This window comes from Ixodes scapularis, unplaced genomic scaffold (genome assembly GCF_016920785.2).
Source record: "Ixodes scapularis isolate PalLabHiFi unplaced genomic scaffold, ASM1692078v2 PGA_scaffold41__6_contigs__length_2269736, whole genome shotgun sequence".
NCBI classification, from domain to species: Eukaryota; Metazoa; Arthropoda; class Arachnida; order Ixodida; family Ixodidae; genus Ixodes; species Ixodes scapularis.
This window is the reverse complement of record NW_024609870.1, coordinates 1,735,158-1,807,057: the sequence shown is the minus strand read 5'-3', so window position 1 is coordinate 1,807,057 and position 71,900 is coordinate 1,735,158. Positions and strand designations below refer to the sequence as shown.

Below are 71,900 nucleotides of genomic sequence, written 5' to 3'. Positions count from 1 at the left end.
CAGACACGTCTTCTTTTGTTCTCCTGATACCAAAGCATTGCGCCGATTGCACCATCACACTTCTTCAGTCTTTAATGGAAAACAAAGTCAAATTTGGGGGGTTTCACGTGCCAAACCAACAACGGGCATCTGGCACGCCCCAACGGAGGACTGAGGATTAATTTCGACCACCTGGGGATCTTTTGACGTGCAACCGAAAGTTCGGTTACACGGCGCCTCCTCCGCAATAAGCCTCCGTCAGATTGCGGGCACCTCTGCCGGGATTCGAACCCACCACATGGGGATCCGTAGGCCGGCGCTCTCGCCTCGGAGCCATCGAGGCGCCCTCGGAAAACAATAACACCGTCCTTAATTCTAAGCACGTTAATTAGGATATCTGCAATTTAATACTCTTAATGATCCACTGGCTTTCTGGTTCGCATAAATCGTCGCTTCTTTTTGGGGAATCTGGAAAAATTTGTCATGACGCTTTTGCGTTTGCAAAGATCCGGTTCCAGTATGCACTTCTTTTGGCGTTAGAAAGTCTTCGCCAACGGAAACTCTATTTGACCTATTTTGTGCAACGGAGGAGTCAGTTGCTTCGTGCTCCATGTTCTCTGTTCACACATGTGGAAGGCGATCTCGCAGGTGATACCCCCGGCGGTTTCAGCAAATACCTTTTCTGAGTTCCTCGTGCATAGGTTGTTGGTTGTAGAACAACCCCAGGAATTCACGAAGGGCCTGCACTGAAATTTCTGGCAAAATGTTTTGGTCGATGGTGACAAAGAAACCGTTGGCGTGCTCTTTGATCGCAGCGTACCTTTTGCTTCAGCCGCTTCAAGAGTACTCCACTCCGCATGTCAGGGAGCAAACGTTTCACGGCTGTCTTTAACTTCCTGCCCATGTGCAGCTCAGCTGGATTCTGGCCAGTTAGTGAATGTTTTATACTTCTATATATCAGAAGCGTCCGATCAATCTTAGTCTGAAAATCTTCTGGAGAAGCTTTCTTTAGCATCCCTTTCACGGTTTGTACAACGCGTTCCGTAACTCCATTTGATGCTTGGTGTTAACAATCATACGACGGATACCATTGTCGTTAAGAAACTCGCTGTGCTTGACACTTGCAAAGGCAGGACCGTTGTCCGAAACGACAACGTCTGGTAGTCGGTACGTTGAAAATATGATTCCAAGGAACTTGATCGTAGCATCAACAGAGGGTGACGATACCGCCATGACCTCAAACCACTTTGAAAATCATTTATTTCATTCATTTCATAATACTACCAGTCTCCCAGCGGGAAATATGATAGGATTGAGTACAAAGAGACCATCAAAGTCAGAAGCCCAGTTTTCGCGATGTACAGTGAGTGACTTTAAAGACAAAAAGTGAAAGCCGTTTACAACTTCCTGTAACGCCGAATTGGAGCGCAGCTCTTGAGGAGGAGGAGTGGAGGGTATATTCCTCCTCCTCCCTCGTGATCATGCCTGCTAGTCCTCCTCCCCTCCTGCTCCCCCTCCCTCTCCTTTACCCCTCCCCCCGAGGTCACGTGACCCCCCGGACCATATTAGACAATGAGGGGAGGAGGAGGAGGGGGAGGAGGAGGAGGAGGGCAGAGGTCCGGGGGGTCACGTGACCTCGAGGGGACGGGATCACATGACCTTGGGCGGGCCGTCACGTGACCGGCGGGGGGAGGGGAGTCACCCCCCGGGGTCACGTGACCTTGGCGGGGGAGGAGGGGGAGGAGGAGGAGCGGAGGGGGAGGAGGAGGAGGGGGAGGGGCGACGCCGACGCCAACGCCGACGCCGACGCCGCACAGGCTGGAAACGGGTCATGTGACCCCCTCCCCTCGAGGTCACGTGACCCGCCCGGACCATACTACACAATGAGGGGAGGAGGAGAAGGAGAAGGAGGGGGAGGAGGACGAGGGGGAGGAGGAGGAGGGGGAGGAGGAGGAGGGGAGGAGGAGGAGAGGGAGGGGCGTGGTTACGCCGACGGCGACGGCGACGCCGACGCCGCTCAGGCTGGAAACGGGCCCCTAAGAGCTGCGCTCTAAAAACAATAGACATTCTAATAGACATTGGCCAAGACAAGGAAGTAGGGCCCTTGTAATGGATCACAAAGTATACATGTAGAAGCTACCATGGCCGTTCATGAAATGGCAATGGAGTTGACTGTATTTTTCGTCCTGAACGTTGATGATCTTGGCATTCGCGACACTCTTGGACCTTTGCCGCGATGCTGTCGTCTTGACCCTCCCACCGGACGGGGCTGCATGCTATGGCCTTCATCTTCTCAACTCCGGGATGGCTCTGTAGCAAGTGGAGCACTTGGTCTCGTTTGTTTAGTGGTATGATTACTCTCGATACCCAGAGTAAACAATCTTCTTAAACGCTAAGTGCTGTCACTTTCGTTCGAAACGGCGATCACCGCGCTCCTCCAGAGCGCCTGTCTTGCTCGTGACAATACTGGGGCAGTCCCAGTGGGCTGAGCAACGACTGCAGCCGAGAGAACAGCAGGGTACGCCCGTCCCAACATAAAACGTCGGCTCTAACTTGAAATTTGTCCACTGGCAATGGTAACCGACTCAAGGCATCTGCGTTACCTATGCTAGTATAGCTACCCAACGTATTTCTCGGGGTGACCCTCTTTTTGGAATACCTTTGTTAGAGCCTAGAAGGCTAAGGAGAGGTCTGTGATCGGTTACGGCTTTGAACGGTTGCCCCAAAGGTATTGGTGGAACTTCGTCACTCCTAAACCTAGTGCCAACGCTTCCTTGTCGAGCTGGCTGTAGTTCTTTTCAGCTGGTAGAAGGTTCCTGTAGGCGAAGGCTACGCAACCTTCATCTCCCTTTGAATCTCGATGGGCGAGTACGGCTCCAACTTCATATGGACGTGCGTCGCAGCTGATGACGATCTTTTTGCTAGGATCGAAGTGATGAAGCACTTATGCAGAAGTCAGAAGCTCTTTCCTCTTCTAAAAAGCATTCTCCTCTACTTGCTGCCATCGCCATGTTGTACTAGCAGCGAGAAGGTCGTACGAGGGTCGAAGAATTGGGGTCACGTTGGGAAGAGAACGCCGGTAGTAGTTGATGAGCCCTAGGTAGCTTTGAAGCTGCTTTAAATAAACTGGTCATGGAGCATTCACAACAGCGCTACCTTCTGCGGCATTGGTTTCAGTTCTTCTGCTGTAATTACATGACCCAGGTATTCCCCTTCAGATGTTATGAAGGTGCATTTCTCTAACTTGAATTTTAGACTGCTCGAGACTCTTCAGATGGTCCTTTTTGTCAAGTCCAGTCACGAGAATATCATCAAAGTATACGGCGACATGTGGCATGTCTTGCAGCAAATTTTATTTATCTTTTTTTTTGGAAAATTGCAGGTGCTTAAGGCACCGCAAAATGTAGTATGGTGAATTGATAAAGTCCTTTTAAAGTTTTAAAAGTCACAATGTTGTAGAGCGCAGCTCTTAGGGGCCCGTTCCCGGCTTGAGCGGCGTCGGCGTCGCCGTCGGCGTAATTAAGGTCATCCCAAGGTCACGTGGCCCCCAAGGTCACCCCAAGGTCACGTGACACCCAAAGTCACGTGACCCCCCCCGGTCACGTGACACCCCCAGGTCACGTGACCACCCCCCGGGTCACGTGACCCCCGCCGAGGTCACGTGACCTCCCCGATGACGTCATCGATGACGTCACTGATGACGATGCGGATGTCGGTGAGGTCATCAGTGACGTCACTGATGACGTCATCAGTGATGATGACGATGACGATGCGGATGCCGGTGACGTCATCAGTGACGATGACGTCATCGGGGAGGTCACGTGACCTCGGCGGAGGTCACGTGACCTGGGGGGGGTCACGTGACCTGGGGGTGTCACGTGACTTCGGGGGGGCATCCGCATCGTCATCATCACAGATGACGTCACTGATGACGTCACCGACATCCGCATCGTCATCGTCATCATCGCTGATGACGTCATCGGAGTCCGCATCGTCATCGTCACTGATGACGTCATCAGTGACGTCACTGATGATATCATCGGCATGGTCACGTGACTCCCCAAGGTCACGTGACCCCCCCCCAGGTCACTTCACCCCCCAGTACCCTTCCCTCCTCCTCCTCAAGAGCTGCGCTCTAATTCGGTGTTACAGGGAGTTGTAAACGGCTTTCACTTTTTTTAAAAATATTTTCAGGTTCGAGCTTTACTTGTTGATGCGCGTCTTTCAGATCCAGTTCATTGAACGTGATGCCACCCGAAAGTTTTGCCAACATATTCTCCAATCTGGGTACCGGCTGCTTCTCCAGAATGGGATGTGCTCCCTCTTGAATGGTGGTGTTTGCTTTCACACCTTTGAGGGTACCAGGTCCGTCAAAAAATATTTCTTTGTGATTTTCTAGAACTCACTACACGGCGGATTCAGCAGTAAGTTCCTTGCAATCGACTAACTAATTTCAAAGACGTTGATCCAGTCTCTTCCAAGTAGTGTGGGAGTCTGTCCACGTGCAATATACAAAGGTAGCGTAGCTTGTTTGGTCAGGAATCGGACGGACATGACGATCTTTCCTTGGACGTTAGAAAGTTTACGGCGATGAGGCATTAAGACGACGTCAGAAGGCTCACGCTGAAGCCCGGTGAAGTCTTGAAACGTCCTTTGTCCGATAATAAAAATGCTGGCTTTTGTGTCGATTCCCACTAGAAGTGGTTTTCCTGCCACTTCCACAATCGCAAGGAAACGAGGTAAAGTATTGGCTTATTCTAAGGCTTATTCTAAGGACCACATGTCCTACGTCACGGGTGCTTTACTCGTGAACGGCTGTTCGGAACTGTCAATGGTGTTAACAGGGTGTTAATGGTGATCTTATCTCTGTCCAGGATCGTTGGATTCGCCTTGTTGCACCTTGAATTTACACACGCTTGCGAGCCCTGTGTCAAGCGCCGCATTTTTGTTTTCAAGTGCATGCAAACAGACGCATAATGAGGCCGTCCACAACGATATTATGTGACGTTTTTAAAGTCGATCGTTTGGCTCCGTTAAGAGCATCGACCGCCACTTGACCATCCCTCTTGTTTCATCAATAACCTTGAATTGTTCTTCGCAGTTTCCACCTCATGTAAAAACTGGATCGCGGTCTCGAACGTCAAACTGGGCTCGTCAAGCAACCGTGTCTGCATTTGGGAGTCATTAATTTTACAGACAAGTCTGTCGCAAAGCATATATTTCAAAAAGCCTCCATAGTCACAATGCTCAGTGAGCTTCCTTAGTGCGGAAACAATGTCGCTGCCAGATTCTCCCGTGTGTCAACATCGGCTGTTGAACTTGCAAAGGCTTACTACCACGGAAGGTTTCGGAGCGAAATGGTTGCTGAGAGCACTGCATATTGCCACGCTCGTCGACGCGCGACCGCGCGCGTGGCCGAGTGGTTACCGTGCTTGACTGTCGCGCGGAAAGTCTCAGTTCGATTCCAGTCAGTGGAATGCTCTTTTATTTGTTTCTTCAACATCGCGTTCTCGTGAGTTCGAGAACATTCTCGTCTGATCGAGTTCCAAATGTTCCAGTCGCCGAACAATCTTGGCCGATTGTTCCAGAACCCAACGCGCGTACATAAGGGACTCCGCGTGCTGATCTGCAGTCAGTCTCGCCCCTGCGCTCGATCATGCGGTTTCGCCGACATCGACGCCCGCGACGCTCTGCTGTTTTCTCCTGCTTTCTTTTTGTTTTGGACGCAAGTTCGCCCCATTAAACGTTAAGTTTCTTCAGTTATTTTTGCCCCTCAATGGTCATTCGTGAGATTTTGGAGGAGGTGCGGGGTACCACATGCCCGTGTAGCGTACCCCTCCAAGGGCCCGCAGTGCTAGTCCGATTCTCGGCTCGGTGAGAAGACCATGCAACGCGGAACCTGAAACTCGGACCAGCCGCCGCTCCAAGGGAGAGGATCCTGAGTTCGGTTTGCTGCTGGACAAGCCCAAGCCGAAGAAGACGACGATGGCCAACCAGTCGCAAGCCCCCGCCGCTTCTACCGTCATCTACATGCCCGTCGCACCGCGGACGGCTGCCCCCTTCCACGGTGAACTCTACGAAGACGTCGAAGACTGAATTGACCAATATGAACGCGTTGCCCGCCACAATGGCTGGACCGACGAGCAGCGCCTGCACAACGTGTACTTTTCGCTTGAGGGGACCGCCAAGCACTCGTACGAGAACCATGAGTCCTCTTTAACGTCGTGGGACAATTTCAAGACCGACCTGAAGGCTGCATTCGTGAACCACCACCGCCGGGAGAGAGCCGAGGACCTACTGCGAACCAGGACCCAGGGCCCCACGAGAGCGTCACCGGCTTCGTAGAGGACGTTCTGCACCTGTGCGCACGCGCCGACCCTCGGGCTACAGAAGAGAAGAAGCTACGAATCCTCATGCGCGGGGTAAGAGACGACGTCTTCGGAGGCCTCGTCCGCAACCCACCAGCAACCGTCGACACATTCGTCACCGAGGCGACAAACATCGAGCGCGCACTCCAAGCGCGCGCTTCCCACTACCAGCGGCAGCCAAGCGTCACTGCAACTGCGCTGCTTAGCGGCGAAAACGCTCTGATACGGACATCCGCGAAATTATCTGGAAGGTCGTCCGGGAGGAACTCCGAAGGTTGCTGCCAACCACCAGCCGTCCGCCAACCCTTTCCATCGCCGAGGCTGTCGGAGAAGTGCATCGGGCGCTCCAACCAGAGGTTCCTGTCACCACGGTGGCACCGGAGGAACCGACGTTGAGCTACGCCGCCATGGCCCGACGACCGCCGCAAGCCTCCCGCCAAGCCACAGCGCCGCCCCGAAGAAACGCCCCAACGCCGCAGTACTCCCGACGACAGGAAGATCAGGCGTACGTTCACCCAGAGCGACCTGCGCCGAGGAAGACAGACGTCTGGAGGACGGCCGACCGACGCCCGCTGTGTTACGACTGCGGGGAAGCTGACCATGTGTACCGCCGATGCCCATACCGACGACTCGGGCTGCGCGGATTCCACCCAAACGACCCGCGCCCCCGGTATGGTGAACGACCTCGGGAGATCGACGAGTACCTGCGACGACCTCAGTCCCCCGAGCCTGCGTCCCGCCGAGAGTTCCGATCGCCTTCGTCACGACGTCCAGCTTCGCCGATGCACCGACCCTGACGTGAAAGCCTGTCGCCCCTCGCTCCCCGTCAGGGAAACTAGGCGCGGCAACCCCTGGAGGTGGAGTTGCCGAAGACGACCGACGCAAAGAGCCTCCAAGAACGACCGGAGCGCTTTTACTCTCCCGACCATACGCATCACAACGACGCTCCTGCATCGGTGTCCAACAACCTAAATGCTGTTATCGACGGCCTCGACGCATCGGCACTCGTGGACACCGGAGCAGACTACTCAGTCTTGAGTGGGAAGCTCGCCCGCCGCCTTCGAAAAGTCACGACGCCGTGGGATGGACCTCAAATACGAACCGCCAGAGGGCACCTCATCACAATAGTCGGGAGATCCACTGCTCGCGTCGAGATCCACGGTGAGACGTGCCCTATGAAGTTCGTCGTTCTGCAAAACTGTTCGAGGGACGTTATCCACGGAATGGGCTTTCTGTGCGTGTATGGCGCCGTCATCAACATCGCGGCAAACCAGTTGACGCTGCGAAAGCCTGTCCTGCCGCCGGCGGAGACCAACACGACGTCAACCGCTATCCGAGTTATCGCCGATTATGTGAACCTACCGCCGCGGTCGAGTGTTTTCGTCACCGTTATAACAGACGCAGCGATGCACGGTGAAGCTCTTCTGGAAGGTAGCGTCCAACTTAACTGCTCCTCCACAAAGGAATTGGTGTCGCACGAGACGTAACGGATCTCCAAGAAGGACGTAAAACTGTTTTTGTGACCAACTTTCGAGAGGAGCCGCAGCACCTAACGAGGGGTACCACCGTGGGCCACGTCGAAGAGCTTCAGGCGCCAGCCGTGGTTACCACCATCTCCGAGGAAACCTCGTCGCCACAGCAGAAGAGCACGACGCCGCCGCCGCTCGACATCGACCCCGAACTCCCAGCTCCGAAGCGTCGGCAACTGGTTGATCTCCTTGCCGAATACAGTGACTGTTTTGCACGACATCGAAAGTTCGCCAAACACCAATGGCGAAACATCGCATTATTACCGACGATGACGCACTCCCTGTCCACCAGTCGCCGTATCGAGTCTTCTTAAAGGAAAGGAAAGTGATACAAGATCAAGTCCAGGAGATGCTTGAGGACGACATCATCCAACCCTCAAGAAGTCCATGGGCGTCCCCAGTCGTCCTTGTAAAGAAGAAGGACGGAACCTTGCGGTTCTGCGTGGATTATCGTCGACTGAACGTTGTGACGAAGAAGGATGTTTATCCGCTCCCCCGCTTCGACAATACGTTAGACCGACTGCGCCACTCCCGATATTTTTCGTCAATGGACCTGAAGAGTGGTTACTGGCAGATTGAAGTCGACGAACGTGACCGGGAGAAAACTGCCTTCGTCACTCCCGACGGACCGTACGAATTCAAAGTGATGCCGTTCGGACTTAGTACAGCACCAGCCACATTCCAGCGCGTCATGGACACCGTGCTGGCAGGTCTAAAATGGCAGAGGTACCTTGTCTACCTGGGCGATTTTGTGGTATTCTCACGAGATTTCGACGAACACCTCAGACGACTTCGAGCCGTGCTTCAAGCCATCAAGACCGCCAACCTGTCACTCAAGCCAACAAAGTGTCGGTTCGCCTATGGGGAACTAAAGTTCCTCGGCCACGTCGGGAACAACAAAGGTGTTCTACCTGACGCAGAGAGGACCCGCGCCATAGCTGCATTTACGCCGCCGGCTGACAAGAAGGCCGTGAGAAGATTTCTCGGACTCTGTGCCTACTACGGGCGCTTTGTTTGAGACTTCGCCAAGCTGTCCGCACCGCTGACACACCTCACGAAGGACGCCGTAAAGTTCGAGTGGACAGAAGAACACCAGAGTTCATTCGACGAGCTCAAACGAAGACTACAGACGCCCCCGATTCTTGGCCATTTCGACCAGTTTGCTGAAACCGAGATCCACACCAACGCCAGTAACAGCGGAGTGGGTGCGGTTCTAGTCCAAATGCAGAACGGCGCAGAGCGAGTCATCGCATACGCAAGTCGGACGCGGTCTAACGCGGAGAAGGACTATTCAACTATTGAAAAGGAGTGCCTCGCTGTCGTCTGGGCCAAAACAAAGTTTCGCCCATATTTGTATGGAAGTCCTTTTCGCGTGGTCACAGACCACCACCCGCTCTGCGCGCTGGCGAATCTGAAGGACCCCTCCGGACGCCTCGCCCGGTGGAGCCTCTGACAGCAGGAGTTCGACATGACCGGGGTGTACAAGTCCGGCCGGAAGCACAATGACGCCGACTGCCTGTCAAGGGCCCCAGTCGAGGCCACTCCTGCCTGCACCAAAGAGGACGACGATGAGTGCTTCCTCGGCGCTCTCGATGTCAGCGACATGGAAGCACTCCAAAGAGACGATCCTGAGTTGCGCGCGCTAATCGAGCACCTCGAAGGACGAGGGGGTACTGTCCCCCGTGTCTTCTCGAGAGCCCTGCCGACTTTCGTCCTCCGACAAGGTGTACTTTACAAGGAGAACTTCGGAGACAACAGCACACCATGGCTGCTGGTAATCCCTACCAACCTTAGAGCGGAGATCTTCCAAGCCTGCCACGACGACCCGACGTCCGGACACCTTGGTTACAGCCGTACGCTGGCCCGAATTCGTGAAAGGTATTACTGGCCCAAGCTGCCGAAAACCGTTCACTTCTACACACGGTCCTGCCACGAGTGCTACCGACGCAAGAAATCGCCGACGAAGCCGGCAGGTCTCCTGCATCCGATCGCTCCCTTGACCGTACCGTTCCAGCAGATCGGAATGGATCTACTTGGTCCTTTCCCACCATCGACCCCGCAGGGGGCACCTGTGAAAGCAGGTGTTTGGAGAGTGGCGTCTCCACGGACCCCGAGCCCCGCAGGGGGCGCCTGCACCTTAGGTGCTAGGTGCTTGGTGAGTAGCGTCACCACGGAGCCCAGCCACATAGACGACACCACAGACCCTGAGTAAAAAGTGGCTAAGACCCACCCACGTCTGGCTGTGCGTGGCGAGCCCGTGTCCGGGGAAAAGGGCATCCTGGTGTTTGAGCCAAGCCCGGGGTAGGTTTGGACCCTTCGGGGCCCCCCGGGTGAGGCAATACACCACTTCGGCCCCCGCTTCTCGTAGACGGGAGTCCTGGTAAGGCCCGGCCAGGATGATTCAGTCTAGTCGCCTTTTCTTCTACTAACCCCTCCGATCTTTCACTTTTACCTGTCCTGTTTCCTTCATTTCTTTCTCATTTCTCTTGCTCCTTTTTCTCCCTTCTTTCGCGGCAAGGGCTAACCTTGGGTGGCGACAGATACCGTTCTTGAACCACACTTGGTTGTAGTTACTGGGTAGCACTGGTAGTGTAGCATACCCAGCCAAGCCATACTTGCTATGGGGTGCTACCTACCCCCCTGTTGGGCTCGGTGGTGGGCGGTGCGCCACAGTTTCTGAAAACCTCCCCACGTTTATGCGTTCCAAGTCAAACCAACCTGATCGGCCTCTGAAAAGAGGCCGCACCGAGGTTATCATCCCAGAGAAGACTCCATGTTTTCGTTCCAATTACCCAAAGTTTTTGGTTATTCACTCCGAAAGTGACAAACAGCTCTCAAAATTATCACCCTTCCTTGTTGCAAAAGTACTGGAAATTGTTGTGGAAAAGAGCTTCAAAGCCAAAAAAATGCCTTCTGGCGACCTTCTGGTAGAAATTTAAACCAGCATGCAGAGTGCAGCCCTCCTTGCACTGAGTACAATGTCCGACCATAAGGTGTCAGTCACGCCAGATCGCACACTAAACACGATCCAGGGAGTAATCTCCGAGGAGGACCTTCTAGAGACAACAGACATTGAAATTGCTGAAGGTCTTTCTGAACAAGGAGTCGTGGCCGCAAGACGTATCTGCATGCGACGTGACGAGCAGGAAATAAGAACAAAACACATCGTTCTAACATTTGAAGCCACCACACTTCCTGAAGCTGTCAAGGCCGGATACCTCCACTGCAGGGTCGGCCGTATATCCCTAACCCCCGAAGATGCTTTCAGTGTCAGAGGTACGGACATGGCTCCCAGAACTGTCGCGGGAAAGCCACATGTGCGAAATGCAGTAAAACTGACCATAAGACAGACTCTTGCACAAACAGCGCACACTGCGCAAACTGCAACGAGGCCCACCCGGCATACTCCAGATCATGTAGAGTATGGAAAGATGAGAAAGAAATACTGACTCTAAAAGTAAAAGAAAACTTGTCATACCTGGAGGCACGCCGTCGTTTTGCTTTCTTGCGAAAGGGCGGCTACGCGCAGATGGTGCAGCGGGGACATGCACCACTGAAGGTTGCAGTGGCTACCCAGATGTCCTTTCTGGACTACCGGAAGCCACTGCAGTCCCCCACGCCCAAGCTTAAATTCGAGCTGCCCGGGCGTGCAGTATCGGCTGGGGGGGGTCTACTGCCTCCTCCAGCCAGACGACCACCCCTCCCGCTCTCACGGGACAGCAGTCTGTCCCAGTTAGTGGGGAGGGAGCACAGACGGCATCCCCTTCACAGGTTGGGTCGGCAACGGCCAAGCCTGTCCGTAGCCCGCGATCCCCTTCAAGGGAGAGGGGCCCACGCTCTCACGAGAAGACATCCTCATCCAAGGAGCGACATAGTTCCTGTGCCACTCCAACACCCAAAGGGCAGGAACAGGAGGTCTCTGGCGCCTCCCTGCCTGGCACCACCGCCGCCTCTTTGGCTGGAGGTGGACGTGGTCGACGGCTGGCTCCTCGTGGCCAGAGCCTTTCCATACCATCTGGGAAGGTCTCGCCACAGGACCCAGAACCTATGGATGAATGTACCCGAGCCTCCTCTCATGCGTCTGACACAGACGACATGGAGTGGCAGATTCCCAAGGGCCGCCATAAAAGTAAAAAACAAGTAACACCCCCGAAGTAAGAATCTCCAACACATGGGTGCAACATTTCTCCAATCGAATTGCAGGGGATTACTTACTAACCTCGACGATGTTGAATATCTTCTGCAGGAACACAAACCTGCAGTAAGTGTTTACAAGAAACACATTTAAATACCACACATTTAAATACCATACATTTAAATGTGTTTACAAGAAACACATTTAAATACCACACATACCAACTTCCTCCGAAATTTTACTGTGTTTCGGAAGGACCGCCTAAATGCTACCATTTCATCTGGAGGAGTAGCGATAGTAGTTCCAAGGCTGGCTGCTTGTATGGTCATACCCTTGCACACTCCTTTAGAAGCAGTGGCAGTGCGTGTTCTAGTACATCAAGCCATTTCTGTTTGTTCAACATATTTATCACCCTCACAAGCTGTAACAAGTGCAGAACTTCACTCTCTTTTAGATCAACTTCCAAAGCCCTTTCTTTTGATGGGGGATTTTAATGCCCACAATACCCTTTGTGGTGGGAATCTAGCTGATGTTCGCGGGAAAATAATCGAATCGGTTTTAACTTCTCGAAGCCTTTGCCTTTTTAATACTGGTACTTCAACTTATTTTAGCGCCTCATCCTTATCATCGAGTTCCATCGACCTCTCCATTGGTAGTGCCTCGTTGCTGCTTGACCTCTCATGGAGTGTAGATCAGAATCCCTATGGTAGCGATCACTTTCCCATTGTTTTAAAAAGCACAGTCTCTTTTAAGCCATTACAAACTCGAACTCCGCGTTGGAAGTTGGAAAAGGCTGACTGGGCCACTTTTAAAAAAGAGTCAGGGTTGCATCCAGATACATTAGCTAGCTTAGATGGTAATGAAGCCTGTGAAGTTGTGAATTGTCCAAGCAGCACAGTGCTCTATTCCAAAAACGTCAGGACGCTTACCATCAAAACCGAAGCCTTGGTGGAATGAGGGGTGTAGCCTAGCTCGTAAGCAGCAAAACTGTGCATGGACAATAGTGCGCCGTTACCCAACAGTTGAAAATGTCATTAAGTTTAAAAAGCTACGTGCTAAGGCCCGCAATGTAAGACGCCAATCTAAAAAAAAGACACGTGGATGTCGTATGCTTCTTCAGTCAACAGTTCCACAGGCATAAAAGTCGTATGGGACAGGGTTCATAGAATTAGAGGGGATTACCGTGCATTTACTATCCCTCTCTTCACATTGGATGGCAGCAGTGTTCTCACACTAAAACAGCAGGCAAATATTCCAAATGAACACTTCAAGTCTGTCTCGGGATCTGAGCATTATTCAGACACCTTTCTAAAATACAAGGCTGCCAAAGAGAAAGTACCAATAAAATGTACCGGTGGTTCTGGGATCCGGACATTTCGGTGTAGGACGTTTCGGTGTAGGGCGTTTCGGTGCGGTCTTCTCGGTGCACGGACTTTTCGGTGCACGGACTTTTCAGTGCACGGACATTTCGGTGCACGAAAAATCAAAATCACAAGTTTCTTTTTTTTTTTTAACGTAGTAAGCACTATTCTAGCTAGAAATTTAGTTTTTCGCACTTTATAAATTTGTAGACTTGGTCATCCATCAACGGTAGGGTAATCATATCCCTCAAGGTAGAAAACGGGACATCCCTGCGGAAGACGGGGGGGGGGGGGGGGGGGGCATTATATTAAAGATTGAGATTGGGAGAAAAATATTTTGTAAGATAACTGCTGTTATTCCAAAACGTCACGGTACTGCACTAAATTTTACTCTCTGGGAAAATATCCCCCGCCTACGTTTACACCACTTCTCGGCTACAGTATGCGGCTGCTCATTACAAAACTGTTAACCCACTTGGCCCCACCGTACACGCCGCTTCGGAGCGTCCAGCCGGCAACCCAAGCTAACCCAAGAGTCCGGAAAGGGAGTCCCATACAATTTAGTTTTACCAAAGTTTCGTCGACAACATTAGTCTTTTATTTATTTTTTCAGTGTTGATTATAAAAAAGAAATTTAAATATCGCCAAATGTTACACAAAAAAGAAAAAAAGTAAGAAAAAAGGTAAGAGAACAAAAAAGTAAGTATTCTCTGTGGATCGAAACTGGGTCCGCTGCGTATGTAGCAGGTACCTTTCCTAATAGCGAGTTCGTTTCACACACACTGGCACCGTTCGAGTTCTCTCCCAGAATGCATCGCACTCGAAGAGTGTTGCACGAAGAACTGGACTCAAACGAACTCGTCAGATGCACCAACTGATGCTGCCGCCATCTACGTTGTAGAAAAGGTACCAACCTCAAACCGAAACTATAGCGCCTTTCTGTTCACAGTGATGGGTGGGAATGCGAGAATGCAGTCGGCTGCCAACGTTTATCTACAAACGTTGGTCGCTCCAGCCTGTAGTTTATAGTTGCGATGACTTCAAGCAACTCGGCTGTCGTGGAGATAGCTACAGACGGCATAAATTTCCGCAACCAGCTGTCTACAAAGCAGCTGGTCTCGGCTGTCGTAGAGATAGTACAGACGGCGATCTCTTTATAGCCGCTTACACTAGAGAAAACTGATGATGCTGTCCGAGCAGAAGCTTGATCCGTTTGAGCATGGTATATAATGCGTGAACCACTGAAAGGGTACAGCTTAAAGCTAATCTGGTGGAATATCCAGCAATACTTTTTGTGGGGCTTTCGATTTCGATCGTCATTACAGGTGGATCAGATATCAGCCTTTGTGAGGGCGTCGAGAACGAGCTTTCTCGAACAAAATACGACAGGGAAAGTTAGCTGACGTAGGTAAATCTTAAACATGATGATATTGCCCAAGCCACGGGTAAAGTCATTATGTTTAGCTTTCTCTGATGCTTATTGAGCAGTCACAGGTTTCTACTGGAAAAGTTTTGTCGACAAATGTTCAATTTTCACCCGCACACGGATGGTGATAAACATCTCGGGGGCCGCTGGTGCGTCTGTTCTGAGCATTTCTTCACACACTGGTATATTTCAGCGTCTGTACGGCAACAGAGCGACTTAAAACCTGCAAATAAAGCACGGTGTGTCAATTGCTTTCTTCACGAAACAGCAGACGCTCACAATTCATGCTCGCATTTAATTCTGTTGCCGCGGGACGCGATTTCTATCAGAAAATCTACTTTTTTTTCCTTTCGGTTCCGCGACACATCGTAGCAGACGAACCCTCGTCGTCTGCTCCCGCTCCTCGCCGGAGCGAGGCATGACGGGATATCATTTTGGCGCACTCCCGATTTTCTCGGTGCAGCGAGTGCATGCACGCGTGGGGTGCAAGCGCTGAAACGAACTCGGAGTGTGCAACCACTCGTGGAGTGCCGGCTGAAACGAACCCGCTCCACACTGCGAGTGGGGGCGCGTGGGCACGAGTGCCGTGAAACGAACTACTTTTTTTTTCTTTTTATGAACTGAAACGCGTTGTAACAATTTACGGTTGAGGTGCAGGAGCTCGTGCGTATAGCTTAACTCATATTTTAAAGTAGCTACGGTTATTTTTGTAAAATATACTTGTCACGATAACGCATAGTTTCGGTTTGCTTCAACTCGCTTGGTGCCAATTTCCAAGCTAGCCGATGTCTCTTTTCCGACGTACGCACTAGACGCATCGCATCGTGTTTACGCGTTGGATCGATACAGGCACTCTTGGCGACTTCTGTACAGGTGTGGGCTTTATTATTGGTAATCTGTGTAGGAAAGGCCCCAACAGCAAGAAGCTTGAGATTGTTGAAAATTACCCGAGACATGTGATGCGACTAGTGCGTACATTGGAAAAGAGACGCCAACAAACGAACCATAACGCCCAACGTCTCCAATCCTCACGCAGGATGCTACTGCGCCTAACAAAGTCATTTAGGTGGTTTATCAGCAAGTGGCCGTAAACGGATGACCAACTCTACAAAATTATAAAGTGCGAAGGAATACATTTCTAGCTAAAATAGTGCTTATTACCGTTTAGAGAAAAAAAACCAAAAAAAAACGTGATTTTGATTTTTTGTGCACCGAAATGCCCGTGCACCGAAATGTCTGTACACCAAAAAGCCCGCGCATCGAAAAGTCCCACACCGAAAAGTCCGTGCACCGAAAAGTCTGTGCACCAAAAAATCCGTGCACCGAAAAGTCCGTGCACCGAAAAGTCCGTACACCGAAAAGTCCGCACCGAAACGTCCTACACCGAAACGCCCTACACCGAAAAGTCCTAGACCCCGGTGGTTCTAACGAGGCTTATAACTAGTGCATGAAAATATCCGTCAAACCGGTTATCCGGCTAAACCGGAGGAGAGCGAATCCGGTTACCAAAGCCGGTTATTCGGTTAACCGGATTTTCGAATTCGAATATCCGGTTTGGCAAACCGGTTGTTCGGTTAATCGGTTATTCGGTTTTATTTCATGTATCCTGATGACCAGTACATGAAACAGCATTTCGTGCCCTGTATTTTTCGTAAATGAAAACCCAGCAGATGGATTTTTTTAATGCGATAACATTTTTCAGCTTCCCCCCCCACCCCCCGATATCGTGAACCTTTCTGGCCGACCTTTCCGGCCTCCTAATTCGCAGTTTCCCCGTTAAATTTAGGGGGAAAATTGTAGTCCCATGCACGAATTCAGTTTCCCCGCTAGAATTAGCGGAAAATTTGAAGCCGCGTGATTTATATATTAATCTAGTTTCCCCACCAAATTTAGCGGCAAATTTTATTTCACGTGACCTGACGTTAAAGGACCAACGAACCAATTCAATTTCCCTGCTAAATTTAGTGGAAAAATTGACGTTACATGACCTAAGTACTAATTCAGTTTCCCCGCTAAATTTAGCGGGAAATTTGATGCAACGGGACCTGACGCCACGGGACCTACACACCAATTCAGTTTCCCCGCTAAATCTAGCGGAAAAATTGACGTCACATGACCTAAGTACTAATTCAGTTTCCCCGCTAAATTTACCGGGAAATTTGATGCAACAGGACCTGACGCCACGGGACCTACACACCAATTCAGTTTCCCCGCTAAATCTAGCGGAAAAATGGACGTCACATGACCTAAGTAATAATTTAGTTTCCCCGCTAAATTTAGCGGGAAATTTGATGCAACGGGACCTGACGCCACGGGACCTACACACCAATTCAGTTTCCCCGCTAAATCTAGCGGAAAAATTGACGTTACATGACCTAAGTACTAATTCAGTTTCCCCGCTAAATTTAGCGTTAAATTTGATGCGACGGGACCTGACGCCACGGGACCTACACACCAATTCAGTTTCCCCGCTAAATCTAGCGGAAAAATTGACGTTACATGACCTAAGTACTAATTCAGTTTCCCCGCTAAATTTAGCGTTAAATTTGATGCAACGGGACCTGACGCCACGGGACCTACACACCAATTCAGTTTCCCCGCTAAATCTAGGGGAAAAATTGACGTTACATGACCTAAGTACTAATTCAGTTTCCCCGCTAAATTTAGCGGGAAATTTGATGAAACGGGACCTGACGCCACGGGACCTACACACCAATTCAGTTTCCCCGCTAAATCTAGCGGAAAAATTGACGTTACATGACCTAAGTACTAATTCAGTTTCCCCGCTAAATTTAGCGGGAAATTTGATGAAACGGGACCTGACGCCACGGGACCTACACACCAATTTAGTTTCCCCGCTAAATCTAGCGGAAAAATTGACGTTACATGACCTAAGTACTAATTCAGTTTCCCCGCTAAATTTACCGGGAAATTTGATGAAACGGGACCTGACGCCACGGGACCTACACACCAATTCAGTTTCCCCGCTAAATCTAGCGGAAAAATTGACGTTACATGACCTAAGTACTAATTCAGTTTCCCCGCTAAATTTAGCGGGAAATTTGATGAAACGGGACCTGACGCCACGGGACCTACACACCAATTCAGTTTCCCCGCTAAATCTAGCGGAAAAATTGACGTTACATGACCTAAGTACTAATTCAGTTTCCCCGCTAAATTTAGCGGGAAATTCGATGAAACGGGACCTGACGCCACGGGACCTACACACCAATTCAGTTTCCCCGCTAAATCTAGCGGAAAAATTGACGTCACATGACCTAAGTACTAATTCAGTTTCCCCGCTAAATTTAGCGGGAAATTTGATGCTACGGGACCTGACGCCACGGGACCTACACACCAATTCAGTTTCCCCGCTAAATCTAGCGGAAAAATTGACGTCACATGACCTAAGTACTAATTCAGTTTCCCCGCTAAATTTAGCGGGAAATTTGATGCAACGTGACCTGACGTCACGGGACCTACACACTAATTCAGTTTCCCCGATTAATTTAGTAGAAAATTGACATCACGTGATCCCACATCAACCTCTATGGTTCAAGTCCCTGAAGGTTGTCCTAGAAATCGCCCTTAAGTTCGTCCGTTCATTGAAAAAACTTAGAGGTTGCATAACTCTTTTGGGGATTACAAAATGGCCTTTCAGAGATTAGTTGCGAAGGCGTGGCTATTATACAGGTAGCGGGCCGTAGAGCTAACCGCCAGTTTTGTTCCATGACGTTCAAAATTGCACAAGAAAAAACAAGTAAGAGCTATATTTTGTTTGTATAATATTCCGGTTTACCCAGTGCCGTTCAATAAAAAAAAACAAAAAAAAACGTGCTAACAGTATTTCAGCCGCGTTTTCTGCACCAGTTCTGAAAAAAATCATGCCTACCTGAAACAAATATCTCTAATACACCATTCAGGTTCCTGGAGAGAACGGTGATATTCCGATGGAAATTTATTGACACAACTTTTTGGTCAGCTCAAATAGAAAACAAAACATCCATTTTTTATACATTCACCCAGTACGTCATTTCAGTGTTTTCTCAATTTTTAATATCAACCCAATATCGTACACACACACAAAATTAGATATCCAACCTCTTAAGATGAACATAAATATACTACGAATATAGCTTGTGTAATTATCGCGTTAATTAGGATATGTAAAAAAAAAACAAGCTTGATGCACAAGTACCAGTTTAAGTTGAATCACTGTTGAAAGATGCGCGAGTTGGTTATAATTTATAAATGACAAAAAAAAAAAAAAAAAACACCGCTAAAACACGACAAAGGACAGAGAAGAGAACACATTCTGTGTCACCCTTTTCTGTCCTTTGTGGGTTCCTAGGTTTTTTTTTCCGTAATGCTGAATATTAGTATCCCTTTGATAAAAAAAAAAAACGTACATGGGGTACTTTCTCTCATAGAGCGGCTGGAAGTCGCCTGCATCTTTATAGCTAGACTGAATGCGGAATGAGCTGTGCCGATTTGTCGTAAGCAAAAGTTTATAACGCCATCTTTATCTTACTCGTTTAACAAATTATTTCGTTCATGAAATGTCTTGTGCATTTTACAAAATTATTAAAAAGGACGCAAATCTTCTTGCGTGAATATTACGACAAAAATGATTAAAAACGTATTCAAACTGTCGTAGCGGTTCTTCATCAATGTTGTAGATTTTTAAGAGCCATACGTCATTTTAGCTGTCAAAGTACGACCTATTTTGATACAGAAACACCAGCGAACTGACGTTTTCTGGCAGAAGGCAGCTTCTCTTAGCCGTAACTATATTTCCGGCTGTAGAAAATACGCGCTCGGAGCTCGCGGACGAGGCAGGGATGCACATGTACTTCATCGCAAGTTGCGCGACTGCTGGGAACTTGGACTCGTGGTCTCTCCACCATTTGAGAGCGTCCAAGTTGTGCCCCAGCTGTGGCTCGGACAGGTAAGCTTCGAACTGGGCCGAAAGGTCGCTGGAAGACGACTGGGTGTTAAAGAGTCTGTCGAGCGCAGTTGCTTGCGGTTGACTCGTGCTCGCCCCGTCTTCGCCGACCGAAGGTGTCGTGTCTCTCAACAAGTTCATTATGTTAGTACGGATTTCTTGCCTGGCACTGGGCTCCTCACACTGCAGGTCTTTATACCTGGGATCTAAAAACGAAGCCCTCTGACGTGCGCTCACTGCGCTTTCCCGTGGGTCCCACTCCATGGAAAATGGGCGAACGGTCTCTAACCGAACAACTTCCTTGAACCTTCCTACCAGGGGGTCATCTGTAAATTGGGGCTCGAGTTTCACCATGAGCGCCCTCATCACAGGGCGAACCATGGACACTGGGGATGCGGTGTCGCTGCACAGTACTGTAGTAGCTAAGTGAAGTGGCTCGAGAACGTCACACAGTTCGCGGATGGTGTCCCACTCCTGCTCACATATCTCAAGATTCTGTGCTACTTTCGCTGTTACGACTGTGCGATCAACAAGCACGCTCTCAATTGCTGGTCTATTTTTGATCAGTTTTGTGAGCATTTGGTACGTCGAGTTCCATCTCGTAGGGCAGCTTTGTGTTAAGCGCTCTGGGAGTAATCCAAGCTGCTCCTGCCTTCTACTGAGCCCGTCACTGGCTATTGTTGAGTGCTTGAAGTGAGCCACCAATTTCCCAGCCTTTCTGCAGAGGGATTCAATTTCGTGGATATTCATGCCCTTGTTCACGCTTAGATGAAGACTGTGTGCTGAACAAGTCAAATCCCTCGACTCTAAAAGGCTCGGAAGGCCTTCTACCGCGTTCGTTCCATTGACTGCGTTATCTGTGACTACAGCTGTAACCTTGCAGTCCAGGTTCCAATACGAGATTACTTGTTGCATGCGCATCATAAGGTTTTCTGCTGTGTGTCGCTGATCCATCTCCTCTGTTGCCAATGCAAAGGATTGCGGTTTCCAGTTATAGTTCAAGGTGTGCGCAGTCACTGTAATGTAGGAGTCCTGCGCCCTAGACGTCCAACAGTCAGAGGTGAGTGCTACGGCAGATGCAGAGTTGAGTTGAAACGTCACCTTCTCTTTTAGTTGCTCATGCAGCAGGCTCATACGGCTTTTTAACGTAGTTATCGAAGGTGCTTTGTAACTTGGCTCGACCAGCTCCATAAAGTTCCTGAATCCGGAACTTGTTGTGAATGACAGGGGCAACAGGTTGACAGCTATCATTTTTGCTAGCGCCTGGTCAATCTTCTCCTGCCTCTCTGTGCATCTTGTTCGCTTTCTTCTTGGTTTATGCATGATTGATGACTGAGACGTTGCAGGTCTGGTGTCCTCGGTGCTGCCAGGAGGGTCATCAGTAGTAGACTCGTCGGTGTCTCTCTCATCCAGGGTAGGCTGGCTATAAGAAACAAAGTCAGCATGTCAAGTCGTGCCTGTGTACACAGTTTTGCAAGATCTTTATTTACACAGTGGCATTTTATACTTAATAGAGACAGGTGGGTATTTTAAGCACATTCACTTGAACCTGAATCAGGAATTGACAATTACCTTCTTCTTGGCAATTATGAAGTGAGATCGCATGTCTACTGCCATGTACAGCACTTTTCGAGCAGTTCATTTTTTTAATGCTCAATAACCGAAAATTACTTCGCTTATGGTAATAATAAAAGCAAATTAAAAAAAAAGAATATTCGGCTCAAAATTACAGTACTCGCATGAACACGTCACGTCAAACTTTTTTAAAGTTGTCACCGAGTTGCTTTGGAGTGAACCAAGCGCCGATAGAACCACAGAACCGAAGCTTGACTAAAAAGTCAAGCTTCGAGATGCTCGTAGCTGTCATAAACGCCTCATCGAGAAGTAATTTTGTTTTATGCAAATCTTGTTTTATGACTATCTTGTTTGAATGTTTGTCTCATTTGATAAACTACCAAAAATCTACAAGAAGTGGTGCACACCTATTAATAGTAAACTTAATGCTATCAAAAGTAAGGCCCATATTTAACTACCGATGACGAACAAAACATAGTTAATCAAGAGCCTACTTCAGAAACAACTCAGCTTGCGGATAATAAAAGTTAGTTACACGGCGAAAGTAAAGCAGAGTAGCAAAGAAGGTACGGTTAGAGTTAGTAATCACGTGCGCGGCGAAGCTCCGGCCTACCAGCTGCTTCTCGGCCTCCAGAGGACATTTACTACGCGGTGGGTTCATCGTTGTACAGCGCGGTCTGGCCGTTAATTGTTAGCCAACGCAAGCAGCGTACTCTCCGCGGCATTTCTTCTTCCTTTTCTTGAAGACTAGGTCTTCGTCCGTTAAGAGCCGGCGATCTCGGAAAGCCAAAAATAATTAAGGCAACCATTGTTAAGACTAGCAGATGAAGCTGGCATTCGGCGCCCAAACGCCTGACCCTGACACCACTCTGCACGAGAAGCGGACGATACTAGATATAAAGCCCGCCATCCTTCATGTCCACACTCATTACTTTTTAATGAGAGCTCAGCTCTCTGACATCACCGCATCCTGCGTTCAAGAAGTAGACAGATTTTCTCCCCTCCTCTTTTTATTAGCCCGCCGCGTAGTTTCGCTTATTAAGTATTGCAGCTACTGAGTCTGATCGAGAAATCGATACATTGTTTTTCGACCCGCAATAATAAGCTGTGTCCCGCATAAAGATCGAACTTGCTCCTAATGTGATTCCAGCGCTGGTTAGAAATATTGAAAGTTTGAGGTCATGGCGTTGTCTGAAGCATAAATTACGTTAAACATTTCTTTATGGGCAGTCGCCCACCTATTATTATTCTTCAAACAAAGAAAGGACATCATGGTCTTCACTAACACTTTTTTTTAAAAAAATGTTAGCAAGAAAGTAAATACTGTTTTCTTTCTTTCTCAGACCTTCTCTCACTGAAATAAATGCTGCCAGCGCCAAGAATGCCATTTTATGGTTTAAGCAATACTGGGTGTAGCTGGGCTCGGCCATAAATAAAATTTGATGATCAGTATCATCCTTTCATCTAGATAATGTGATGAGCTGAAATTTTCAAACTTTTGCATTTTATCACCACCAGTTGGTCACTCTCGCGGACCTTCGGCTTTATGCGGTGCGTAGGTTAATATACTGCGCGCCCGAAACCGGTTAGTCATTTATTAGCAGTTTCTTTTTAACGCTACTGATTCGACGTGTCGCATTTCATGAGAACCTAAAAGATGCACCTCGAAACAATATACAATTGTGTTCACAAGTAATGTTTTGTTACTTACCATTGACGTTTTGTTGTTGTTTTTTGAAGTCCATGCTCCTTGGACAGGTGCGTTGCGACGGACGACGTAGACATGTTAGTTTGAAAAATCTCGTCACAAATATTGCACTGCGCCGTTGTGCCGTCCAAAGATCTTGTCGCGTGTTGCCATATCCAGCTTCGCAATTTGCCCATCACTACCAGGGACCGAGCTTGGTTTTTGGTCAGAGCGAAAATTCAAACTCGATGTCTCAAAACGAGCTGGAATGCCAATGGCAGGTGATGTCTGTCTGACAACGCCACCGAAGAACCGGCGTTCGTCTGCTAACAGGACTGAAGAGCGGGGGTTCGTCTGGTAATACGAGCAAAAAAATTGGGCTTTGTCTGCTAAAGCGGGCAAAAAAACGGAGGTTTGTCTAATAACGCGAATACACTGATCTCTATGACAATTGCTGGATCGCGTTTGCCCGCTCCGCGAATGCGGTCACTGGCGGCCATCTTTAGGTAGAGTTATATCACCTCTAGCCAATGTAAGCTGCTGCAGCCGCTATCATCCATCCATGGCAGATAGCGTTTTGGCAGGTGGGTTGGCAGGCTGCGGTCAAAATAGCGTGGGTGATATTGCGTGCTTGATTAAAATTATTTGACGAAACATGTTTTTGAAACCCGGCGTGAACAGTAGTCCGGTTTTTGAGGACCTGGTAAAAGTTTCACGAAATCGCAGCACCGGGAGAAAAGCAGCACAGCACGTATCGAAAGTCGCATCGAAAGAAGCATCGAAAGCAGACGACGGTACGGAGTCTGCTTTTGATGCGAGCTGCGCTGCTTTCCCCCGGTGCTGCGCTTTCGTAGAACTTTTGCCGGGTCCTCAAAGATGAGGCTACCATTCACGCCGGGTTTCAAGAATCTGCTTCGTCGAACAACTTCAATCAAGCACGAAATGTCACCCACGGTACCGTGTACTAGATCTACGGCTATTTTATGGCAGACTGCCGCCATTGCGCTGTCCGCCATATTACTATGATGGCTAGAGATGATATAACTCTACCTAAAGATGGCCGCCAGTGACCGCATTCCGGTCCATAGGAGGAGCTGGTCAAACGCGATCCAGCAAATAGACATAGAGATCAGTGCGCGAATAAAATGCGGGGGTTTGTCTGCTAACGCGAGCGAAAAACGGGAGTTCGTCTGCTAACAATAGCGAATAACGTGCATTCGTCTGCTCGAGCGAAGAGCAACACTTCGTCTGGTAATGCGGAGGAAAAATAAAAAAAAAAACGGAGTTTTTGTTTTGTTAAAGCGACAAAAAAAAATAACTGGGGTTCGTCTGCTAACGCAAAGAAAAAAAATGGAGGTTTGTTTGCGAACGCGAGCAAATAAACGGAAGTTCGTCTGCTGACGCGGCAGACCGGACGCTCGTCAACTAACACTGCTAAGAACTGGCGGGGATTTGTCTGCATCAATGCATATTTCGCAAACGAAAACAAAATAAAAATAAGTGAGAAGCTCTTACACGTAATGGGCTAAGTGAATTGGAGAAAAATAGTCTTTTATAAATTTAATTTTGCAGGTGATCCGATCGAACAAAAGCACGACCTCTGAACATAGGCGATTTTGCTGGCAAGCGGTCGACAATCAATACTCCCCTTGGAAATGTATAGTCATTTTGCGGCCGTAAATAATCTAGTCGCAACCATAGAAAAAAACGAATTGAAACAAGCACGTCTGCTGCCATGTCAAGTGTACGGTTTACTACGGTTAATAAAATGCCATTTTGTCGAAGCACGTTTTAGGGAACGGGCACGTTTTAACGAAGCACAGTTTAGAGAAAGCAGAGTCTCGGTTTAGACAAATGCCGTTTATAAAAAAGGGGACGCTATTTAAAAAAGGGTTTTCTACTTCGCGCGTGTATCACTGGTGCTCGTGTTAACCCAAGCCCCCCGCTGCGCTCCCGCCGCTTCGCGGCGGCAGTCTGCGGCGGCTCACTACAAAAATCTTAACTCAGCTGACTTATCCGAACACGCCACTTCGCGACGGCCGAATCCGCTAAAAGGGGGCTCATCGACATTTTCTCTAAACTGGGTTTCTCTATAAACAAATTTGATAAACTGGGGTCGGTAAAAGGATATTCACTAAAACGAGCTTCTCTAAGCCGAACAATCAATCGCGAACAATCAATCGCCGGATTTTCTTTTTTTCTTCTTTTTATTAAGGCTTTTATTAAATTCACTTGTGTGGTAAAAAGAAATGACTTCGCGATTTAATAAAAACCAAAATATTTAGTGTCATCCAAAATCGTTTTTAAGGATACAAAAACCACCGATGTCGCGTTTGTATTATCAGTGTCGTGCAGGTACCACAATCCACATGTCGGTGAGTATTTCAGAAGGAACTTCTTCACGAAAAAATTCTTACACGTAAATTCCCCACGGAATAATAAAATATGGTAGATGTGCCGAAAACTTTCGTTCATCACAACGCTGTAACGTTTAGTCCAATGGCCAGCCGAATGATAAGCAGCACGCCAGTTGTACTGCTTATGTGAAGATATGTCGATGACGATCGATTCTTATTGCGCCGATCCTGAGTCCTACGTTGATCTGATATTTAAAGGATGTTGCCTTGATTTAGTGCCGATATGTTGTTGATGAATAAATGATTTTAATGTCGTGATCTGTTTTCCCGCCAAATTTAGCGGGGAAACTGAATTGGCGCATAGCTCACGTGACGTCGATCTTTCCGCCAAATTTAGTGTGGATACTGATTTAGCCAAATTTAGCGGGGACCTTAATATCCTGTAAGTCCCATGACGTCAGGTCACACGACATTAATATGTCCGCCAAATTTAGCGGGGAAACTGAATTGATGCATAGGTCACGCGATGACAATTTTTCCGATAAATTTAGCTGGGAACCTGAATTTCTCTGCAGGTCACGTGATTTCATGTCATGTGACATTAATTTTTCCACCAAATTTAGCGGGGAAACAGAATTAGTGCAAAAATCACGGGACGTCAATTTTTCCGCCAAATTTAGCGGGGGACCTGAATATTCTTTAAGTCTCGTGACGTCAGGTCACGTGACGTTAATTTTTCCGCCATATTTAGCGGGGAAACAGAATTAGTGCAAAGGTCACGGGTCGTAAATTTTTCCGCCAAATTTAGCGGGGGACCTGAATATTTTGTAAGTCCCGTGACGTCAGGTCACGTGACGTTAATTTTTCCGCCATATTTAGCGGGGAAACTGAATTTGGGCATACGTAACGTGATGTCTATTTTCCGATAAATTTAACGAGGAACCTGAAATAACGCATAGGTCACTTGACGTAAAGCATTCCGCTAAATTTAGTGGGGAACCTGAATTCTTAGGTCCCGTGATGTCAGGTCACATACATTAAGTTTTCCGTCAAACTTAGCGGGGAAGCTTTATTTTTGTTTATGCTCACGCCATTGAGAAACCGGGAGACGGACCACTCCGGTGTAAAAGTTTTTCTTTTTTTTTCACCGGGGACCAAGATTAAGCTTTTGAGTACTGACCTGAGAACAACCAGCCTGTCCGAAATGCAACACTTATTTTCTCCTTTTAGTCCCGTTGATTTTCACAATAGGTATCCTACTGTGAAGACAGGGAAACCCTCAAAGCGTAAAGCTAATTTGATAAATAATTGTAATGACTGAATAATCTTGATTCCACTACTGAACATTGAATAATTGAATGTTCTGATATTTACAGAACCGAATAACTGAGAAGTTTATTCGGTTATTCGAATATCCGGTTATCCGGTTTTCAACTTCGAATAATTCGTTAATTCGAATAACCGGATAACCGGTTATCTTCAAAACCGGTTTCACCTGCTGGCACTACTTATAACCAACCATTTGCCCTTGTGGAACTGATGATTGCCCTTGACAAGGGAAAGAACTCGTCCCCGGGACCAGACCTTATTCATTACACTATGCTTCAGCATTTACATCCTGCAACATTAGATACCATCCTATTGTTTTTTAACTCTGTATGGAGCAGTGAAACTTATCCCATTTTCTGGAAAAGGGCAATTGTGATTCCTTTGCTAAAGCTTGGAAAAGATCCATCATTACCTTCCAGCTACAGACCAATCGCACTCACCAGTTCCCTGGGAAAAACGTTTGAACGAATGGTGACCTCTAGATTGATGTATTTTTTAGAGCAGGAAAACTTTTTCGACAAATTTCAATGTGGGTATAGGACAGGGCGATCAACTGTTGATCACCTTGTTCGCCTAGAAAAAACAGTCAGGGATGCCTTTGTTAATAGACAACATTGTCTATCTGTGTTTTTCGATATTGAGAAGGCATATGATAAAAGATGGCGGTACGTAATTTTAAGTGATTTAGTTTCAGCTGGAATTCGTGGGAAAATGCTAGCTCTTATCAAGAGCTTCCTCGATGAGCGCTCGTTCCAGGTGAGGTTGGGCACGTCACTTTCTGAAACGTTTGTCCAGGAGAATAGTGCTCCCTAAGGGTCGGTGCTGAGTGTTATTTTGTTTCTGATCAAAATGAACTCTCTTAGACAGGTTCTTCCCCGATCTCTCTCCTATGCACTTTATGTTGATGATGTGCAAATATCCTGCTCTTCGTGTAATTCAGCTATCTGTGAACGCCAGGTTCAACTAGGTATTAATAGAATGACACGTTGGGCAGATGAGAAGGGTTTCCGATTTTCAGCAGAAAAAACAGTCTGTGTTCTGTTTTCTCTTCGAAGGGGTATCATTACAGAACCCACTCTAACTTTGGGAGGTCAGGCCCTAAACGTACATCCTGAGCATAAATTTTTAGGGGTTATTTTTGATAAGAAACTTAGCTTGCGTAGTCACATCTTGCAACTAAAAAAGAAATGCCTGTTAGCATTAAATATTTTAAAAGTTCTTTCGCACAAGTCCTGGGGTAGTGACAGAAGGTGCCTGCTGCGTTTGTATCAGTGCCTTGTTCGATCGAAATTAGATTACGGTTGCATGGTGTACGGCTCGGCACGGCCATCTCTTCTTCGGATCTTGGATCCTGTCCACCACCTGAGACTACGACTTGCAACGGGGGCTTTCCGGACCTCTCCAGTTTCCAGTCTCTACGCTGAATCTAATGAATACTCACTCGGAAAAAAACGTCTGTTCTTGGGCTTTCAATATCATTTAAGAGTTCGCCCTATGCCCCGACATCCTGCACTTGAAGTGTTTCTGGACACGCGGTATGAAAGGACGTACGAGAACAAACCTTCTGTTATACCTCCTTTTCCTCTGCGCCTTAATCCGAGGCCAAGAATTTTGCAATAGACTTATCGAGCCCGGTAGCAGTGTTGCCCAGCCCAGTTGCACCCTGGAACATCACACCTATTCCGATTAATTTTTCGCTTTCCAAGTATGACAAGAATGTACCAGCAGAAGATCTTAGGCAAGAGTTCTTCCAAATCTCTGAAAACTACAAAAACTTTGTACAGTTTTACACGGATGGAAAGAAGGGGTTGGTGATGATTGGGGTTTAATGGCGCAAGAGCGACTTTGGCTATATTGCGCCAGACAAAATTACTTAAAACGGCTATACTAGGAAAGAGATAGAGTTTTCATGGTAAAAGTTACAGCTGATGTATATATCCGGTCTTTTTAAGATAGTCAATAACACGGTTAAGTGGCACTAAAGGATGATCACCAAGCAAAAACATAGGATGAAATGGAAGGTGACCTCTAAAAAGCTCAGGAAAACTTTGTCGGCGATGTCGGTGATGAAATCTACAATGCCATAAAATGTGCAAAACTGTCAGTACTTCTCCACAATGAGCACAGAGCTTTTCGTCTTCGCCACAAAGAAGATGTAGATGAGTCAGACGTGAATGGCCAATCCTCAGGCGGCATAATAGAACCTCCAGTCGACGTTCCTTAAGGAATGAGCTCTCCCACAGAGCCAAGATGGGCTTAATGACATGAAGTTTATTGTTACTCTCCGCGTCCCACTCCGACTGCCATGCCTTCAAAAGTGATTTCTTCCAAAGGGGCCTAAGGTCCTGATAGGGTAACCCAAGAGATGTTGCCGAGTCCTTTGCACCTGCAGCCAGTTTATCTGCTTGCTCATTCCCTGGAATTCCAACATGACTGGGCACCCAGCAGAATATTATGGTGTGTCCGAGTTTGAGAGCCCGGTTTATTTTGGACCGTATATGTAGTACAAGAAGATTCTTTGTGGGAAGTCTAGAAGAGACAGCCTGTATCACGCTTTGTGAATCGACAAAAAGGATAGCCTTTAATATTTTGTTACTCATGATATGTTCAATGGCTAGAGAGACACCATAAAGCTCTGCAGAGAAAATGCTTGCCTTACCATCCATTCGTAAAGCTTTCTCAAAGGAACTAGAATATACGGCACAACCAACAAAAGATGAAGATTTCGACCCATCAGTATAGAATTCAGTATAATCTCTATATGTCTCCTGCATCGACTGAAACTCCTGCTGCAGGACTTGAGGGGAAATAGCCCGTTTATCATACTTTGTGAGCGACCAGTCGCAGAAAATCGGCAATTCGTCCCACGGAGAAACTTTTTCTTTGTGCTTTAGTATGACAGCATCATTCAGTGGAAACTGGAGGGAGGCACAAAGGCTTTGAATGCGGAAGTTAATAGGACGCACGATACGTGGCTTGTTTTCAAAAAGTTGAGAGAATCGACAGGTACGGATGCTAGTGTAGGATGGATGTTGCGGGTCAGAATAGACCCTGCAAGCATAAGAAAGGCTAAGGTACTGTCTACGCTTCTCGAGAGACATCTGAAAGGTTTCTGCATATAAACTCAACACAGGTGATGTGCGAAAAGCACCTGTAGCCGGTCGGAGCCCCAGGTGATGAACCGGATCCAGCATCTTTAGTGTAGATGGACGTGCAGATCCATACACAATTGCACCATAGTCGAGGCGAGACCGAACTAAGGAATTATAGAGTCGCAGGAGGCAGCGCCTGTCGGACCCCCACGAGTTGTGGGACAACACCTTGAGAATGTTTGATGATTTTAAGCATATGCGCTTCAATTCTTTCAAACGAGGTACAAAAGTGAGCTTCTTGTCAAGGATTATGCCCAGAAATTTGTGTTCCTGGCGAACAGGTATGTCAATGTGGTTTAAATGCAAAGAAGGATCAAGGGACAATTTCCGGCGAAGCGAAAAGGGAACGCAGACAGTTTTTTTCGGGAGAAAAAGTGAAACCGTTTTCATCTGCCCATTTGCTCATCGTATTGACTGTAAGTTGTAGTTGTCGTTCACAGCTAGAGAGGTTGCAAGAAGAAACGGAGATCTGCACATCATCCACATACAATGAGTAAAACACAGACGGTGGAATTACACTTGCAAGACTGTTAATTTTTACAGCAAACAGAGTAACACTTAAAACTCCTCCCTGAGGAACTCCATTTTCCTGGGGGAACACATCGGATAGTGTAGAACCCAAGCGGACCTGAAAAGTCCGGTCGCTTAAAAAATTCTGTATACACTGGAGCATGCGGCCTCGTACCCCATAGTTGTGTAGATCCCGAAGAATCCCATACCTTCATGTGGTATCATAGGCCTTTTGCAGGTCGAAGAATACCGAGACACAATGCTGCCGATGTACAAATGCCTCACGGATAAAAGTCTCCAAACGAACCAAATGGTCTGTGGCTGATCGTCCCTCCCGAAATCCACACTGATTAATGTCCAAAATATTTTCTTCCTCCAGAAAATACACCAGACGCCGGTTGATGAGCCTTTCATAAGTCTTACCAAGACAACTAGTGAGCGCAATGGGACGGTAACTCGCTGGAAGAGAGGGGTCTTTACCAGGCTTCAGAAGAGGAATGATGTAGGCGCTTTTCCAGCATCGAGGGAAAGCAGCTACTTTCCATAGATGATTAAAAAACATAAGCAAATGACTTAATTATGTTGGGGACAAGTGCCTCAGCATTTCGTAATGAATCCTGTCTGGGCCTGGTGCAGGCTGCTTTTTTACACCCAGCGCCACTTCCAGTTCGCACATACTGAACGGTCTATTGTAAGCTGCCCGGTCATATCGTGACATCGAGATTGATTGCTTTTCAGCAGTAGACTGAAACTTCTGAAACTTTACACTAAAGTGGGAAGAACTAGATATATGTTGGAAGTGCATACCAAGAACATTTGCCTGATCTTTGAGAGATACGGCAGGCAAGGGAAAAAGAGGGATTCGGAAAGGTTGATAGTCGCCTCGGACTTTTCGCAGGCGGTCCCACACTTCCTTCGCTGGAACAAGGCTATTTATAGAAGAGGCATATTTGGTCCATGAGACCCTCTTAGCCTGTTTTCGTGTCCAATTCGCCTTAGCCCTACTTTTCTTGAATGCAATTAGGTTTTGATTGGTAGGGTACCTACGAAAAACTCCCCAGGCTTTATTCTGGTCCTTGCGAGTGGTTGTGCACTCCTTAGTCCACCACGGTTTGCATCTCTTAGGAAGATGTCCCGATGTTTGAGGAATAGAATTCGAAGCTGCACTACTTATACATTCAGTGACATAAACTGTCGCATTGTCGGGGCTCATAGTATGAAGCAAAGATGGATCAATCACAGCCTCTAATTCAAAAATAGACCAATCGGCATTCTCTAACTTCCACCTGGGAAGGCGAGTAGGAATCAATGGAATTGGTTTAACGCTTTCTAAAATAATGGGAAAATGATCGCTGCCAAAAGGGTTGTTTAAAACGTTCCATGAAAAACATGGGAGTAACGATGGTGATGACAGGGACAAATCAATAGCTGTAAAAGTGTTATGGGCGGCACTAAAAAACGTTGCTTCTTTTTGGTTTAAAAGACATAACCCGGATGATAATAAAAGTCGCTCAATGACTCCACCACGAGAGTCCTGTCGAGGACAACCCCACAAGGGGTGGTGGGAATTAAAATCGCCAAGAATTAAAAAGGGCTCGGGTAGATGGCCGACGAGTCCCTGAAGTTCTTGCAAATGCAGCGGAGTGTTGGGAGGCAAGTAGAGTGATACAAGGGTAATGAGGCGGTCCAGAAGAATTCGAACTGCAACTGCCTCAAGGGGAGTCTGTAGAGGGACTGGAGCACAGGCAACTCCACTCTGCACTACCACTGCTACACCACCTGAAGGGTTTGATGAAATGCGGTCCTTTCGGAAAACCTGATGACGACGTAACACTTTTGTGTGGGTGTCACTCAGATAAGTCTCCTGTAGGCATAAGGCCACAGGACGGAGCTCATCAAGAAAAAAATGTATGTCATCAATGTTACGAAAAAGGCCGCGACAATTCCACTGCATAATGCTAAAATTGTGGACCATTGTAACGTTTATAATAAAAAATAAAATTAAAATTAACTCAAGAGTAAGCAAATTTTTTTACGACTTAAAATCTATCGTTACACGCGGAGCATTTTTCTTTTTGGAGGTGTTATTCGGCCTGCCCGTGGTGCCACCGGAGGCCGGAAGTAGAGATTCAGAGCTCGAGTGGGGTCTGTCCTCGTCGGACCTTGACCCACTCTCGTCCATTGGCTCAGCTGGAGCCAAAAGGGGCTCCTCCTTGGAGGCCTATAACCTCGACGGCTCCCCCGGTTTCCGAGATCCACCAGGGGCAGAGGGACCAAGTCCCCGACCTCGTGGTGGCTGGAACGGAGAAGCAGGGGGTGCAGAACCCTGTGCAGGGGACGCAGACCCCTGTGCTCGGGTGGATCCCGACGGACCGGCATCCACCCTGTCATCTCGAGGTAGAGCAGTGTGCACTGCTCCAGAGGTGCCTTTCTTCTGCGACGGGGTGGTCTCCGTCTGCTCGGATGATAAATCCGAACCTTTTGCACGGCTGGGGAGGGCACCTGCCCGGGCAGCTGAGATAGCGCGCCCTGGGAGTTGCACCTTTAGTTTGGGACCAGAGGACTTAAGTGGTTGAGCAAGTTCCCCATAAGACACTTGCGTTCCCACAGACGCCATAGGTGGTGCAGGTCCCCGGCGCACCACCTCGGCAAAAGAGCCTCTCTGAAAACCCAAGAGGCGACGTTTTGCTTCGGGATAAGAGATGTTTTCCTTCACCTTCAGCGTCAGAATTTCCTTTTCTCTTTTGAAATGTTCACATGACCTAGAATACGCAGGGTGCTTGCCTTTACAATTTACACATTTCATGTCTTCATGACAGTCGTCAGCGTTGTGCTCGGAGCTACCACACCTGGCACATGTCTCACGGCCACGGCATGACCGCGAGCCGTGCCCAAAGCGCTGACAACGGAAGCAACGGACAGGGTTAGGTATGTAAGGCCGGACCCTACAATTCAAGTACCCCGCTTTCACGGAAGAAGGCAGGCTGTTGAGCTCAAAGGTAAGGACCAAGTGTCGCGTAGGAAGTTCTTTGTCATCCCTACGGATGGTGATGCGCTTTACAGCAACAACACCCTGGCTGCGCATGCCTTCAAGAATCTCTTCCTCCTGACTCTCCATCAGGTCATCCTCAGATATAACACCACGAATGGTGTTGAGCGTACGGTGTGCAGAGACGCTTACTTTCCTGTCAAGGATATGGTTGAGGCAGAGCAACGCTGCTGCCTGATTTTTCTCAAATACTTCTACCAAAAGGTCTCCAGAAAAAGTCTTTTTTGCATTAAACTTTTCCCCTACCAAGTCTTTTAAGACCTTAGCCACAAGGAAAGGGGAGAGTTTCGACATCGATTTCGTCTCAACTTCGGAATGTATAATGAAAAACTTAGTGACGTAGTCAGTGTTGTTCTTGTCCAAAGGTGGTAGATATGCATCGGTGCGGACCCTTTTGGGGGCCCGATCAGAAGGTTTAAGCTTGGAACCCATATGAAGGGGGAGGGTTTTCGGAAACTGTGGTGCACCGCCCACCACCGAGCCCAACAAGGGAATAGGTAACGCTCCATAACAAGAAGGGCTTGGCTGAAGACGTTACTCTATTAGTGCTGCCCAGTCTCTATAACCAAGTGTGGTTCAAGACAAGAGAATCTATTGCCACCAAGGTTAGCCCTTGCCGCCAAAGGAGTTGAAAAGGAAAGAAGAGAAATGAGAAGAGTGAAAAGAAGGAGAAGACAAAGGTGAAAGAAGGGAGGGGATAGTAGAAGGAGTGGCGACTAGACTGAATCATCCTGGCCGGGCCTTACCAGGACTCCCGTCTATGAGAAGCAGGGGCCGAAGTGGTGTATTGCCTCGCCCGGGGGGCCCCGAAGGGTCCAAACCTACCCCGGGCTCGGCTCAACCACCAGGATGCCCTTTTCCCCAGACACGGGAAAGCCACGCACAGCCAGACGTGGGCGGGCGAACCCGCATGGCTCGGGGTCCGTGGAGACGCCGCTCTCCAAACACCTGCTTTCACAGGTGCCCCCTGCGGGGATGGAAAGAAGAGGAGCAACAGTGTAGGATGTGCTGTAGTCGGGCCGTCGCGCAGTATTGTAACGCAGCTCAGCAGCCAAGCCACCATCTTTTCTGCAGAGTCATATGCCCTACCGGTAGCTGTGGACACTATCATCAAAAGAAATATCAAGGCTGCCATAATTTTCTCAGATTCTCTCAGTGCACTCCGTGCACTTGCATCCCTAGATAGATCAAAAGATGCTTTTATTCTGCAAATACTTAACAAAATTGTAGCTGCCACAAACTCCAGCATCACCATTAATTTCTGTTGGGTCCCTGGCCACGTCGGTATAGTCGAAAATGAGGAGGCCGATAAAGCCGCCAGAACATGTCAGGACCTGGACACAGACGTTACCTGCATCCCATACCTGGATTCCAGGGCATCATTGAAAAAGTCAATTAAAAAGAAGTGGCAGGAGGAATGGGACACTGAAGTCCATAATAAGCTCCATTGCGTTGAACCTCTTCTTTCTGAGTGGGCCAGTTGCCGACATAACGAGCGCTTTTATGTAGTTGTTCTCTGTCGCCTGAGAATTGGTCACACTCAACTCACACATGGCTTCCTTCTTCGAGCTGAGGATGCTCCAATGTGTGAAGAATGTGATGAAACACTCTCCGTCTTGCACATTCTCATTCAATGTCCGAAATATCATGAGGAGCGTCGCACCAACTTTTCACGGTTTTTTAAAGAACAGATCCCATTCCACCCAGCCCTTTTGCTGGGAGAGGAGCCTCTTGTTCCTCATATCCAAGTTTTTAACTTCCTAAACAGCATTGGCCTATTACAGCACATTTAAGTCAGTGAATTTTCTTTGTATTGTCTGCATTTCATGAAAGATTTTAAAATCTCATATCATGCCTCATCTTTAACTAAATAGCACCGCAGTTTTTTTCTTCTACCATTGTTCTGGTGCACTATGGCCTTAGCAGCCGCTGCGCCATTAAAACCCAAAATCAATCAGTCAATCAACCCACCATCGACGCAAGGAAACAGATGGATCATTGTTGCCACAGATTATCTCACACGGTACGCCGAAACGAAAGCCCTTCCTGCAGGGACTGCTGTGGAAGTCGCCAAGTTCTTTATCGAGTCCATCGTCCTCCGACACGGCGCTCCCGAAGTTTTGATCTCAGACCATGGATCATCGTTCATGGCCCAGCTGCCGCAAGAAATCCTTCGTCTCAGCCACACCAGCCATCGGCGCACAACGGCGTACCACCCGCAGACCAACGGGCTGACGGAGAGACTCAACAAGACCATCACCGACATGATATCCATGTACGTCGACGTGGAGCACAAGATATGGGACGAGGTGTTGCCGTACGTCACATTTGCCTACAACACGGCCGTGCAAGAGACCACCGGGGTGACACCCTTCCAACTGGTTCATGGTCGCAAAGTAACGACAATGCTGGGCGCGATGTTACCCCACGAACCGGCTGTCGACGGAAGCGACGACGCCCAGGTGGTTGCCCAACTGGCAGAAGTCCGCCAGCTCGCCAGACACCGTATTCAAGCCCAACAACGTGTCGACACTGGCCGCTACAACCTTCGTCGTCGGGGCGTCCACTTCCAGCCCGGATATAGGGTGTGGGTGTGGACACCGATCCGCCGCCTTGGTCTCAGTGAGAAACTCCTAAAGCGCTACTTCGGACCCTGCAAAGTACTTCGTCGACTCGGGGATCGGAACTACGAGGTGATGCCTGACGGAACAACGACTTCACCACGCCGCGCTCCACGACAGGAGGTCGTCCACGTCCGGAAGTCGTCCACGTCGTGCGCCTCAAGCCGTACTACGCGCGATAAGACTGCGAACTGTGATCTTGTGCACCACTTGATAGGATTGTGTTTCGCGAGCCTCCGTATGTTCCCATTCTTTTGATTGTTTTGCTCTGTTTTGTTGCCGTTTACGTTTACGATGCCTTTTCAAAGGGGGGAGTAATGCCACGCTTGTCGGCGAGCGACCGCGCGCGTGGCCGAGGGGTTACCGCGCTTGACTGTCGCGCGGAAAGTCTGGGTTCGATTCCCGTCAGTGGAATGCTCTTTTATTTGTTCTTTCAACATTGCGTTCTCGTGAGTTCAAGAACATTCTCGTCTAATCGAGTTGCGAATGTTCCAGTCGCCGAACAATCTAGGCCGATTGTTCCAGAATTCAACGCGCGTACATAAGGGACTCCGCGTGCTGATATGCAGTCAGTCTCGCCCCTGCGCTCGATCTTGCGGTTTCGCCGACATCGACGCCCGCGACGCTCTGCTGTTTTCTCCTGTTTCCTTTTTGTTTTGGGCACAAGGTCGCCTCATTAAACGTTGAGTTTCTTCAATTATTTTTGCCTCCACAATCGTCCTTCGTGACAATATCTTCTTTATGGTCTCTTCATTAGGAGCTTCGGGGGTCAGAATGCTTCGAAGGATTGTGTACGTCTTAGCACCACAGGTCGTAGGAAAGGCTGACCGCCTTTTTGCTGAGGGAAGGCTGCTGGCTTCAAAGAACAGCGCGGTGCATTCCACGTACTCTGACAAATCTTTTGGTTTCCCTGTAGACTGACCAGTCTTCAGGTTTCCAAGGTCGCGCATTTTGGCATGGCGAAGCTGAATATGGTGACTACTTGTGCTGGAAGAAGCCAGTTCAGGTTTTACCCTCGTTGCTAATTTGTTATGAATTATGAAGTACTAAATTGGGAGTAGAAAAAGAAAGGCAAGTATTGTTCGACGCGTGTAGTACGTGCGGCTGAGATGCCAGACACCATGGGCGTACCAACCGGGTGGGGGGGGGGGGGGGGGGGAGGGCGGGGTAAGGGGGGCGCTTGCCCCCGCAGTTCTCAGAATGGGGGGCAAGGTATGCGGTTTGCCCCCCCCCCCCCCCTTGAGACAGCCGCGCATGGGTAGGGCAAACATTGGACGGCAGCAGCAGGGGATACCAAGGGCACCGCCCCCCGGCCCTTGGGGGAGGGGGCGGGGGGTCTGGTTTGCCCCCCCCCCCTCCCCAATCAAAAACAAGTTGGTGCGCCACTGCAGACACTTTTTTTTATTTTGGCGCTACCAAATCATGGCGCCGCTAGCACCATCATAACATTAAGTACTTGGAAGTAAAAGTCACCCGGCACAAACCCCTGAAAATGTGTGCCCTGCTTCTCGTAGCTTGTCGGCTTCTAGTTTAAACAACGACATTCGGCCGTGCCAAACGAAGCCGACCTTTCCTTTCTATCTCTAGCCAATCGTCGCTCTTTTTAGAGCGCAGCTCTTAGGCGCCCGTTTCCGGCTTGAGCGGCGTCGGCGTAACCAAGGTCACCCCAAGGTCACGTGACCCCCAGGGCCCGTTTTCTCGAACGCAAACCGTCGTTTAAAGTTAACTATTATCCCTAGAACGGGGAATTTTAGGTCACGTGACTGGGCGAGCAGGGGCGCCGAGGGAGAAGCAGTACCTACAAGCAAAATGGCCGCGACGTCGCTTAATGAGGGCTAATAGTTCTGCTTGGTTCTGCCGAACATTCATTTCGATCCGGCTGTTATATTAATGACGCGTTATCAACCTATTAGCACGTCAAGCAAAGCGGTAGTTCAGAGGGACAACTAAGCTAACCGACGGCAGCGTTCCGCGAACGCATCACTCTTCACCAGTCCGGGACCCAGGACATATGACGGTACATCAGCCTTGCAAGTGTTTTTATGGTGAGTAAAAAATGTTTTGCGGACAAGCGTTGGTATACGAACACGTTTAATTTGTTACACTATGCACGCCAACTCGCCAGCAGCGATTATTTTGCGGAGAAAGGGGTTATCTTCGATAAAGTCTTCGTTCCGAGTAAACAGCTGAGACATTGTACCGTTTTTTTTTCTGTTCGCAGTGCGCCGACAGCATGTCGACAGCATCGAGGTTTCTACATATCCCCGGTGGCCAGCAATTCAACGGTGACGAAAACCTTAGCTTTACGCTGAAGCAGTGCCGCTGCGTCTGGTTCTGACCGCGACGGTCGGTCGATGCATCCACCAATGGAAAAGATAGTACAAGCGCGGTATACGAATCAACCTTGCCGATGTCATCTGCAGAAGTCGCAGAAACGAGAAATAAACAAACACTTATTACAAAGAAAGTTGACGAGATCATCCTTTCGCTTTTTTTTTCGTTTTTAAAAGTGATATTAGGATTATCTTTCGTCTTATTGCGATATATAGCAAAATGCAGGTGTGCGGGTAGAGAAACCAAGGTAGCAGACGATAGTGTCCTGACCGCGAACGTCGGTTGAAAATGGACCAAGTGTCAGTATCGAAAGCTTGCGAACAGAGGCAAAAAATTATGGCATTAGACGAGAGATAGAAGTTAATTCGGGAAGTTGGGGCAAGAAGGGAACAAATTATGGGAAAATTCGGTCCTGCAGTAACTGCACACACGAGACAGCAGGAGTGGCTCGACATTGCCGATGCAATGAATGAGCAGGGAGCTCAGAGGACCGCAAAGCAGCTGAAGGAGGCGTGGCAAAACCTCCTGAAAAAATGCAGAAAGGTCTACAGCAACTACAAGAAGCATGAAGGGCGCACAGGTCAGTCGGAGGAATTTGCATATTTCGAAAAACACACTAGTTTTCAATTGTTCGCTTTAAAGATGAGTGTGTGGGGGGGGGGGGGGGGGGGGCAGGGACACAAAAAATAAACAGAACCTTTTCTGCCATGGATTATAATGCCGTGTTTGCATTTAATTTTTTTATGGCATGACTGATGACAGATATAAAAGTGAGTGTTGACGTGTAACTTTCCACTACATTCCTGTCCCTGTTCGAAAACAGTAATAAAATCAAAAGAGGCAACATCTCGAAACACTTTATTGAAATTTCCTTTAACCGTGTTTTAGTAACCGAGACACACATGAAACAGCAAAAAGTGTGGTAGACCTGAGACAGAGGAGATCAAAATGTTGAAAGCACACCACCTAAACTGTGCGTTTTCTGTTGTTTTTAAGAAAACAGTCCTAAAACTTAGGGCATTGTTGTTCATCGAACACGTCGCTGAATACCCTACACTACTGCATCCTCAAGGCACACAGAAAGCACTATGTACAAAGTTGACTGCAGCACAATTGCACGCAGCGATGTGCATGTTGGAAGGTCACTGTTGCGAGATCACTCCACTGCAATGTTAAGAAGTTACATTTCTGCCACACAGTACAAATTACTATGCTTTTATTTGATGCTTCATAATGCCGTTGGATTTCTGCTGTTTATATTCTAGCTTGGTAGTTGGTTATTGATCCCCCTCCACTCTGCAATGCCTCTGGGGCCCGGTGACTGCGGAATGAAAATCATGTGCATTCATTTCGTAGGTGCCGGCCCGAACCCCCATGAACTGACGCCCCTAATTCAGGCAGTTCTCGACGTGATCGGCGTCGACTCGCCGAACCTGTGTGGGCTGGATGTCATTGAGGGTGACACGGAAGAGTGAGTGGATTACTCTTACATCAGTCTGTATGACAAGTCAACAGCACTGGGTGCCGGGCATGCAGAACAGCTCTGTTATTAATGGTGGGACCCTAAGAAACTGATGTGAGAACAGGGAGATTGTAAAAATTGTCATAGTGCCATACACACAATATCTAATTGGAAATCAGCGCACTTTCATGTATCACTACTGCGTGATGCAGGTTAGGGATAGGGAGCCCAGGCTAGCGGACATACTGCACTGCCTTTGGGTCACTTATGGCAAGCATGTAATCGTGAATTTCTCTTCATTTTACTCATACGGCCGCATAATTGCTCTACAAACAACCTGCAAAAAACACACACAGAAGGATATGTAGCAAAATGTGCTCATTACTAACATAACTAACACCCAGACAACAGAACTACCGATGTACCAAAGGCAGATATCCGAGCAAAGAGTTGTAATACACTTTTTGATGGTTGAAGGAATGCAAGGTGGTGATATTTAGTTCTAACCTCTTAACCAACAGGTGCAACAAATAAGACGATATTCTTCCTTTGAAAAAGAAAGGTATAACCCTGTTGTTACGCATGATATTTGATTAGTTGTTGAATGAGTGAACAAACTCATCGTTTATGCTGTGACGAACTAGTGCGGAACCCAAAAAGGAAAGAGGTAGCGTTGCTGGCATCAGTTATCGGTTTAACAGCAGGATAGAAAGCCATAGCAAGAATGACTCTATACATAGCCAAGCGAAAACTCTTTTGTAGCATCGTGGATTTCGTAAACAACGAGACTTGAATGTTTGGTTTCACAACATCCTTAGGTGAAATAAATGGCAAGGTTAAGAAATTTATAAGAAAGCTAAAGGTAATGAAATACTGAAAGTTGCAACCGGTACAACGAATATTACCGTAATATCCCGAGAGACGACCCATCCCCAACAGATAGCCCATCCTGATTTGTAGCAGGACTTTCTATTTTTCAATGGCTCAAGTTGAGCTACCTTGTGAACACCGAATGTTAGCCTACCCCTTATTTTTACCTAATGTGCTATCAGTTTTGGGTGGGCAATTTCTCGGGATATTACGGTGAGCATGGATTTCTGCATGAGCACCATGTGTGTGGTCCACTCGGAGATGCTTGAAGCATCAGAGAGTTTCTGTTCTACAGTTAAGTACACTGTGGAAAAATTCCACCAACATGTCGGGGTGACAAACACTGTATGTTATACGTATGTTGCATGCACACTTTTAATAACTACAGCAAATCACTTCCTGCATATCCATTTGTCACAGCGATAGCTTGAGGCAAACGGCAGCGCCGCAGCCTCGGGCGTCAGGAAGCGGCCAAAGGGTGGCAGCAGCAGAAGAGTGGGCAGCAGCTCCCCGTGTCTTGCAGACGAGACGTTGGTGTCGGGAAGCTGAGCAGAGGTATCAGCAGCAAGCTGAGGACCAGCAGCAGATGGAGGCGGAGAACCTCCTGTTGGATAGGGAGGCAACAAAAAGAGCCATAGATGCCTACAATGCACAAATCGCTGCAGCAGATGCTGCTAAACAGTATTACACTGAAATGCTAAGGCTACAAACCTTGCAGGCTGAACTTCAAATTGAGCTTTTGAAAAAACAATTGGGAAAGGAGTAATCAGAACAGACCAAGGGGGGGGGGGGGGGGCATTAAGTTCTAAGATTTTTTTCTTTTTTTAGATTGACGAAGCAAGGGCGGATGTGAAATAATAAAAGTATCTTCTGAAATGCAAGGATTTGTGAAAACCTCAGTATGTTATGGGGTAGTCGTCCCTGGAGAAAAACACTCGACCCTATGCGACAGCCAGTAAGATGGTGCAAGTAATTTTAACGAATAATGAAATATTTTTATCGCCTCCCCAGTATTCCAGAGTACCACATTGGTATCCGACACCAGCGACAATCTAACCAGCGGAGTTTTCATACATGTGCGCAAGCCTGTCGACACGTCAAAAACATCATTGTTGGGCACTAAGGAAAGAAGCTTAACAATTCGACCCTGCTCAAAACAAAACAGCAAGTAAGCAAATAACCTAGGAAGTGCCTGCACGGCGCAAACAGTGATTATGCGTTTAAATGCATGGTTACTGGTGTGACCACTCGGTGTGCCTGATTTCTTCAAGGAGAGTGTGTCGCGGAATTTACACCGTTCAGGAACTCTGTACTCTTTTTGTTCACTTCGCGAAAAAAACAGGCATTACCATACTTCAACGTTGTTCGACAGTGATTTTATACACCCTTTACTCTTTTACTAAGTGAAATAACCAATGACAGAATTATTCCTCTTATGTACATGACCCATTAATGGCTGTTATAATCGGAACACTACTGTGACGCATACAGGTTGACTCCTCTCACCTGTAGAATACTTTTAAATATGGTAATAATACCAACTTATAGGACAGAGGCGCAATAAAATGAAATGGTATTATTTTTAAGGCTATTATTTCGCTCACCCCTATAATTACTCGCACTGAGGGCATTGATGTTCGCGTAGCCTGTAGTACGAAGACAAGCACGATGACCAACACGCAGAAGTGGGCCGAAGCTTTTCGCACAAAAGCAGCACGCACTGTTGACCGAGGCACACAACAGCAATATATTGCAGGACTTTTGCGTATGTGGTTCCATGGGTCATGCAGCAATTTCACTGTTAAACGCAGTTGCAATTATGCTGCTTGACCAACTCTAACCTTTTACAACGAGGTACGCTGCAAGACATGTCAATCAATCTTTCGGGCATTTGTTACTACATACCGAAACTGGATGAGGCGAGAATGATTCTGATCCGTGCCTGCAATGCTGTTCAGAAGAGTTACCTTGTTTGGACGCCGCCACATTACATCTTAAGTGCATGTCATTGTTGCAACCAACAAAAAACATGCTGCAATGAAGAGGGTTTGCAAGACAATATGGTTTGCAATGTTTGAGGCACTCTTTCTGCTACAATGTTCGGAATCAGGAAAGGGTACAGACGTCTTCAATATGAGGGTGGACGCCTGAGCGGCATACGACGGGCGCTGCATCGTCTCCAAGCGACGCTTTTGCAAATAAAGGTGGATAGCAGTCGCAGCACAACATCTGCTTGCTCTAATATCTGCCAATGCTTCCATTCTTTTGCAACGAGTGAATTCCGCAAAGCCTGTTTACCCTCGTATTGAAACCATACATGAAGAGTGCTTAATAAAGATTAAAATAGCTATGTTCTCCAAGGAATATGCTGGGGTTGGTTCAGCCCCTTATATCAGCTGCTGGTAAAACCACAGCCAAAAGATGCCACGAAGCATTCAAGAAAATTTATTATATGAAATCGCGTGCCACATTCAACTTGTTATTATGTTTATCCATTTACGGAGCCTGGTAAACACACAGAGAGGACAATATCTCTGTATGTTTCTCGCATTCAAGAAAATCAGTTTGAATTGAAAAGACCACATACCCACATACTTACGCTCAACAGAAGAACTGGTCGACAAGGGCACGCCGGGCCTCGTTGCTTTCTCCACGGCCGGCTGCCATGGGCTCCACAGGAACCTCAGGCGGGATGGCAGTCCCTGGCATCGCGCAGGGGTATCTCTTGGCGAGATTGTGGAGCACGCAGCATGCCACGATGAGGTCGCAGCATCTGCTTGGCTCCATGCGCAGCTCGGCGTGCAGGCAGTGGAACCTGCGCTTCAGCTGGCGTATTGTCCTGCGTGCATCATATGGATAGAATGAGTATTATTTATTTAAATTACACTAATATATTAGGGCTGAGAATATTTCATACTTTCTGAATGCTATAGCCTACCGAAAACCCGGCAATCATTTCTTATCATTGCCAAGATATATAACAGTATGTTTACATGTAGACCATATTAAACTTCCCTCGACAAATGTTCCTCATAGCTGAGTGTAAGCGAAACACAGTTTCATACAAACAGTCGTTAACATTAGCAGTCCGAAGATATCTGTCAACGACTTCCCTATAGCAACCCGAGCCCGGTGCAATTTGTCACATTTTTACGGCGAGTCCCAGCAGTGTGGAGTATTTTAGGATGTATGACAAGTAGGCGTGTAATTTCTGTAAAGGTGGGGCCGGAAAAAAAACGGCTTTGCATTTGTATCTTTTTGCTCTTCTGTATCCAGGTTGAACCAAAATATTGCCTTTCACACGTATGTAACAAATCCTGCCCCTAACGAACGAACAACGTGATATGTTCTCCAAAAAATATGTTGGAGAATATTTCACGTTTTTGTTTTTTGATACGATGCATGCGTTTTGCGTGTCTGCTTTTTATGCAACACTGCATATATGTGTCTACGTTGCACCCTTATGCAGGCCCTCGGGCTGTATAGGGGCACTGGAAAGTACAATAAATAAATATATATTCTTGGGATAGTATTTTCTTTCTTCTCTCTTTAGGTTCCGTGCAATTACTGTTTTCTGCTGGGTCTAGAGAACACAAAACTGCGTGTAGGGGCGTTACAATTAACAGTGTCTTCTGTGCTATGACAACAAAATGTTACGTTGTCTAGTGGCATTCTTTTCAATATAGCAGCCCAGTAACCCACCACGATGCGTGACTTTGTCTTACCTTTCAACAATACTCCTTGTCGTGGTGTGTGCCGTGTTGTACCTCACTTCTGCTGCTGATGATTGCGACAGGAATGGCGTCATCAGCCACGGCTGGCAGGTGTAGCCGCTGTCGCCGAGCAATAGGCCATCGTAGATGCCATCGGCCAGCTTGACTGATAGTGTGCTCTCGGTGAAAATCCGGGAGTCGTGCGTGCTTCCCGGCCATCTCGCAACCACATTGCGTATGCGGCAGGACGCGTCAACTACCACCTGTACGTTGATGGAATGGTACAGGTGGCGGTTCACGTACACCTCCTCGTGCACGCGCGGCCCCTGGATTCGAATCTGGGTGCCATCAACAGCACCCACGACACAAGGGAACCCGGCTACGTCAAAGAACTGCTCCTGCAAGGCAGCACTCTCTGCGACGTCAGGCCACCTGCATTGCCAATACATTCACAAGTTAATTTACAGCACAATACCCTAGCATGCACATTTATGCAAAGTTTAGCCGACAACATTCGTTTTTTTTTTTCTGCTTCAGTGTTCATCGTAAAAAAGAAACGTCGTAAATATCGCCAAATGCCTCGACAAAACAAAATGTTCGAGAAAAAAAAAGTGGGCCCACACCGCGGATCGAACCCGTGTCCACTTATGTATGAAGCAGACATCTTACCGCCCTATGCACGGTGTATGCCCCTATGCTATGGCATCTTTTTTTTTTTTTTTTAACCCTATGCTATACCATTGCTTATAAAACACGTAGTAACCATTCGTGTTATAGGCTCCCTGCACTGACGTCACATCGCATACTTTTGAACACCAAGTAAAAGGAGGAGAGGGAAACTGCCTTTGTAAGAATGTTGAGTGACAGGTTAATCTTCTCTAATCATCTGGCAGGAGAATAGCAATGCCTGTGCAAACCCGGGAGGCACAAAGGAGGACCCTCATAAGAGGGTAGCTCCTTCTTTCCCTCTTCTCTGGAGGGCAGTTTCGCGTATTGCGTATAGCCCTTTCCGGCCGAGGTGCACGACGGAGTGCGTATAGCTTCTCATAAACAAACTCAACACAATCTGACTTTTTTTTTTTGACTCGGAACGCTTAGGAACTCTTTACCGTATGAAGTCCCTTGCTCGACGTGCCAAAGCTACGGTGACCTGCCTCACGGACCGTGAAGCACTAGAGACTTGCACGTGGACGTAGTCGCCTGCAGTGATGAGGAAGTTGCCTGTGGCGTAGAATTGCAGAGCGACGATCACCTGCTGCTCTGCGGACAAGGCGCAGCTGCGACGCGTCGACCGCTCCAAGTCCGGGCGCAGCGTCTCCGCGAGAAACATAATTCCCGCGCGACCAAACCGGAATCGTTGCTGCAGCGCATCCTCGTCGAATTCTTCCAGCGGATCGAGGCGGTCCCGGAACACACGTTGTCGTCCCAGCATGACGACAGCGTACTGCGCGTACGCGCGGTCTCGTCGACGTCGACGCCTCGTCCCGTTCGACATCGTTTCCGTTATCAAAGTACAAATAGGTCGGCAAATCAGTTGTTAGTAAGTCCGCAGTCGGTCGGTGGGCTAATCGGTGGATCGGTTGGGCAAACGGAAGAGAGGGCAAACAGTTGAGATCAGCAGGAATCGTAGAAACGTGCGTCGCAGGGAACAAAAACGAGTCTACAGCAGCGGCGTTGCCAGACTGGAAGGGACTCGGGAGAGTTATGCGTTGTTTATGGCGAAACATATTGAAGGAAATGTTTCTTACGTCTTCAAATATTCGTCGACAAACTCTAGCATGGTAGCTAAAATTTCTTCGTAGCATCTGAAGCAAATAAATTGTTCTTCAAGTACAACATTACTATATTTTGACTTAAAATACCATACTAGAGCGATAACAACCAGCGGAAAAAGAGAATAAACAAAATGACTGGCTTGTTTCACCGATCGATGACGCATCTTACTGCCCAATCAAAAATAATTATTGTGGTTTTATATCCAGCCGTTGATTATAGTACCTAGGTACTTTTTCCTTCCTAGGTACCGTGGTTTACTAAAATGGGTTTACCATCGCTTCGAGAAAACCGGCCCAGGACACGTGACCCCCGAGGTCACGTGACCCCTCTCAAGGTCATCTCAAGGTCACGTGAACCCCGAGGTCACGTGACCCCTACGTCACGTGACCTCCCAGGTCACGTGACCCGCCAGGTCCCGTGACCCCCAAGTCACGTGACCCCCCCCCCGGTCACGTTACCTCCCAGGTCACGTGACCCCAAGGTCACGCGATCCCTCCCAGGGTCACGTGACCCTCCGAGATCACGTGGCCCCCCGGTCACGTGGCCCCCATCCCCGAGGTCACGTGACCCCCCTCCCCCCGAGGTCACGTGACCTCCTACCCCCGAGGTCAGGTGACCCCCCCGGAGCATATTAAAGAATGAGGAGAGGAGGAGGAGAAGGAGGAGGAGGAGGAGGGGTCTACCCTCCCCTCAGTACCCTTCCCTCCTCCTCCTCAAGAGCTGCGCTCTAATTCGGCGTTACAGAGAGTTGTAAACGGCTTTCACTTTTTAGAGCGCAGCTCTTAGGGGCCCGTTTCCGGCTTGAGCGGCGTCGCCGTCGCCGTCGCCGTCGCCGTCGCCGTCGCCGTCGGCGTCGCCGTCGGCGTAACCGCGCGGTGCATCATGGGAAATGTCCCATAATGCACCGCGCGAGCCCCCCACCGGGGTCACGTGACCTCGTGGGGGGTCACGTGACCCCCCGAGGTCACGTGACCCCCCGAAGTCACGTGACCCCCTCCTCGAGGTCACGTGACCCCCGCCGATGTCGCGTGACCCCCCGATGACGTCATCGTCACTGATGACGTCACCGGCATCCACATCGTCATCGTCATCATCACTGATGACGTCACCGGCATCCACATCGTCATCGTCATCATCACTGATGACGTCACCGGCATCCACATCGTCATCGTCATCATCACTGATGACGTCACCGGCATCCGCATCGTCATCGTCATCATCACTGATGACGTCACCGGCATCCACATCGTCATCGTCATCATCACGGATGACGTCACCGGCATCCACATCATCATCGTCATCACTGATGACGTCACCGGCATCCACATCGTCATCGTCATCATCACTGATGACGTCACCGGCATCCGCATCGCCATCATCACTGAGGACGTTACCGACATCCGCATTGTCATCGTCATCATCACTGATGACGTCATCAGTGACGTCACTGATGTCGTCACCGGCATCCGCATCGTCATCGTCATCATCACTGATGACGTCATCAGCGACGTCACTGATGACGTCACCGACATTCGCATCGTCATCGTCATCATCACTGGTGAAGTCATCAGTGACGTCACTAATGGCGTCATCGGTACCCGCATCGTCATCGTCACTGATGACGTCATCAGTGACGTCAGTGAGGACATCATCGGCATTGGGGGTCACGTGACCCCCAAGGTCACGTGACCCCCCCTGGTTAGTTTAACCCCCCCCCCCCCAGTGCCCTTCCCTCCTCCTCCTCAAGAGCTGCGCTCTAATTCGGAGTTACAGGGAGTTGTAAGCGGCTTTCATTTTTTCTCCAGCGTATCACTGAGGCGTAGAGCATGATCATGATCTGCACAACACCGTGTCTCTTCGGCTATTTCGTCTTCAGTCTGCCCCTTTCTCTTTCGAGGCATTGTGAAAATTACGGCGACATCCAGTAGTCATCTCATCCCGCACATACGCGCGACGGAGACAAAAGGGCGGCACGTGATCCTCAATCGCCCAAGCAAGCGTAAGCGTTCTGACGTGGCAACCTGAATTCTTTAGGTGGTAGAATGAAAAGACTGAAAAAAGATGATACAGTATTTAAAGTTGACTTTATCAGCGCATGTTGCTGAAGAGTCGGTGTTGAACTTTAACTTGCTTCAGAACACCAAAATAGAATGCAGCGTTCTATCCAGGTAAAGGCCTCACTTATCCGAAGTTGCACAACTTCAAATAAAATGCCTTCCCGTTGCAAGCTCCTGCCACATAGCGCGTGCGATGACAGCCCTTCTTCGAATACGAAATTGCCATTTGGAATTAAATCTATGCATCACATACGGAAGGCATGTTGCCAAAAGTACGCTGCGCGACACTGCTATGTTAAGGTGACTAAGGAGCATTTTTTCAATTTACTTCGCAAGGATATGGAAAAGGGAACCAAAGTTACAGCTTGAGTTTGTGCACATAATAAGTACTTTCCACCACAACAGCAGTTTGGACGACACTCTTTCAATTCCGAGACAAAACCACAAAGTACAGAAGACATCTCGTTCACACTAAGAGTATTGTGCTACATACAAGCCGCGCTGCGGTTCGGTCTAGTGTTGCGAAATAGCTATTATAAGCTAGATTGACTCTAGAGTAGTGGTGTAAGCAGATAGGTGCTCAGTATCTGTTATTAAGTAGAAGGTCATCGATTTCACATATTGCTGCTGCACTAGATGACCACATGACAAACAATTTGATTGTTTCTGAACACCAAAAACTACCGCATATATGCTAGTCTACGAAAAGGGTCCCGCACTTGGTTGAAATTACCTTTAGCGATGTAAAATAATAAAAGAAAACGAAGTTTCCCGATGAAACTGTGGGAATAGATACAGCAGGATCCAACGGACTACATAAAGCACACTAAACGACAGGAAACGTCAAATAAAGGAAAGCTTACATCTGGATGCCGTGGTTGCGAGCACGACGATTATTCTCCAGTCCGTGCTGTACATTTTGAGAAATTAACTGTTACGCATGTTTCATGCACTCCTTAATATGTGTCCAAGACGCTTCAACTCACAAGATATACTAGAACTTGCGTGAGGTACAAAAAAGCGGTAGAGCGCTCTTTTTGTGCTTTGCAGCAGACGGACGTCAAAACGCGAGAGCTGTTTGACATTCCTGCTATGAGGTTCATATTCCGCTGATTAAATTGAGACGAGCCTCTTTCTCTCACTCAGCCCTTGGTGATAGAATAACAACCCCACCTCGCTTCTTTGTTCCTAGCAAACGCTGTTATATTTTTCCGGCGTTTTATAGGAACAAGGAACACGCTGAGCTTAAGAGGGTCGCCGCTTCTGTTCAGCGTTGTCCTTTCAGTTCGCTTTTTTTTTCTTGTGAGGCCTTATGACGACGAATAGAGTACCTTCAGCAAGCGATTATATATACACCATATAGTGAATAAATTAATTCATAATACTGGCTACACCTTCTCTATCGGACGGTAGCTTGCATTGCCAGCCTAGAAACGTTTACACTTCTGTCGAAAAATCCACCATACCGGGTCTGGTGCGTCCTGGTGTAAACACCAGAGTCACTAATGTGTTTTGGTGTGCACATCGCTAACGTGCTTTGGAGTGCGCATCAGGCCCACCAGATGTGTTTGGTGTGCACATGTCACACCATCTTTACATGAGCTTAGCCGATGTCAAGGAACTTTTAAATCCGTCGTGTATTTAATCCTATAAAATCACAATGAAATCGTTTCTGACGGACTTGGTACGCTCAAAGTTGTGCAAGCAAAGATTACCATTCAAGAGGGAGCACATCCTATTCTTGAGAAGTACCCAGTGCCCAGATTGGGGGATATTTATTTATTTATTTATTTATTTCAAATACCCTCAAGGTGGTAATATATTGAAGAGGGGAGTGGACATTAAAATCATAATTACAATGTGCACATGTTAGTTAGAACTCTCTTAAAGGGACCATGAAATGACCTTTTTACTTTTTCCAGATAACTTTTACATTAAACCGTCAATGTTCACTGAATGCCGAACAGGCATCCGTTTTCGTCTCGGTTTATTAACTTCTACACAAAAAATTATTGAAATATCGACTTGTTCATTCTCTCCAACTGACCGCAAAACAAGCCGTGACGTAGGCCGTTTCCGGAACCGGAAGTTCTCTCGGCAGTAGGAGAATGGGAGTGTTAGCGGCAACGAGTTGGGGTGCGCCGGTAGGTTTTACTGCGCTGATGTCACCGACGTATTTCCTGAATCGGCGCCTCTCATCGCCGCATCGCAGCTGGTCGAAATTCAATGAGATATGTTGCGCTACAGCGACAGCATGGGACTAGTCCCATACGCCGGTATGCCTGTTGGGAAGTGCAGCGAGTCTTCCGGTGAAGACTCCAGAAGTCAACCACCCTGTCATTGTTGGCAGAAGGGCCGGCCCGTGTCAGTCGTTTGCAAAGCGACGTAGATGGCGTTTTTCGCGGCCTCGGAGATGCAGGAGCGAGCCGACGTTAAAAAAGATACGTTTGAACTACGAGTGTCAGCAAGAGCCACGTAAATACCTGTTTACACTCGGAGCGGACGCGCGCGCTTGATGGAAGTGCTGTATTCGCGCTGTTTGTAAGCGCTTCGGGACCGTTCTTTTACGATTGCAACTCGATACTGACGCGACACTCGGCAAAGAAAGGTTGGACCGGGGTTGTACGTATACCTCCCACGAACTGTTATAGCTCGACAGTGACGTGCAGTCTGTCAGAATAAAAATGGCATACCAATAACAAAGTGTACATACCGTGTTATGAAGGTAATCCATGCGGCGTTTATTTCAGCTCTATATCACACAAAACAAGAAGATAGAATCGACGAGAGTCCCTTTTCGACGAGTGTTCGTCAACGCTGCCTCGGAAAACAAGGGGAAGAGATTGACCTCACCTCTTAATCTAGAATTGAGGTCAGTGATCAAGCTGTAATACGGGAAGGGTCCACAAGGGTCGCGCGGGCATATTCCATTTAGCACGCCAGCCGGTCGTAGGCAGACGGTCTTGCGACGAAGCAACGCAGCGCCGAGTCGGAATGCCTGCTAGGCCTATATTCTGAGCAGCTCGCTTCGTCGGAGTCGGTGGACCCAGCGTTCTTGTTCGTCGTGGTCTGTTTTAAGTACTGTTTTCTTGCTGCTTGAAGTCGGCACGCGCGGGAAGAACACGTACAAAAATAAACGTTCAGTCAGTCAGAGTTTTGAGAGGAAGGAAAACAAAGAAAATAAATGTTCGTCGGTCGCCCTCACCCAAGTAACTGTCGGCCCTGCCCTACTGCGCACGCGCAGTAGTTGCTTCGTTTACCACACGATAGATGGCGCTTGGCTCTCAGCATTATCAAATTTGGCAATTTTCGCCACACATCTCTAATTATGCTACAAAATGTGGATCTGAATATTATTTAACAAAACTTTTAGGAAACATTCGCCGGCTATTTATTGTTAACGATCGCGGTGCTGGTGAGGTAGGCTCTTACCCAATAGGCGACCTGGATTTGGCTGACGTGCTCCATTTCCGCGGATGCATCGTAGTGAACAGGCGAAGGAAGGAAGGCGCAAAAGAGTCCAGTTTTCTTTTAAAAGTTCTATAGCAAATAATTTTTTTGGCTCTTTATTTTTGTGTTTTTGTGTTTCTTTTCACACATTGTACGACGTGCGGTGGATAAAATTCGATTTTAAAATCATTTCATGGTCCCTTTAAACAAAACAATATCACTAATGTTAGCTATTGAGGCGGGAAGGTGGTTCCAATCCAATGATGTGGGCAAAGCTTTCGAGTGGCGTCAAGTTCAATAAACTGGACCTGAAAGACGCGTATCAGCAAGTAAAGCTCAAACCTAAAAGTAAAAAAAAAATATAAAAAATAAAATCTTGTGAAATTTAACATTTTAAAAGGACTTTTTATATACACCAGACTACCGCTTGGGGTATCTTCAGCTCCTGCAACTTCCCAGAGAGATGGAAAATCTGCTGCAGAGCATCCGACGTATCGTCGTATACTTCGACGACATCCTCGTGACTTGGCTCATCAACAAGGACCATCTGAAGAATCTCGAGCGAGTACTGCAGCGTGCAGAGGACGCCGGTGTAAGTTTCAAGCTAAATAAATGCACCTTCATGGCCTCTGAAGTGGAATACCTCGGTCATGTAATTGAAGCAGAAAGACCGACATCAGCGCCACAAAAAATAAAAGCTGTTGTAAATGCTCCGCGACCATTTCATTTGAAGCAGCTTCAAAGCTACCTTGGGCTCATCAACTAATACCAGCGTTTTCTTCCCAATTTGCTCTCATTTCTTCGACCGCTGTACGACCTCCTCGCTGCTCATACAACATGGCGATAAAAGCAAGAAGAGGAGAATGTTTTTGTTGCGTCGTTGGGGAAAACGTACTTGTCACGAAGTCGCATATTGTTTGTTAACTGATAAGGTTACATGTTGAGTCTGAACCTCATGGCGGTTGCATGGAACAAGAATGGCGCGGCGTGCGCGGGCAGTCCGCCGGAAGACGCTGGCACCCTGGTGGTCAAATACCCATATGCAGCACTCCCCCAAACCAGGAACAATGGCGCAGCGTGCGCGGGCAGTCCGCCGGAAGACGCTGGCACCCTGGTGGTCAAATACCCATATGCATCACTCCCCCAAACCACCCACACTAGCTATAAGTCTATCCGGTCTGGTGCCTTGCGTGTTCGATCAAAGCGTCGTAGTGGGGCAGATTGAATTTAAGGTCGGCTGTCCGGCATACTGTCGAAAAAGCTGGGGTCGGGTGGCCAATTCACAGAAATCTCTGGTACAGTCAAGTTATGGTGTCGGGGGCGCAACTGGTCGATGTGGCGCCTCATTGAGCCGTGGTGGGTCTCTACTATAGCCATACGGTTTCCCAAAACCTTCGAGATGACTCCCGGCACCCAACGCTCACCAACTCCGTAGTTCTTTGCGAACACAGAATTCCCTTCTTTGAGGTTGCCGAGTCCTTTCGTGTCGTCCTTTGCCTCGCTGGTCGTCATGGTGGCGAGGTCCATGCGAACGTTTGGGCGGAAGCCGAGCATCAGCTCTGCTGGATATTGGCCTCGTGTGGCCGATGGAGCGCGGTGACGCGCGAGCAGACATCTTGCCAAACGTGTGGTGAGGGAACCTCCCCAGAGTTTCTTCAAGCCATCATTGACCGTCCTTACGGCACTCTCTGCAAGCCCATTCGGTTGTCGGTAGTAAGGTGCAGTCCTTAAATGGCGGGAACCGTTCAGGGATATGAGCTCGGAAAATTGTTATCCGGTGAATTGTGTTCCATTGTCGGACACCAAGCAAACAGGCAGTCCAAAACCCCTACCGAAAAAAAAATTATATGATTCAATATAAGAACTGATATGAAATATCCAAAAACTGATATTCGACATATGAAACTGATACGAAATATCCAAAAACTGATATGCGGTATATGAAACTGATATGAAATATTCAAAAACTGATATGTGATATATGAAACTGATATGAAATACCCAAAAACTGATATGCGACATATAAGAACTGATACGCGACATATAAGAACTGATATGCAACATTTGCCAAGTCATATGATTGTGTCCAATCAACATATCAAAAATAAATTCTTTTTTTTTTCAGTATACGACTTGCCGCTCGAAAAAACAAGCACGTGGCTTCGAACCGCAGAGGAGCGGCTTGATTTACTGGCTTTCAAATAACTACGGCATGAGCGTTTACTTTTTGTTTAAGAGATTCATCCCCTGAGCCGTTCAAAATACTCTCAGAGGTATGACATTGCAGAACATTCGAGTGCACACCGGAAACCCTGTAAACTGGGGTTCCAGTCTGCACTCGAAAGTGACCCCCATAAGGCGGCTGCCATTGTACGCAAATTTGACCACTCGTCACGTGACCAAACCAAATACGTGACGTCTCAGGAAAGATGGCAGCGCCCACGCAGCGGCTGGTCCCAGCTGGGCCGGAGCTTGTCGGATACTTTGTTCGTCGTCGTTCGCGTCCGCGAGTTGGTTTCAGACGCGGAAGCCGTCATGTGAGGCCCGTCGAGAATGACTTCAAAGTTCAGCGTGGTGTCTGACGTAGGTATAACGTTAAAATAAGGAGGAACGGGGTGAATTTCGCTGGTGACCGATGGGGATATTACCACGAAAGAGACAATCGGCTCTACCTTGTCCGGACCTCGGATTGATTCGGATACCGCAAGTAAATTTTAAAGCGACGTTTCTGTGCACTCATTGCCCATCGGAATCGTCGAGGTCTGCAGTGAAGCGTGTGCAAAGTACCTGGACACACAGTTTAGCGACGGAAATTGCGTGAGTCGTGCTTGGCAGTGGGCAATCGTGGTGCCGCTTCGTTCAGATGACCGAAAGCTCACTTTGGTTGTGCGGCGCACCGAAGAGCTGCCTCCAAGCTGGTAGTTCCTCGGCCGTGCTTTAGGTGATGCTGTGCTGCTTCCTAAATTGTTCTGGCGTAGACGTGCTCTTTCACGGAGCACAGGTGTTGCAGTTGGTATTGATTCCGCTGGTATGTAGCACGTTTCGTGGACACAAGTTTCATCAACACTCACTCCGTGAATTGCAAGCTGTATGGACATTTCATCACGCGTGTTACCTACCCTGTCCACACGTTCATGCCGCTTTGCGACGACAGTCTGCAGCGGCTCATTACCAGGAAAGTGGTTCCACATTCATTTTAGTTTAGTTCGTCCACGGCAGTCGCCAAACCCCGATGGAGAAGATTTATTCGGACAGAATGCCACTAAAGCAATGCAGCTTCTTTAGTGGTCAGGATAGACCCTCGTCTGTCAGTTTTGTTATATTGTCACGGATGCTCGCTCCAGTCACACCTTCTATCAATATTTACTATTCTGGAAAGTTCCAGGTCACGCTCAGCTGTCATCGTATGTTCTGGTGGAGGTGCTGGATACTTTATCCATAGCCCTTCACTCTGTGTGCACCCTGGCGGCTCGTCAGCCGAGTTTCTCGATAACGGGACGCGGGTGGCCGACCATCCCGTGTCTCTAACCCCGGCGAGCCGTGAACAAACTCCTAACACGAGCGCGGCAGAAAACCTGCAAGACGGGCGAGTACCACAAGGGCGAACCTCGGAAATACGCCACAAAGAACATGAAATCCGAACCAATCGCTGCTACCAGCAAGAACAACCGGAATTCTGTCTTATGCCAGAGAAACTGAAGCTGATTAAGCCAACAATGACAAACCTGTAGCAGCAAACCGTGTCCGCTTTCACCATTATTTGCATGCCCGTAGCACCTCACACTCCGACGATATTTTATGCAAGGTGTATGAAGACGTCGAGGGCTGGGTTGAACAACATGACTGTGTCGCTTGCCGCAGTCGATGGACAAACAACCAACTCCTGCAGAACCTATAGACCTTTCCAACAAACGCCTTCTGCGAGCTGCCATCTTTTCTTACTGGGCTGTTCAACGCCTTCTGAGCACGCGCAATAGCGCCTCTTGCGAAAAAATCGTACGCCGCGCCTGCGTAACAGTCCAGTGACTCGACATTTTTCGCCTGGGCGATAAGCGATGGAAAGGTCTATACTTCGCGTGGAAGAAAGCGCCAGGCATTGGTTTAGGACCACGAATTTTCCTTAACGTCTTGGGAAGTTTGCGAGATCGAGCTTAAGTGCACGTTCATCAGCCAACGTTGATGAGAGATAGCCGAGTTCCTCTTTCTGTCCAGGACACGGCCCCAACAAGACCGTCACCGCCATCGTCACCGCCAACAAGACCGTCACCGCCATTGCACCTGATCAAGCACCCACGCCAACCCTGATGCTACACGAGACAAGAAGCTAAGAATCCCATGCCTCTCATGTGAGGGACAACACCTTCGGCAGCTTTGTCCGCACCCCACGACAGCAGTCGAAGCATTCATATCACCGAGGCTTCCAACATTGAATGTACACTGCAGGCCCGAGCCTGTAACTATCAACAACTCCCCAGCATCTCTACACTCGAGTCGTCCAGCTGCAACTTCGATCCCAGCCTCCCAGGCATCCACGACATCATCCACGACATTGTCCTGGAGGATACCAAAAAGCTACTTCCTACCATCAGTTGCCCGGCTTTTATTTTTATTGCCAAGATTGTTTCGGAACAAGTCCAACAGGCATTTCAACTGGAGATTCTTCGAGCAAAGCGGCATCTGACGAACCGAGGGCGACTCGTGCCACAAAGTCACGACGACCGCCACCGGCTACCCGTTTGTATTCAATGCCAATTCAACGAGACACCCCAACGCCGAAGCATTCCTTACATCGGGAAGAACCAGTGGAAGTCCGTGCTGAACAAAGTGCACCGAGGAAAATGGAGGTGCTGCTAATGGTCGACCAAAAACCACTCTGCTACCACTGCGTGAGGCCGACCATGTCTACTGGAGGTGCCCGTACCAATGGATTGGCCCGCAGGGGTTCGTGCCGAACGACCCTCGACCACGTCTTGAGGAGCATGCGCGGGACATTGAGGGCTATCTTTGGCAGCCCTTGTCGCTAGTGCCGAGATTACCCCGAAGCTCCTGATCCCCATCACCTCAACGGGAGGTAAGCACGACAAAGCAGGTCAGCGGCAATGCAAGGACAGTTGATTTAAAGTCGGTTGTTGTCCAAGGACAGGAGGAGGAGGAATAAACTTTATTATAACTTGAGCAGACGAAAGCTTGTGGGTCGTCCCCAGGTGGGTGGCTGCCTCAGTCCAGGATGCCATGGTCCCGCGCTGCCAGTCTGGCCCTGTTCACCAGTCGGGACTGGTCCTCAGGTTTTAAGCTGGTCAGCTGGTCCTCCCACTGCTCCGCGGTTGGTCGGGAAATGGGGGGTATGGAGGTGTTGTGCATGCACTCCCATACCATATGGTAGAGAGAGTTAGGCACTCGACAGTTTTTACAGTCGTAGTCATATTGAGTTGGGTACATTGCGTGAAATAATGTGCCGTGCGGGAAAGTGTTAGTTTGTAGCTGTCTAAGTGTCACGGCGTCCTCTCTGGATATTGTAGGGTGTGGGGGAGGGTAGGTTCTCCTCCCTAGTCTGTAATGCGCTAGAATGTCGGTGTATCTTTTTGGAACGCCCTCGTCTGTATCCGCTGGAGCACGGTCGCCCAGCGAGGTAGCCCGGAGAGAGTGTTCTCGGGCAGCGGCATGCGCCGCTAGATTACCCGCTAGGGTTTCATGTCCTGGGGTCCAGACTATGACTATTTCGGGGGGATCTTTGATTTTTTTTAACGTTTCGAGGGCCAATCGTGATATTCGGCCTAGTTGGTAATTTCTGCAGGCGGCTTGTGAGTCTGTTATTATCGTGAGGAGTTCCTTGCCTGTCGTCGCCGCAAGAGCGATTGCTGTCTCCTCTGCTGAGTCCGTGTCTGGGGTCCTCACGGAGGCCGCCGCGATTTCTTCTCCCTTGTTGTTTACCACGCTAATCGCGTGTGCTTTCTTTCCCTTGTATTTCGCTGCGTCTGTGTACCGCACGCGGTCATCGTCTCTCTCGTAGGTCTTTCTCAGTGCTCTCACTCTTGCCATTCGTCGTTCTTTGTTGTGTTCTGGATGCATGTTGCGAGGAATGGATGCAACTGTGATATTGTCTCTTAGTTGTAATGGAATCCTTTGCTTACTTCTTGACTCGTCTTCGATTCCGTAGCCCAGTCTTCTTAAGGTGTCCCTGCCTGTACTGGTGAGCTTAAGTCTTTCAACCTGGCTCACCTTGTGTGCTTCTGCCAGCTCTTCCCATGTGTTATGTAAACCCAATCGGAGTAGTTTCTCTGTGGAGGTTGTTGGGGAAAGCCCCAAGGCCAGTTTGTATGTCTTGCGAATGAGTGTGTTAATCTTCTCGCGCTCGCTGTTTTTGAGCCCCAGATACGGGGTCCCGTACGTTATTCTGCTGATGACGAGTGCTTGAATGATTCTCAAAGTGTCTTGCTCCTTGAGGCCGTGGTTTCTGTTTGTTACCCGTTTTACTAGGTGCGTAACTTGTGTGACTGTTTCTTGGAGTTTTTGCACTGTGGTGATCCCTGCACCATCCTTCTGAAATACTACTCCCAGGACACGGAGCACGTCGACTTGTGGGATGTTATCTTCATGTAGAGTTAGTACGGGGTCTGGTGTTTCCGGTGGAGGACGACCTCTCGCCCTCTTTTTTAGCACCAAAAGTTGCGATTTATCCGGAGCGCACGAGAGACCACAATCTTTCAAATATCTCTCGGTCCTGTTCACCGCTTCTTGCAGAGCGTCTTGCTGCATTCCTGCCGACCCCGACGTCGTCCATATGGTAAGGTCGTCCGCGTAGATTGCATGGCTGAGACCTTTAATGTCTTTTAGAAGGAGCGGTAGACCCCTCATTGCAATATTGAAAAGCAACGGCGAGATCACCGATCCCTGAGGGGTTCCCTTTTGTGGAGCCTTGATCTGTTCGGTCCTTAGGTTTCCCAGGCCTATGGTCGCTGTCCGGTCTGTGAGAAAGTCACGGACGAAATTGTAAGTCTTTTGGCCGCAGTTTGTCCTTTGTAAGCTGTCTAGCACCGCACTGTGGGAGATGTTGTCAAACGCCCCTTTGACGTCCAATGCTAGAATTGCGCTCTTGTGCTGCGTGCTGAGGTTGTCTATTACATCCTCTTTGAGTTGAAGAAGGATGTCTTGGGTCGATAGGAGAGGTCTGAATCCAAACATCGTGTTAGGGAGGAATTCGTTCTCCTCGAGATACGGGGATAATCTGTTGTGTACCATGTGCTCGAATAGCTTTCCCACACACGATGTGAGGGATATTGGTCTCAGGTTCTGCACAGTGATCGGTTTGCCCGGTTTTGGGATCATTGTCACATCCGCGTGTTTCCAGCATGCCGGTATCTTCCCGGTCTCCCAGCTCTCATTGATGTGCTTAAGGAGACACTCCGTGGCTCTGTCGTCCAGGTTACGGAGCGTCTTGTTGTTAATTCTGTCCCTTCCTGGGGTCGTGTTTCTCGTCAAGTTCCTGAGCGCCGCCACTATCTCTGCCCTGCTGAAGGGTTGATCCAACTCTGGGTTGGATTTTCCCTCGTAGTCCAGGTGAGTGATCGTCGTCGTCTGTTGTTGTTGGTTGCCAATGTATTTTTCAGTGATGGCTTCGAGCACGTCTTCCTCTGAACCCTGATAGTTGTGGATGAGGCGTTGAATATGTTGGCACGTGACCTTCTTTGACTCGGTCTTTGCCAGCAGCGACCTAAGTATTGCCCATGTTTTGCGATTGCTCAGGGTACCCTGTAGCCGGTCGCATAGCTGATTCCAGTTTTGTATTCCGAGTTTCTCTGCGTACTCCTCAGCTTCCCTGGTCAACAGGGCAATGCGGACCTTGAGCTTGCGGTTTCTCTTTTGTTTCTTCCATCTTTTTAGGAGGCCCTGTCGGGCCTCCCAGATGTGGAGTAAGTGCGGGTCAACTTCGGGGTTGTCCGAAGTGAGTTGTATCGTCTTTGTGTGCTTGGTTACCTCTTCCATCACTTGCCTGGTCCATTCTTCAATATCGTCCATGTCCGCTGGGTGTTCCACCTTTCGGAACGCGGTCCAGTCCGTGATCTTCGCTTGTCCCGTTCTCAATGGAGTCTTGTTGTGTCGGAGTTCGGTTTGAATTATATAGTGATCGCTTCCTAGGGTTTCTTCCAGCCTTGTCCATTCGATTTGCCGTATGCCCTTCGAGAAAGTTAAGTCGGGGCTTGTGTCCCTGGAGATGCTGTTTCCAATCCTGGTTGGACACTGAGGGTCGTTCCACAGCGTCAGTTGGTGGTGCTGAGCCGCGTTGTGCACATCCGTGCCCTTCTTGTTGGTTTTGTGGTATCCCCACGCTACATGCGGTGCGTTGAAGTCCCCAACTACGAGTATCTTCTGCCCTTTGGTAACTTTCTTTACCTCCCTCAGGAACTTGTCCAAGTCCCTTAGGTTGTCCGAGGGCGGGCTGTAAACATTCAGGATAAATAGACTCTGTAATGTCTTCTTTTGTGGTATCATCTCTATCAAAGTGTGCTCAATTCTGTGGCCGATTTGGTGTTGTTGTGTTGTGTGGTGTTTCTTGGTGAGGATGGCTGTCCGGTTTTTTCCTTCGGCTATGTGTGTCTCGTAGCCCCGTATCTTTATGGTGTCTGTTTCTGTTTCTTGTAGCGCGATGATATCCGGTTGATGAAGGCTGATAAATTGTAGTAGATTTTGTCTTTTCCGGTTAATCGATCGGCAATTCCACTGCCAGATTTTGAGGATTTGGGCCGCGTCTTTCTTTCCCGTCTCTTTACTCTCCATTGTGGGTTCTGATCGTTTCTTCTGTCAGCGCATCCCCTCCTGGCGACGTTTTCGGCTTCTTTCGGGCTTGTTCCCTTTCCTTCTCAAGGTCGGAAATACGTTGGTTGAGCTCATCACCCATCTTGCCCATCTGGGCATTGAGGGTCTCCCCCATTCGATCAATCTTGGCGTTGAGGGTCGTACTCATTTGGATGATGGTTGGATTAACGTTTTCAAAGACCTTATTCACGGTTTCCATCATTTTGCTCATTTTATGTTCAACTGCTTTTGTCATCTGGCTCATTGTCTGATCAATCTTCTGATCGATCCTCTCATCTAATTTGTTCATGTGATATTCCATTTTTTGTTCGAGGTCCTCCGGCAGAGGTGTCGGAGCTCGCGGCGGTATTTGCGGCAGTTGTTGCTGCTGTTTCTGCATCTGCTCTATAAACTGTTGCAGTTTCTGCTCTAGGGCCTGTTCCCTAGCCTTCGCTTTTTTTTCGTTGTTTTCTAAGCGCCAGATAAGCTCCGCGTTCTGTTTCTTAAGTGTGTCTATGGTCTGCTCGAAATGTGCGTTACTTGAATCCTGCTGCGTGACCGGCAGTGGGGGAAATGGGTCTGGAGCATTGGGAGAGTGGGACCCCAGCTGGGGCCAGCTCACCACTCTGTCCTGCGGCAATGACGTCCGTTGCTGCTGCTCGAAAGGGCGGTCGTTTGCACCTCCCGTCCAAGCGGCTTGTTTACTTTGCGATTTGCTTCTTTCCCTTACGTGTAACGGTGGGGGACTTGGTTTGAGTCGTTTCTGGCATTCCTTGCTTGCCGTTTCGTGGGGTTGGTAGCACAGCTTGCACTTAGGCTGACACTCGTGATTGTCTTGAGGATTTTCCGCTCCGCATCGGTTGCACCTGTTTGTGTCCGGGTTGGGACAGACGTCCTGTCTGTGGCCGACATTCCCGCAGGCTCTGCAGTACTGCACGGATCTGCGGTGGGGCCGGCATCGGGTGAACACGCTACCCGCTTTCACGTAGAATGGCACGTGCGGTCCCTCAAACGTGAGTAGCGCCGAGCTGGATTTTCCGAGCATTCTTGCGTGCAGAATGCTGTAGCCGTTGACTGAGATAAGTTCTTTAAGTTCCTCTTCTGTTGTTCCTGCTTCTATTCCGTGCACCACTCCTCGTACGGTGCCCGGGAGCGGTTTTAGGTAAGGCATGAGTTCGTACAAGGCCGCGCCTAGCTGTATCTGGGTGATCATGCTCAGCTTCATGGCGTAGTCCTCGTCCGCAGTACTTGCGATGATCAAGTTCTGAGCCCAATGCGTCTGGATCGTCACATTCGAGTAGAAGTCTTTGAATGGAAAACCGCCTGCTGTGGCGATGCCTTGCGTGAGGCTTTTATCAGACCACGAAGAAAGCTTGAGGCCCGTTCTTGGTCTGTATACTACCTTGTATTCATCCTCTGGTAATGGTGGCAACATGCGTTTCCTTGGTGGCGTGTTGTTGCCTCCGCGGGTTCTTCCGTCCCCGCGTCGCTGTTGCTGCAGTTGGTTGTTGGTCGGTTGCATCTTTGGGTTGGTCAGCCCACTCGTATCTTCTTTTAGATTCTGGGCGCTGTTCGCCTTGCTGCTTCCTTTTATGCGGTTCTCATCCGCTGTTTTCTGGCTTTTTCTTTCTTTGAGAACTTCGTACCACGGGCCAGGCTGGCTCAGCGTCCTGCCGCTGTTTTCATCGAACTCCATGTGCGTGCCGCTCGTTCTGGTACTCGCGCTGTTCTCCATGTCTATCTCGTTGTTCATTCCCTGCTTTGTTACTTGCGTATGTATCATGCTTGCGGGGCCCGAAGGCCCGCGCGCAAAGCGGGTTTCGGCGTTGGGTCTCGCTTATTTCTTTCTCTCGGCGGGTGCCCCGTGTTCGAGTATAGCCAAGATGGCGACCGCTTGTATTCCTGGTGAGGCTTAGCTCTCCGCATACGAGGTAGATCTTTCCAAGGTGGAAATTTGGCCGAAAAATTCACTCACTTGTGCAGCTGTGGTATCCCTCGGTGCCGCTTTTCTTGGTGAATTGAATGACACTGAAGATTATAAGGATATTTTGGTACTTTCGCGTTAACTGCCTAAAAAGGGCAGGAGCCCATGTGGAGCAATTCTGCTTCGCTCGGCCCCCTGGTGTCTTTTTTTCGTCCAAGGACAGTACCTAATAATTTGCTGACACCAGTTATCTGTGTCCACTCCACGAAGCACACAATTTCCAACTTTGAGGGAGAATGCCGCTAGTGACCTGAAAAAATAGAATGGTTGGTTGTTCTCAAAAGTGGACACCAAGCATCACCCGACTTCACTTTACCACATGAGACTTACATAAGTTGCGGTAATCGTGGGACGCAGAAAAAATCGCCATTACAAAATGGAAGTGAAACGGCTTGGATAGCAAACAAACATTGTTGCCGGCCATCAAATCAATGATACAGCAAAAGGCACAGCCACGTAAGTAATACATGCCCGAGCTTGCTGCACTGACGCAGAAAACTACCAGGAAAATTTGCGGATTAGAAGCCAGCCCTGCAGCTTCTGTGCATCAGATGTCAGTGGCCGCACAGGACGTATAATTACAAGACGGCATCAGTCGGTCAAAGTTGCCACTCGACTCGACCAAACTGAACACCGACAACAAAAAGCACAGGTACTACGACTCAATGCCTGACACGAGACTGTCGCAGAAAGAACTTGTTATGAAACCGATGATAATGTAATCAAGTGGAAATACACATGTTTGATACACTAACCACATAAGCATATTTCTGCTCGCCTTTACGCCTTCAGAGTCTATACACAAAGAATTGTGTTCACCACACGTGCTAAACCTTCTGAGGACACTCGTATCTCTGGCCCCTCAATATTCATTAATGGGACATACCAGACTGGTTGCATTGGGCTGCACTTGTTCTACTACTTCTGAACTTCTCGTGCATCCGAAAACCACCTCCAGTAATGTGAAAATGTTGTTTATTAACTCATTCCCTTCAAGGGCCACTGTAGGCATTGCGGAGAGGACACTTAAAACTACACGTATGATAATAACATCAAAGCACACTGACATTAATGAGCAAAAAACAGGCCCAGCTACCGAAAATAAATATTACACTCGTAAGAAATAATTATTGCTACAACTTGTTAATTGCAAAAACAACCGCACTTCTGAGCATTTGGTTTAATAGTATCGTGTTGATGAACTGTAGTATAGTAACACACTTCCAATAGGTATGAAGCAATAGACCTTTTGCGAAACCCCATCGAGCAATACGACTGTCACCATTTTTTTTCCGGCGTAAAGCCCATAAACGGGTTCAAGTTCACGTCGAACGTAAATGCAGCATTCGAGTCCAATAGGCGCTGAGTCGAGTTTACAGTGATGGCTGACATAACATCCGTGTCGAACAAATGCCCAAAGTATGAAGGCCTTAGATAATTAGAGTAGTAGCTACTGTAATTAGTTTCATCACGATATGGCAAATGGCGAAGGGTATACCATATCGGTGAGCCAATATGCACGTTGGAGAGAGGCAGATGACAACATATCATCAGAGTGCTCGTCTGCACCGGTTTGTCACACACCTTCACTCCTCCTCTCCGATTGGCTCGAGGGAGTTGTGGCAGTTGCTGTTTTTCAAAATACGGTGAAACAAAGTATAGACACTCCACACTTTTGAAAAAAGTCTATTGAAGAGACTGAAAGGAATCCCGAAGGAAAAATCCATCAATGTAACCCTGTTTGGCAGTCAATGTTTTCTAGTGGACCGCTGAGTGTGCCTGACTGTACGTCAAGCATGTCTGATTGGCCACCAAGTTACTCTGACCGACAGTCAAGCTCCAGTCAGACTCCACTTGTCGGCTTTCTGATGGTTTCCTGGTGGCAGTCGGCAGCCGCGAATTGCCATCAAGATGTCTTGGTGGCGATTCTGATTGTGCATCGATTGTCTCTGACTGTACGTCAAAAAGCTTTGACGTGCAGACAGACGTACGGTCAAAGGACGTAAAGTTCGTTCGGATACCACTATTTCGACAAATCTATGAATACGAAAAATAATCTATGCACAAGAAAACTATTTCGGGACGTGAGCCCATAAAACCGCTGATGTTAGAGATATGACACGCAGCCGACCGACAACCTTGATCAGAAGCCCGCCGAAACGCCGCCGAACACGCCACTTCGCTTCGCCCATAGAGGCTTCGCCGCTTCGCCGAGCTTTCATGAACGATCGCTCTCGACTCGTTTTGTTTGCCCGCTTGCTCCAACCGGTGGATCCTGCCCGGGCTCTACAATGTCTTATGTTTTAGTAGAATTTCTACTCGACAAGACCCAGCCTGTTGTGAGTTCCGACGATGTAAGGGACTTTAGCGGTGTAACTGAACACGACAAGGTGTACCAGGTCTACTGGGCCGGAGACGCGCGAACAAAATGATCGTTCTACGACGCGAAAGTACTCTACATGGCAGGTGAGTAGAACTGAAGTACGGCGAGTGATGTACGAGTGCTTTGCATAACATGCTGAAAGCTTAAAGGGGAACTCCGCCGACATTTTGAGCTACCTAATCCAAAGGCATAATCTGAATGCGGATGGCTTCCTGACCCCGAAATGCTATGTCGTTCTCCCAGATTCGCTCTAGTTAATTAAAAAAGTGATATTTTGTTTGCTGCCGGAACCGAAACATCGTTCTCCTTAGTTTTTCCCCAGTTTTCCCTGCCGCCCAAGCGTGACGTCACTTGTGATAGTGAGAGTGATAGTACTTTATTGCACTTAAAAGTTTGTGGTGCCGTTCGGTGTGCAGGTGAGGAGGGAAAGGCGTGCGCCCATACACATATTGTGCCCCTTTCACCAACCGGACGGCGCTATGAGGACTATTTTAGTTCTTATAAAAACTAATCTAGACAAAAAAAAAAAAAACACACACGCTCGCTGGCGCCCGCCTTTCTCGCGTCTACCAGCAAAAGAACCTGGCCGTTCGTGCTGTTTGAAGCTGATAATTATCTATATTTGCACAAAGTATGGCCTTGGCCTACGTGCCTAACTATAAGGAAGTAAAAAAAAATAAAAAGAAAAGAAAAACGGAAGCAATTGGAATTTTCAAAAAACCGTTTTTGCAACTCGCTATGCACAAGCCGCGGCTCGCTAGTTTCGTGATATCGCCAGTAAACCTGTTCTCCTTTTATTTGAAGATGGCTGGCGAAGAAAGGTCGAAGAGTCACGCAACATATTTTTTGACGAATTGCCAAAGCACCGCGGAAAATGCTCGGAATGTGGGTACAGATGCCCCACACGCTCATATGAGCTGAAGAAACCTGCCATTTGTTTTAGATCTCCTTTTGAAAAGTTGCTGTTGCAGGCGTCAGCACATGTAACTACTCATGTGGCATGAATATGCTCCTTGGTGCTTAAGTAATTTAGCAAAAGATCTGTAGACCATTTCTGAAAAGCGCTTCTGGTCGATGCCATTTTTAGCGTTCGTGCGTGTGGCGCGTACATTGCTCGCCTTCCTAAGCGATGAACATGTTCGTGCTGGGCTGGGACCTAAGACATGTAGACTGAGATTCTCGTAAACAATGAAATGTATAGAATAGAATGAACTGCATTCGTGTAGATCAGATGGCAGGTTACTGGTCATGAAGATCGTGTTAACGATTAAAAGAACTTCGCAACCACCAAGCCAAACATCAAGGTGCAATGGAATTCATTCATTCATTCATTTGTTTATTTTCTGTGCTCATGAACAGCTTGACGCCTTGGTAATGATGCACAACAAAATTTTCACAGGTTAGTTACAGCAGTCTTGAAAGCTACGAAATTTGGGTTAAAAACATCAATATCTGGTCCTCCGAGGGTATTGTAGAAGTGTTGAATACAGCTCATGGGACTGGTTTAGAATGCGTATAAAATACACAAATACACTGCTCATCTCAAAATAAAGAATATTTGCTTGAAGATACAATAGTGCGTGAGGTACAGAAAGACATCATAAATCTTGTAATGAAAAATAAGTCAAAAAACGTTGCTAAAAAATACGTACCCGTATTTGTTTCTCTTTACTTTTTCAGTAGAATGCAACGCGTTCAAGCACCCATCCACGAGAGCACTTGGGAAAGGGTAATTCTATGTAAGAGTTTTTTTAATTAAGTTGGTTTAGCACAGTTTTCATCAGCTGTAAATCTGACATGCCTTCCCCCAACAACATTAATATTTTCATGGCTAAAAAACACTTTTCAGCCCTATATAAAATTTCTCCGCAATAGAATAAATTAAAGACGTTTTCACCACTTTTTCTGCAAAGAATATTGCCCGCCAACTATTAAACAAAGCAGGGAAGGCTCTATCGTATTTTAATGGAGCTCAACACCTGCTCCATAAACCTCTGTAACAGCAGACAGGAATAGCAATATGTCGAAAGTCATATCTAAATTCAGACTTGAACTTTGTTTAGACGTTTCACTTCTCGTCTTCAACATATCGGCCGCGTGAGTGGAACTCCGAGAGTAGCCCGAGCTAGATTCGACGTCCGAAACAAATATAGTGTTTATAAAAAAAAAAAGCAAATAAAACAAATAAAAAAAATCACTGAACCAGTTGTTAATAACAAATATGACTGCGCAAAACGTCCACTACAGTGCTAGATCGTGTACTATATTTCTCGATATTATTAGCGCCCTTCTTTAGACGGGTGTCGTAATGGTCACAGCCGGCTTGAGTTTGCGCTTGCCGCTCTTGAAGCTGTTCCAGCTGCTGGAGGAAACTCAACTCGCAGCACGCGGCTATAAAGTAATCAGAGCAAAAGCGAAAATGTTTTACGTGACACTAGTTTTCTCGGCACACAGCTCGCGCAAAAGCACCTTGACGCGGCTGGCCTCCATTGCTGCCGGGGAACGCTTTTTTTTTTTTTTTTTTTTTGTCCCACGAAAACAAGGGTAAAAAAAAGAAGCTTTTTCCCGGCACTGTTTCTAGAATCTACCGTGGAGCACATATTGCTACCAATTGCAAAGGAACTTTCAACCTTGAAGCAGCGGAAAAATTATCTCGATCGCTGGCGTCCGGATAGCCACTTCGCGGGCCACGGCTGCCCGAGTCGCTCGTCTGCCAGCACATTCGTGACGTACGCCGGTAGGGAAAAGTAGGGATTTTTCATTGTTGCCAGTAGAGAGTCGCCTCCTGGAACCCTCGCGGCCGGCGTAACTTGAAAATTCAATAACTTCACGAAAAAGTTTTATTTTCTTAAAATATTTTGGTTATCATTTGAGAAAGGGTTATTGACGCGGTCTGCAAATTTCCAGCCAAATCGAAGTCTACCAAGAAATCGGCGGAGTTCCCCTTTAACTGCATTTGCAGCCGAAAGATCTCGTATAAAACGAATGGTCAAATCGAGCTTCCAAAGCGATGGTATAGCATAGTGAATATCCTATTTCCAATGCCAATTTACCGCTCAATGTTTAGCGACGTTTCCCAACGCGATGTACTGCGCCGGGTAAAGAAGATGTCCATCCCCCCTGCAGCGAAAACTTTCTTTTTCAAATTACATTGTTCAGCGTTACCCACGAAAGTGTGGCTTGAAGAGAAAGGAAGATTCGTCCCGTGGTCAACAAACTGTACATTATGTAAAACGCCTGAAAACATTGAACATATATTTATTCACTGTTGGGATGCCATTTTCTTCTGGGATGTTCGGCAGCGCACTCTAAAAAAGGATATTGATATTACACCCTATTCAATTCGTTTCCTGCCTGTATCATCTAGAGATAACTTTCCTTGTGACATTGTAATGCTCCTAGCATTGTATAGCATGTGGAAGTCCCGCCTCGACATAAGGAATGAGAATTCGCATCCAAAAACAGTACGCCTACATTTCATTGAACTTGTTATCCGCGTCAAAAGCGTGCATGATATTCAAACTGTAGTTCCTGACTGGCTGCCTCTGTTTAACAGTCTTGTAGACATTATAGAGTTCTAACATGTGTAGTATATGATTGTGTAAAGTGCACGCTGAACAACAACGTTGTGATCCCATCGTTTCTTCTTCCAATGTAATGAAGAAAAAAAATGGCATAGCATAGTGGTTAAGGTCTCCGATTTGTACGCAAGTGGTCGCCGGTTCGATCCGCGGTGGTCCTGCTTTTTTTCTTTTTTTCTTTTTTTTCTCGAACATTTTGTTTTATCGAGGCATTTGGCGATATTTATGAGTGCGTATAGCTTTACTCTTATATAAATGCTGCCCTTGTTGATGAAATTCTTTTGCCAGTGGCAGTCAGACGTCATCAGATGGACCATCAGATGACGTCTGATGGTCCATCACATTCCACCAAGGCTGCTGACTGCGAGTCAGTGTCCCAAATTACGTATCTTGATGGAATTTTCAATAGGGATGGTAGTCAACATTTTTTAACAAGACTGCTCTTTGGGCAGGGGATGAACACAAATATGAATCATCTTGTCCGCGTAATTAGAACACGTAAATAATTGACCGACGAATACATTGCATGGTTACGGAGAGAGAAACAGCGCCAAAAGTATGGAGGACAAAGAACGAGGAACACACAGACCGAGCGCTGACTGACAACTTGCTTCTTTCTGGAAAACCACCTACCGGCATAAAAACGCACACAGACAAGCATACATCGAACCATCGCCTAAGGGCACTTGTCACAGCTCTCAAAAAGCATAATTTCCTTAACGAAGAGCGCAATCGAGGGAGCACTGATGCACTCATCCTTACTTCGAAATGTAATAAGCTTTGAATATTGCACGAGTCACCTGCTAACTGTACCGAGCAACAATCGTCTTTTCGAAAAGATGGGAGCACCCACATCTATCGCAATGAATTGCCAAATTACCCGAAGGTGAAGATCTTACCGAAAGTGCGTGTTCTCTGAGCCTATCATTGATGCACCTCCCTGATCGGCCAAAGTAGTCTCCCACAGGACAACTCAATTTTGAACACTACGCCGACCGCGCACGGCACAGTCCTTCTTGTGCTTCTTACCACAGTCGAGTTTTTCCGGACAACCCCTATCAACCTTAACACATAGACATCTGGGCTGTGGTAAGAAGCACAAGAAGGAGTTTGTGCCGAGCGCGGTCGGCGTAAAGATCGCAGAAGTTTCCTCGCTAAATGTTGCTGTGATTATGCAGTTACCTAGGGCTGAAACAATATTCCCTAGGCCCTACATCCGACACATACACTTCGCGTCGATTCTCATACATTCCAAGGTCCAAACGAAGCTAAGAGAATGCAAAATTATTATGCTAAAAGCACTCAAAGTTCTATCGACCCTTGAACACATCCGGGAATCCGAGCACCAGTACGGCGATACGGCTGTCGCACAGGTCTCGCAGGCGTTAATCTCCAGATGATGCAGAGCGATCTTGCGCAAAAATGGTATGAAGTTTCATTCCTTCATATACATTATAATTGCGTTAGCGAGCACTAAGAAGTCCGAAGTCGTCGGAAAGCAGCTGCACATCACGGCTACCGCGTACCGACCAAACTCGCATCCGCCAGCTCTGGGCGCTGCCATCTTACATATGACGTGACGGCTTTTGGGAGGTCACGTGACGAGTGGTCACATTTGCGTACAACATGGCGGCCACCGGGGGGGGGGGGGGGGGGGTGCCGCTTCCGAACTTCCGGTTTTTCACTCTAAGCCCCTCTACCTCGTTGGTGCTCAATGTATATGTTCAGCTGATGCTAGAGCTATGCGTAATATGTCTACATGGTGGCGTGAGTAAATAAAAATATTTTATGTAGCACATGAATTGGGTGGTACCTAGCGCCACCTAGCCTTGTGTAACTTAAATGCGGCATATGAAACTGGATATGAAATATTAAGTTCTGATATGAAAAAGGTGTCCAATAAACATATCAGAAATAAATTCATATATTTTTTTTTTCAGTAGGGACGGGCAAAAATACTTCTCAGGTGATCAACTGTTGCTGCTGAAGTTGCGGCTGGTATCGGTAGTGTTTCAATCCAGCCTTAATAGCTGTCGACCACGATGAGCACCATGGTACCATCGATAGGTTCTGCGTGATCAACATGAATTCTTGTCCAAGGTGTAGTGGTTGCTGGTCAGGCTAGTGGTTCTACTGCTGGTGGCATCGGTGCAGCCTGTTGACACACTGTGCAAGCTCGCAGCCCATCTTCGATTGCATGATCAATACCTGGCCACCAGAGTATGGACCGCGCGAGTGCTTTTGTCGCGTTAATACTCATATGTGTGTCATGGAGCTCCTGTAGGAAAGCGTCTCGTGCTTTCTCCGGGATGACCACTCTCCCCCCTACGGATGAGAAGACCGTCCAAGGAGAAGGTGTGTCTGCGGCCAGAACGGCTAAAGATCTAGATTTTGAAGTTTTCTTGGCTAAACTTTCTTAATGGTCTCTCGGAGTACCACGAGCACAGGGTCCTTCGCTGTGAGATCTTCCAGCTGCTTCCGAGAGACTGGACCGGTGACCAAGATGTCGAGGGCGTGCACTCCCTGTAATCTGTTGTCTTCTGTCGTGGCTGGTCATGTGGGAGTGGTAAACGACTGAACGCATCTGCGTTTGGTTTGCTTGCCCAGGCTTGTATTGAATCTTGTAACTGTACGCCCCAAGCGTGAATGCCCAGCGCTGGATTCTGGCAGCTGCTGTGGTTGGTGTTGCTTTGGTTTCTTTGAAGAGCCCTACCAAGGGTTCATGATCCGTTTTAAGCGTGAAAGTTCACCAAGCAAGAAGTCACAAAACTCTGTTTTCCAAAAATGAGTGCCAGGGCCTCTTTCTCAAGTTGTGAGTAGTTTTCCTCGGTGCTGGTGAGTGTCCTGGATCTGAAACCGATGGGTTTGTTGACCACATTGACGTTGTGCGACAAAACCGCTCCAACGCCTTCTGGAGATGCGTCGCATTCTAAGATCAGTTCCTGAGCGGGGTCGTAGTGCACTAGGAGGCTTGACTGCAGGAGTGTCTGTTTTGCGTTGTTGAAGGCTGCATCTCCCTTGGTTTCCCACCTCCACCTCACATTTTGCCGGAGCAGGTTGTAGAGTGGTGCCAGTAGCTGGGACATTTGAGGTAGAAAGCTTCTGTAGTAGCTAATATATCCCAGGAAGGAACGAAGCTCGTGTAGGTTCCGTAGTGCTGGAGACTTCATGATGGCTTCGAGCTTTTGTCCTGATGGATGAAGTCCCTCTCTATGCATCCGGTGACCCAGGTACACGACTTGTTCGCAACCGAGTTCACATTTGTGTTCCCTTAGGCGGATGCCATTTTCTCGGAGTGTACTGCGCACTCTCCGGAAGGTCTTTCCAAAATCGTGGAGTCCCTCAGCGACTAGGACATCGTCCAAAAAAGACTGGAGTCCCTGGGATCCCCTAGAGGATGTTCTCCATCTTCCTCCGGAATGATCCAGTTGCAGAGGCAATGCCGTACGGAAGGCGGTTATAGCAGTACAGTCC

General features: G+C 48.1%; 3 protein-coding genes across 3 annotated transcripts; all 3 read right to left on the bottom strand.

Annotated features, from left to right (window-relative positions):
* Positions 1 to 19,472: 19,472 nt before the first annotated feature.
* Positions 19,473 to 20,994, bottom strand: LOC120839112 (E3 SUMO-protein ligase ZBED1-like). Its single transcript, XM_040209340.3, has one exon. The coding sequence runs from the start codon at positions 20,992 to 20,994 to the stop codon at positions 19,501 to 19,503; it is 1,494 nt and encodes a 497-aa protein (XP_040065274.1). The 3' UTR covers positions 19,473 to 19,500.
* A 23,416-nt stretch (positions 20,995 to 44,410) lies between these two features.
* Positions 44,411 to 45,915, bottom strand: LOC120839111 (putative nuclease HARBI1). Its single transcript, XM_040209338.1, has 2 exons — positions 45,512 to 45,915; positions 44,411 to 44,834 (listed from the first exon to the last, which is right to left on the bottom strand). The coding sequence occupies exons 1-2, from the start codon at positions 45,895 to 45,897 to the stop codon at positions 44,411 to 44,413; spliced, it is 810 nt and encodes a 269-aa protein (XP_040065272.1). The 5' UTR covers positions 45,898 to 45,915.
* An 11,182-nt stretch (positions 45,916 to 57,097) lies between these two features.
* On the bottom strand, positions 57,098 to 62,213 carry LOC121837465 (the record flags this gene model as incomplete). Its single annotated transcript, XM_042293069.1, has 2 exons — positions 60,454 to 62,213; positions 57,098 to 60,350 (listed from the first exon to the last, which is right to left on the bottom strand). Coding segments are annotated over exons 1-2 (5,013 nt in total), but the record flags the coding sequence as incomplete, so codon positions are not given.
* Between the last annotated feature and the right edge of the window lie 9,687 nt (positions 62,214 to 71,900).

Excerpts from the sequence above, each read along its gene's own strand:
- LOC120839112 (XM_040209340.3), bottom strand. The coding sequence starts at position 20,994 with ATGATAGCTGTCAACCTGTTGCCCCTGTCATTCACAACAAGTTCCGGA.
- LOC120839111 (XM_040209338.1), bottom strand. The coding sequence starts at position 45,897 with ATGTCGAACGGGACGAGGCGTCGACGTCGACGAGACCGCGCGTACGCG. Across the intron at positions 44,835-45,511 it reads CGAGCAAGGGACTTCATACG|GTGGCCTGACGTCGCAGAGA; the intron begins GTAAAGAGTTCC and ends TTGGCAATGCAG.